The sequence below is a fragment of the Melitaea cinxia genome, chromosome 8, assembly GCF_905220565.1.
Source record: "Melitaea cinxia chromosome 8, ilMelCinx1.1, whole genome shotgun sequence".
NCBI lineage: Eukaryota > Metazoa > Arthropoda > Insecta > Lepidoptera > Nymphalidae > Melitaea > Melitaea cinxia.
In genome coordinates this window covers 11,505,173-11,576,948 of record NC_059401.1, presented here as the reverse complement: position 1 = coordinate 11,576,948, position 71,776 = coordinate 11,505,173, and the positions used below count along the sequence as shown (strand labels likewise).

The window sequence follows — 71,776 nt, the reverse complement described above, 5'->3', positions numbered from 1 at the left end:
GAATAGTTTATTTAAATTGTATTAAAGTATAGTGTAATATATTTTAATATATCTTCGTGCTCTACTGTAATAATGAAAACTAACTGACTTTGAATTAAGATTTTTCTCAATTATAAATAATAATAAAGTATCATTACAGCCTATACAGTCCACTGCTGGACATAGGCCTACACAAGTTTACGCCAAAAATAACGTGAACTCATGTGTTTTGCCCATAGTCACCACGCTGGGCAGATGGGATGGTGACCGCAGGGCTGGCTTTGTCGCACTGAAGACGCTGCTGCCCGTCTTCGGCCTGTGTATTTCAAAGCCAGCAGTTGGATGGTTATCCCGCCACCGGTCGGCTTTTTAAGTTCCAAGGTGGTAGCGGAACTGTGTTATCCCTTAGTCGCCTCTTACGACACCCACGGGAAGAGAGGGGGTGGCCATATTCTTTAGTACCGTAGCCACACAGTACATAACATATAAAAAAGTATATTTTTACACTATTTGGAAGTTATCTAATTTTGTTATCGTTTATATTATAAGTATTTTAATTTTAAACAGAATTAATTTGGTTTTAAATTTTACATTTAGAATTGTGTAAATAAAAAATACATTTTATGACTCATGGACGTGAGAAATACTTGCAGGAGATCACACAAATGTTAGTCTGATCGTTTGTACTTATATGTTGTGTATCAAACCCCGACACATCCTAACTATCCTAGTTATAAAAATTTTAAAAGGTAGAATTTTTTTTCATAGCTTTTATATCATACGCATTGCTGACCCAACCCTTAAACCCTCCCAAGAGTTACTTGCCATGTGTTATTTAGTCTGTGATCTTCGAGGTACGTCCTCAGTCAGGTTGCTCCAGATTACTGAACAGAACATTTCCTCCTATACTCTACCTCGGTTAAGGTTTTACTACTCATTTTTGAAAATAACTGGTGTAGAACTAAAATTAATTTTACCCTTTTGCAGCGTTTAAGCTGTTAACATAAAACAAACAAATCTTTTCAACGTTTCGCTCTAAAACGTGTCTAATGCAGAGTTGAATTTACGTGTAATGCATGAATTAGATAGTACCTACCACATTACTTCACTAGCGATAAGGTCGGTGGCAGTACTATACCGGTGAATACCGCATTCACGGCAATTATTCTACTTATTAATAATATTTTTTTTATCGTTTTTACATAGTACTGTATATATTTACATACTAATATCTATGTTTTGAAAACTCAACTACATATCAAATGTTGTTAGTAAAATTCGTCAACCAACTGACATTGATACAACTCGATTAGTTATCCAAATTGTATAAATATGCATATGTATTATTTCTTACACGTTGTATGTTAAGTAATGACATCGACGTTGATATGATATTTTTAAAGAGCTGCCTGAGTTAGACATTCATAATTTATTTAAGCTTGTGAATTCATTCCATGTTATAGTGAAGTTTGAGTATGTAGTTATGTTCTAGTTACTACAAATTGTGACATAAATATCAAAATTAAAAAATATAATTTATAGAACTATTTAAATACATACGTAGCAAATAATATTTTTGTAAAGTACTCAGAAGTATTAGATTTTTCTCGCTAAATAGATATATATTTTAATAAATACATACATTGAAGATATATAGTAATTGGTTGCAGGTATAAAAAAGTCGGCAGTAAATTAAACACTCGATACACTTTTCATTTAGAGATTTACATCAGTTTATGACCTTATATTAATAAGTACCCTAAGCCTCGGGTAGCGAGAAAACGCTGTTCGTTTTATAGCTGTCTAAGCCATAATAAACTGCTAAGCTGTTGGTGCAAAAAAAATAGAATTCTTGAACATTTATTACGAACGGAAAAATTAATAAATATTTAAACTCGTTCTTAAGTGTATTTCAAACTTAAATTTAAAATAGCCTAGTATCAGCAAGCGGTGCATCGGGGCCTAAAACTAACAGTATATTTACTGTTACTTTTAGGATGACCGCTCTGATAGTATGGTGCGTATGCCGTGTAGGCTCCTAAACGCCGGCAGTTGCGAGATCGATTCCCGTTCGGAGTAAAAATAGTTGTTTATACAAATATTTATTTCTAATCGGGCTGTCTGTCCTTTTGGGCCTCCCCACCGTGCCTCGGAGAGAACGTTAAGCTTATTCATGTATAACATTGAACAACCCTTCCATTCATATCTGTACCTATGGAAGGGAACTAAAAATGGAGTATCTGTTTGTAATATTAAAATAACCGCTTTTACTAAATGTATATATGGGTGTTTACGCGGTACATATACTAAAATAACATTTTGTTACAATTTTTGTCTGTCTTTCTGTCTGTCCGTCTCTTTTTTCCAGCTAATCTTTGAAACGGCTGGACCGATTTTGATGGGACTTTCACTGGTAGATGAGAAGAAGAAGCTACCTTTATTTTAGAAACTATTTATTTTATAACTGCGAACTGAACAAGAACTTTTTTGTTAAATTCCACGCAGACGAAGTCACAGGGACAGCTAGTATTGAAATAAAATTTCTAAAGATTTACTAACAATTCCAGTCATCACTTCAGCCTATCGCAGTCCACTGCTGGACATAGGTTGCTCCACAAGTTACACAGTGTTTTCGCTGTGATAAAGCCAGCCCTACGGTCACCAACCCGCCTGCCCAGCGTGGTGACTTTGGCCAGCACACATGAGTTCACGCCATTTTTGGCGCGAACTTGTGGAGGCCTATGTCCAGCAGTGGACTGCAATAGGCTGAAGTGATGATTTATTTTATAACTCTGCGAACTAAACAATAACTTTTTTATTAAATTTCACGCGGAAGAAGTCGTAGGCACAGCTAATTAACATGTAATTACAAATTACCTAATAATCGCTCTGGAGTACTGGTGCGAGTAGGTACCTAAAACACAGATGGTTTGCGGGTTCGATTACCGCTTGGGATGAATATTTTTATTTTATATTAATATTTATTTTCGTGTTTGTATTTTATGCAAATATTTATGTCCTTCTGGGTCTCACCACCTCTCACCTCGGAGAGCACGTTAACCTATCGGTTCCCGGTTATTATCATAAACACCCGATAGCGATTGTTACTTATAGTAGGTAAAACCCTCAGTAGGCCAGCCCGCAGTAGAGCAGCGTAATGGATTAAGCTTCTATCCTCCTACATGGAGAAAGAGGCTTATGCCCAGCAGTGAGATATTACAAGTGGAATCATGATCGTGATCGTGAACAACAATAATAATTGTTCATTAAACGTGTGAGTACGATAGAAAAGAAATTGATCAGAAATTTAAAGCCTTACACATTACTTAATCAATTTTCCTATTTTATTTCAAAAATATTATTATATTTAGAAATAATTAAATTATTGGGTATAAATTAAAATTGATATGATAAAAATAAAAATCAAAAACAAATAAATAAGAAAGTGTAATCAAAATAGTAAAGTGAGATAAAAAAAAAAATTATGTGGTAAAATCGTACGAAAATATAATTTATTTGATATTTGTGACATTGTTGTACCTTTTAATGCAACAAGTAAAGCTCTAAAAGGAGGTTACATGGGATAACGAAGTATTTTCGCTGGTTGGCACCTTGCGTAACGACTTGAAATATGTAAGTTGATTTTACAAATTTTTGAAGAATCTACTAAATAGGAAATAAACCTGAATATACACCATGTTTACGAAATGGTATATACGAGCTATGATGTTTTTGTGTTCAGTAGGTTAAAATCACAAGGCCCACCGCATAATTCATGTTGATGTGATTCCTAATGTAAGCTTAAAACGAACCAAGTCATGGACTTTGCACTTCAACCTTCTTCAAAATTATTTCCGTGACCTGCAAAACTGAAGCTGCTGCGATTCGGTTGATGATATCTGCTAACATGCGAAAGTTGTCAATACAGCGTAAAGTTAAGCGTGTATAATAATACATGACGAATCAAAAAAATCTGAAACAAAGTTTAAAGCTTATGGATGGTTATGTTTCCAGTATTTGCAAGTAAGTGCCTATCAGCAGATTAGGAATCGATATTCCTAGGTAGGGGGTAGAACTTTAATTGACAGTCTCACGAACCTCATATTATTTTTTTAATTTTTTTTTTATACATAGTATATATCATAGTATTTTCAAAGTCAGCTTTTCAATAATACAATAGAAAACGGAAGACTGATATCTCCCGCTTTGTTTATCGTTTATGGCCGATAAAATGGCCTTTGACTTAGAAATATTGGGCTGTTACGAAATCCCTACGGACACACTACAAGTACCTACTTTATCCAGTCATTATAGACATAAAATTTACATTCAAGTCAAAGTCAAAGGTCACAAAGAGAAGTCTTTTGGTTATAACTTCTTATCCGTTTTACAGATTAAGCTTTACAGATAAAATTCATGCCAAAAAAAAATCGAAATGACCTTTTATAATTATTATCTCCATAGTCATTCTGTAATGAATGCTCAATCTTTGTTGTGTGTCAGGTACTTAATTTTATGTATAAAATTGGCTATTGTTGATTTAACACCTCGCACATTCCCATGGACGTACCCAGAATTTTGTAAAGTTGGTCCCAAAAAATGTAAAACTCGATAAGTAATGAAATTTTTTTTTTAATTTTTCAACTGCGACTTTTCATTTACTTTCACTATCTACACTACATCTATAACTGCTTGCGGAATTTCCTTTTGGCTAAATCATCCTAAAATTTCCTTAATAACTCGAGTCAGGGTGGGCTTGCCCCACCAAGGGAACGCCCATGAACACACCTAAAGTTTGTATGTAGATTATATTATTCAGTTGAAATAAGTTTCTTTATTAAGTTTTTTTATCCAAACGAATGAAAAACGTTTCTATTGTTGTTTCAGCCTGTAATATCCCACAGCTGGGAATAAGATTCTTTCAGCTTGTAGGAGAAGGATCAGAGCTTAATCCACCACACTGCTCCACTGCGGGTTTGCGAATATATTACGTCTACTATGAGTGACGAACGTTACAAGGTTTATATAACAACCGAGACCGACAACGTAACGTGCTCTCCGAGACACGGTGGGGAGACCGACAAGGACAAATGACTAGCGGGAATCGAAAACGCGATGGTCGGTTTTTAGGCGCCGCCAACACAGCACAAGCACCGTTACACCAGACCGTTCGTCACGTTTCTATTATAATACGTGAAAGAAGACAATAGCTTAAAATTAACTGACGTTTTAATAGAATGTAATGACTTTCAAATAAGCCAACATAGTAAGTACCTACCTAGTAGTCAAATGTAGTGAAACAAGTTAATCACCTTAAAACCAAAAATGTCAAAAACAATAAATATGCGATCAACTATTTACTTTTGTGATGCAAATAGTAATAGTCAAATGAGGCTGAAGAAAAGACAATTACAAAAAAACAGATTCAAACAAAAATAAAATTAAGAAATATTCGGTTAAATCTAGAATTATAGTAAAAAGAAGGAAACACGACCCTATTTCTTAATCTATATCTATTACGATTTCTTGAGCTATTGCAACGGACTTTAAATTTTTCAATATTCCTCAGTACGTCAGCTCAACATCCCCAAAGGCTTATTAAAAACATCGACAGAAACGTAAGAGCTAATCAAGTGTATTTTCTGCAGGAAGATGCCACTATATGCGAGTTAATTTAAATACTTTTTTAGAATATTGGTATAAAATCGATCGATTCTCCTCCTAAAGTTTAGAGCACGCATTCTATGATTTTATATTCTATGTAATTGTGAATTGAAATTGAAATGAAGCTTTGTGATCGAATTTTTTAATAGCGTGAGATGACGATTCAGAACATCATAAATGATTTTATGTAAACATCATACATTATTTTATTTGAATAAATGTATGGACTTTATCATTTGATCAGTAAGTAACAAAAACATAGGCAATATTTTAAACATTATATCCGTTATAAGCACAAAAATATACATATACTAAAGTAGTACAAATAGCTAAAGATTTTATCAATCTTGCTATCATCTTTTACGATGACATAAACAATAGGATATCCGGTATAATCTCTTTGAACTTCGGTCTATTATCGCTGGTCTTTTATCTCATAAATAATAAAATACGGGCAGACAGAACTTATTACTGAGATAGCTTTTGTAACCAATAATCATTAAACTGAAATTTCCATCTTTAAAATGACTATGAAATCACTCAAAATTTCTACGTTTCTTTGAGTTAAAATAATCATTTATACTTACGTGCTATTTCACAACCTGTTTCATAAAATGAGTATATTTTTAATAAATATGTTCATTAAAATGTACACAGATAATAAGACTACATATTAACTAACATACTAACACTATGTACACACCTAGTAATTATTTATACTTAACTTGCGACCCGCCTCGGCTTCGCACGGGTGCAATGCTGATACTAAATATAAAATAAGTATAATATAAAATAAATATACACTATAATATATTCGCATAAATGTGTTTATTTACGACATCACATTAGAAACCTCTAAAACTATCAGTGTTCCTCTATATTATGCATGTATTATACATATAAACTTTTCTCTAGAATCACACTATTTCCTAAAGAAAACCGCATCAAATTCCGTCGCGTCCTTTTAAAGATCTAAGCATACAGGCTGCGGAAAGCAACTTTGTTTTATACTATGTAGTGATACGTAATACAAACAGTCAAAACTTAAATTTCTTTTTTTTTGAGTTGAGTTAAGCCTATTGGTAGCATCCGGCCGATAGTCGGGGGACTTCGGCCGGCGGGTAGACACGACCCCACACGTCTGAGGGGTGGCCTTGTCGTGAGCGAGGCCACCCCACCATTGTGCCGGGGCCTGGAGGTTTCATCCGGGCCTACCGCCGGGGCGAGGTGGCGAATGCTAGCGCGACCCCATCTCGCCCTACCCAGGTGGACGACTGCTTACACGTGGTGGTTTTTTAGTCAGTAGTAGTCTGACATAGGCCTCTGGCGCCCCCGCGCTATTTCAAAACACCCTGGTTGCGTGGATGTGAAGGAAACAATAAATGATTTTGTATTCCGTGTCTGGTGATTGGAGTTGGCACCGGCCGTGGTGGTGACGAAATGGATTTCCTGTACAAATGAAATTAATGGTAATCTTCGTTAAGTTTTTGGTGAACTCCCATCAAAAACTTTCACGATCCGCCTATGGATAGTATCTTTACAAAGCTGTAAATCTAAAAGCAGCGTAATGGATTAGTCTTACTCTTTTCTCCTTCCAGGCTCGATACATAAGAGCGTAATAAAACCACCTTTTCTTCTACTAATTTTCCCATATTGAAAAAACATGATATGCAAATATGTTCCAGTGAAATAATTTTTTTATTTGATTTAATTTTAATTTATTTTAAATTGACTAGCCCGTTGGCGCAGTTTTTAATGGCCTTGCTTTCTGTTTCGCAGGTTGCGGTTTCGATTCCCGCCTGAGTCTGGCTGTAATATTTGTATTTATAAATTATGTATTCTTTCTATGTCATCATCACTTCAGTTTATCGCAGTACACTGCTGGACATAGGCCTCCACAAGTTCGCGCCAAAAATGGCGTGAACTCATGTGTGTTGCCCACAGTCACCACGCTGAAACCACGAGTGAAATCACGAGTCTATGTCTAACGAGAAATTGAGCGCCTGGAATTTACAATGCAATAAAAGTACTTTTCATTCATATTTACATATGTAATTTACAAAATTATTAAAAAAACAATTTTATATTAAGCTGACTTCTTCTTTAAGCTTAATTTGTGATATTTCTAGTACCTGATGGCTTCAACTATACTCAAATCTCAATTGAAAATCATTGTGGTCTTATTAATAATAGTTAAACATACCAAGATGAGCCAAGACGAATTTTTTGACTAGTTAAAGTTAAATAATCAAGGAATTATTATAATGATCTGGGGTCGCTCCAAATTATCACGGTCGCTAGCACCAGATGACACTCATTATTTCTTATTGTCTTATGAAATTCTTATTCCTAATTTTTTTTTTTCATTAGTAGAATTAAAAAATTAATGAAAAAAAAATATGAAAGAAATACGAAGCTGGAAGGACAGGAGGAAAATAGAAAAATGTAATATTAGACAAACCACATTTTATAGACAACACATAACAACAATAAACAATGAAATAGGTAGGTAACAATTATTTTAAATTTTTGTGATTTAAATACATTATTTAATTAAAAGCATTACAACTTATACGTTGATTTTAGGCAACTAAAGTACGTTATATTAAATTTAAAGACAATAATAGAATGTCTTTTCCCTGGATCTTGTAAAATATAGGTATTTTGGGCACAGAACAATAGCATTTTGCTATAAATAAAGAAAGTAAACTGTGTGTTCAGTGTTAAGCCCCTACAATTTTGGTACTTACATGCTATTTAACACAGAGGTAATAAATTGTTCTTAATTGCTTCATTTATTTGGAGCAAAGAATTTTAAATAAATAATATCTATACATAATATATAAAGTAGCAAGGTAATTTCAGTTCGTCGCCTTTTTTTAACAGACTTCAAAAAAAGGAGGTTCTCAATTTGACTGATTTTTTTTTATGTATGTTACCTCAGAACTTTTGACTGAGTAAACCGATTCTACTATTGCGATTGCGATTTCGATTTTTTTTAATCATATGGTCCCACTAAAATTTAATTGAGACCTAACAAGTACCTAAGTACTTTTCGAAGTTGTTTCTAATAATGCGTATTTACTTGATTATTTTTTCGTCGACCTACATTGTGTTTATACCTCACAACTTTTTACTAAATGTGCCGATTTTAATGATTCTTGCTTTAATCGAAAGCTGATGCTTGTCTTGTGACTTAATTTAAACTGAGATGTGATAGGTAATCTTTAATAACACGTTTGTACTTGGCTATTTTTTCGTCTACCTACGTTGTATTACTTATCGATGTAATTAAAGTCGGTTTGCTTTCGTTTGTGAGCAAACATAATTATTTTAAAATAATTTGACATAATAAAACTTCAGCTTTGCTTGTGCTGCGGTTAACTCGAAATACATTTTTTTTTTAATTATATATCGGTTTGTCTTCATGCATGAACTAACAATAAATATAACTAACAAATAAATTGTCTACAGGTAAAGTTTTAAAACTTCAATGGATTCCCTCACATGTAGGAATACCTGGAAATGAGGAAGTAGACCGGCTTACAGACGAAGCATGTTTAGATGGTATAAGACATAGCTATTTAGTTTTCTTAAAAGAAGATGTACTGATAGCTGGAAGGAATACTTTGATGCTAGATCACTCAGTAAGGGCATATGGTATAAAACCATTCAACCGTCACTTCCTCATACACCATAGGTTCACAGGCATAAAAATTAATAGAAATAATCTTGTTGTGGCTCTCCGACTTCGATCTGGACACATTCCCCTACATGGTTTTGCATATTTAGTTGGCAAGTCTCCAACCCCAAAATGTTTACAATGTGATGTAATTGAAGACGTGTACCATGTTCTGATCGAATGTGTTCGCATTGAGTCGGAGAGGTGGGATTTTTATATTAAATATAATATTAACTGGTTCGATTTGGGTCTGTGTAATGTGATTTTTTATATTTGTTTCCGGTTTGAATATCAGTCTTAGTGAATCATGCCAACGTACCTCGGAGTGCACGTTAAGCTGTCACGATTGTGATCATGGACATACGATGTTACTCATAGTAAGGAATATGTCGTCATCCGCAGTGAAACAGCGTGTTGGATTAAGCTCTAACATTTCTCATACATGAAGAAAGCCGCCTGCCTATACTCGTCAGTGGGATGTCAGTGTCAAAAGTCGCAACGTAATTATTGGTCCTATTACGAGTATATCTACCACTAAAAAAAATATCATAGTACAAGTAAGAAATACTATTTTAATTATGTACATGATACTCCTTTTTCTGAAACTATTCCCATGTGACATTATTTGAAACGCTGAGACATTATACGTACCTTGAAATTTATTTTCGCGACAACTGCATCAGATTGAATAATCTATTTCTATTTTTTGTCCATTTTCAAATCGAATAATCTATTTCTATCCTAAATTCAAAACAGATAATTGATTCAGCGTGCAGTGGCTTAAGCTTAACAAACAATCAGACCAACAGAGCTAGGTACCTCTATATTTACAATGTTGAAATTGAATTTAATATTTCGCTTTCAAATCTGTATACACAGAAGCGTGTCTTACACGAACAATTCGTAGAAGTGTATGTAGATACGTAAGAATAAATACTAACTATTGTCCAAGTATCCAGCAACAATACGATTATAATATATAACCTACCTTATTGTGATAATTCGTAAAACACCATACATAATTATTATATTTACATTAAAAAAAATATCCAATCTCCATAAAGATGGTTTAATGAGATTTGCGACAGTACAAGACCGTATTACTATGAAGTCATTTTGTTATTGTAGTTTATTCTAGATCTTAGTTATGTACTTATTATAAAGATCTATACTTACACAATATTGAGTTTATAGTCGACTAGACGACTCACGCAATTTCTTTAGCATTAAATTTCGGTGCTTTTAGTTCAGATTAACTTACATTTACATTTAAATACTACTCCAATTTTATAAGCTATAAGACAATGAGAATTTAAAGTCCAATCAAAAAACATAAGTAAACTAAAGTAAGAAGTAACTTAAAGTCAGACTGGTAGAACATAATATAGGTCCGTATAAATCGACAAATATACGACAAACGCAAGAATATAGTCGTATAATAAAATCGATAAAAGCAAGTTTTTTCCTCATTTGCTTGCATTAGCTTGCTTCGCCTCAATTTTTTAATATTTTAAGAAATCGAAGATTTATAGTATAATAAACATTTGTTGTAGGTGACTTATGAATGAAGTTATGTAAGTTCAAAGCTAATGACAACCGATTCTTATATGCTAGAAGAGTACCTCGTTTGCATTTTGCTTTGCAATGCTATTTTTTGTTCTCTCTTTTGTTCGCTCTATCTCATGACCATTGCTTGACTGGAATAGATCTCTTCTAGAGATAATTCCACCTTTGCCATCAACTTTACGTGTAACTTTCTGTACATTACTTTATTAATGCAATAAAGCATCTGAAATCATTAAAGGAATGTTGTAAACAATAACATCATTAATTTCAAAACATTTTTGTCACAATTACAAGCCTAAAATAATATTTACCAAGTAAATGACATTTACTAAAAAAATTGATTGGTGACTTTATTTATTAAAAACCTCTGTGATGATTATGTATTGGAATTGATGTGATTGTGTATTGGAATGATTGAATTATTATCATTTTTTTATCTCTAGCACCATTCTAGCACAGTATTTGACATTGACAATTGACACAAAACAAAAGTTAGACAAGTAAATAGAATACAGCAAACGATTATCTCTTGGAATGTTTTCACTTTTTGCTGTTTCATTAATATTAAATAAGAAAAGATCAATAAAACTTAAGCTTAACAATTATGTTTAACTACGATGTCAAATTTTTAACGAGCGATGATTCCATTGATATAAAAAACAATGACTTTAAAAGTTTTAAGTATGTTTATCCATGGAAGCCTACTTTTTGTAAACTTTTGTTTTTTTTTTTTATCATAATCATTACAAATTTTATACAGATATGAGAGTAAAAAGAAGCTTGATGAAACAATACATGATCAAGGGAAACGAAGTTTTTGCGAGCGACGTGGGGGCTATTGGAGATCACCGAGGCTTCGACAACTACGACAATTGGAGTCAAAACTTCGTGACCGAAACATAGCTTACTGTGAATGGACCAATGATTCTCTAGTTACCGTTGTATTTTCTTCAGGTGTCATTGCTTATATTACAGTCAAATACAGTACTTTGGATGTAACACAAATACTTTTTGATAGATATTGTATCGGAAAAATAAATGGACAAACAGTTACTGGTGGTAGGTATAAAGTATTTGTATCAAAAAAGTAACAAAAAAAAATATTTTTATATATATAATCTAAATCTCTTCATTTACAGTTATTTTATGCAATAAACTTTTATTATTATTACATCCTGATAAAGTTGCGACATTAATTACTTTTGGAAAAATCGTTGATGACCGCATACCATGTCAAATATCAGAGAGAGATCCACACTTTCAAGTAAGTTTAATAAATATTAAACAATACAATGTTTTATGTATATACAGCATAAGTTACTAACAATAAAAATTACAATTCTGATATAAGTTTTTAAACTTTCATGTTCACAACTTTGATTTGAATTTGAAACGAGATATTTACTAATTGTTGGTAATTTTGAATTCCCGATTTTTCGCTACTGTTCCAAAAATTTTGATTCCATTTTCATACACTTCTTTTATTGTAAATATTTATTTTACAAATAAATGCAGAAAATTGGGTAATAGCTATGTCCACATTTTCTTATTACAGACAATAGATCTTGGGGGATGTGTACGAAAAGTTGACCGACATGTTTCTTGTTCAGAAAACTCCTCATGTGTAAAAGTTTTAGTCTGGGGTGCCACTGTATCTGAACCAGCACCTTGGAGTCCTGTCCTTGAAGACCATGCCAACCTGCACTTATACCAAATTATAGGGTAAGAATAATATATACATGACAATGAAATAAAAAAAAATCTTTAAAAACTATTTAAATTGTTTATATATAAAAGTATTAGTTAACCTATTGTTGCTTTGTAACATGGATGTTTTGTGACTAGCCCGTTGGCGCAGTTTGTAGTGACCCTGCTTTCTGCTCCGAGGGTTGTGGGTTCAATTCCCACCCCGAGTCTGGGTGTAATATAAATATTTATTTATATATTCATATGTATATGTATTCTTTATAAGTATGTTTATCAAAAAAAAATGTAACTATACAAAGTCGGCTGTTACCTACCAAGCATTAAGTTGCTTACTTTAGGAACAGACGACTGTATGTGTATTAATTTATATTTATTTATCTATTTGTTGTAAAATTCCATTTTTCAAACATTGTTTTATATTTACCTCTTTACTTTTTTCATTTTTGTTGTCTATACTTTTTTACAAGTATTTTTAAAAAACATTTGTATATGCATATTCTAGATAGAGACCTTTTTTGTTAAAAATCAATTAAATTGTATGTGTATTTTAGGCATCAAGTGAATTTATTGGCATATCACCAACTAGAAAATGAAGTTTTATTTGCTGAACTTTCTCACAAACATGACATTGTTCACATCGTTGAACAAATTGCTGGTCACAAGGTATGAGAAACTTAATTGTATTATATTATTTATATTTGTATGACACTTAGATCTAGAAGTAACAGAGCATACAAATTTCTAAAAGAGTTGATCAAACATCTTAGTCCCACTGGTAAGTTTGGGAGATGGGTTGGTGAATTTTTCGTCAAGAGAATTGGTAGGGCAATTCAATGCAAAAAGGCCACCAATTATTGGTATCATTCCATGCAGATATGATTTATGTATAACACGATTGTCTAGGGAATAATTAGTCTTTAAGCTGTGCATTGTAAATATGTATATTATTGTAGAATTTAGAAATATCTTTTTTAAATACATTGTGTAACATGACCAGTTTGATCCTCTAAAAGATTCCCGATTTTGTACTAACAAAATTCCTATTTGTATTAATAGTTTAATCTCAATTAAAAACAATAATATACATACATTAATTTAAGGTAATGTTATTTATAAGCAAAAACATTATAATCTATAGTTTATTCTTGTAAAGGATAAGGGACCATCCATAAATTACGTCACACCTTAAGGGGAGGGTGGGTAAATACAGTTCACAAAGTGTGACGTTGTGAGTGTATGTGACAAAGTAGTAAAGTAGGGAGGAGTCCAAAATTATGTGACATCACATTTCAAAATATAATTGTATGTAATTGTTAGTATTAAAATAATTTTATTTTTAATACCTATAGATACCGTTGGATTGATGATGATTTTATTTAAAAAAGCTGTGTGGCTAAGAATATAACCACCCCCTCTCTTCCCGTGGGTGTCGGAAGAGGCGACTAAAGGATAACACAGTTCCACTACCACCTTGGAACTTATTAAGCCGACCGATGGCAGGATAACCATCTAACAGGCTTTGAGATACACAGGCCTAAGATGGGCAGCACCGTGCGACAAAGCCAGCCCCACGGTCACCAACCGGCCTGCCCAGCGTAGTGACTACGGGCAACGCACATGAGTTCACGCTATTGTTTGGCTTGAGCTTGTGTAGGCCTATGTCCAACAGTGGACTGCGATAGAATGAAGTGATGATGATATTAAAAAATAATTGAAAAAGAAATAAGAATAATGTCGAAACTGGTGCTTTAACTTTATACTTAAATAATAATTTTTAGGTGCGAATTTTCAAAAGTTGTGATGTCTCACTATGAAGAAGTCAGAAGAGTGTTTAATTAATTTTTAAATAAACACTTAGAACTATAAAGTATAAAAAAATACACTATCAAATTGTTAAATATAACCTTAACAGACGTTTGTAACACATTTTTATAATTTATTTTAGACAGTGGGAAACTTAATATGGCATCAATATGAAATACCTCAAGGGAATAACCGAATAACAAAACTGTCATCATTAGTTGAGAGTACCACTAAAGTGTCATTGCCAGCACCAGCAAGAGTGGCAAGGCGGTCACCTTGCGATGTAAGAATCCTTGTGGCTTGTATAGACGCCTCTATCCATGTGATACATCAAGTTGCAGGACTCACTCATTCTACAAAAGCTGGATTTGTAAGTAATAACATTTTCATATTACTATTTATGTGACCCTAAACTACTTAAGAGCCATTTCACAAAAATCTGTAATAATCCGCAAAATTATAATATTTTGACGTCGTTGATCCCAGTATTGGATGCAATAATGTAATTTATATTTTTGAAATATAATAAGAGCAACCTTTGTTGTAGTAAGATAGTAGATCAGAATTATGATTTATATTGTGTGTACACAATTATTAACCTTTTCATCAACCACCTTCCTGTGTAAACGGTCGAAATGTATACTTTGAAGTCCTATTTTTCAATAACCTTGACTTTAAAACCTGTTTAAAAAAGTATGGTAATATGTGGCATATGTTTTTGTCGATACATAATACAGATTTTTTTTCCATTTGTATCTCCGTTAATCTATAATAAAATTTTCAATTTACAAATATTTTCCAAATAAGTACAATTATAAAAGCGATATTTTTCTTAGAAATCTAAGAAATTTTAAGGAACTATCTTCATCAAATTAAACTTACATCATTTAGGAATACAAAAAAAAATAATTATTTTTATTACATTTTGTATTAAATAATCAATCCACCAATCATCGCATCAAGCCCAGTAAATCAGTCGAGCGCCAGCGCTCTTACAGGTATGGTCCACGCCAAATTCTTCGCAGCTGTCTCTTTTACTCACATGCGCCAAGCGCCTGTTATTATAATGTGATAAACCGCATTTGATACTGTCATAAAAATAAAAACATATTACGAAAATGACTGTAAAATAATATAATGATAATTTTTGTAAATAAATGTATAATTTAATTTTTTTTTCTCACATTATCAATACAAATAGGCATTCAAATATGTTTGTCTTGTTATTTGTTAACTAATATGTTTGCCGGTGTCATTGAGATTATAAAAAAATTAAAACCGGCAAAATGTGATGGTCTACTTTCATCTAAAACTATGCAACTAACATTCACACACAGATTTTCTGGGGCATAATAAAATGCTATTTTATTCATATCGTAAATATTAGATTCATTCGTAAACTCAAAAAACTAAATCAATTTAAAAAAAATCATAAAATTGATTTTTTATTTTTATTTTAAATTTAGTGACTGTTGTTATATAACATACTTGAAATTTTTAACAAATTATGTGAAAAACTTTTTATACCATAGTTATTAATTTTTATTATGCATTAGAAAATGATCAAGGTGGTTTTTTTTGTTTGTCACGCTACACTAACTAGCCCAAAGATCGCGCGGCTCTTACGACTCGCGCGATGCAACTAAATTTACCTAAACTTCCAGAGCGAAAAATTGTGAAATGGCTCTTAATAAGTGTTTAGTGTGCCTAATGTTTAACACTGATAGTAATTTCTACTACCCAATACAAAAATACTAAATAGATCTTATCTGAATAAAAAAACTGTGGATCATTTATATAAAAGACTAGCTGTGCCCCGCGGTTTCACCCGCGCTAGTTTGAGAAAAGCCTTAGCGCGTTTAAACAAACAAACAAAACTCTTAAGCTTTATAATATAGTAATGATTATGAATAATTTGGCACACAGTTTTGTCTACATACAAATTGTTCCTTTACTGTAAACAGGTTTTATGACGAATAAAATTGATAATGTACTTCAGATCATTATATTATTGTTACGTGTTAGGGTTCGAAGGATTTGGAGAGAAAGACCTGCTGACTCTTTTCAAGACTTTATTCACTAGGACTAAGTCCAACACAAAGCACTAGGTTCAAACACTAAGCACTAACGATGTCCTAAGTCGTAGCCAATGTCGTAGGTATCGCTGGTACCACTCTTGATCACTAGTTTTCACTCTTGAAGTCGCCTCGAAGATCGCTCAAACTGAACTGAACTCGCTCGCCTCGCTGCGGCTATTTATATCGGCCGAGACGAGGCCCAGACCATTCTGGAAAGTTCGCGCATGTACCCGGTTTTCGAGACTATATAGTTCACACTACTTCTATATAGTTCCACAGTTGTTCCTCTAACGCCATCTAGTATTGAGTAGAGAGTTTCATGCGGTCTCCTGTCTTTGCGTGGTTTCAATGGTTGCCGCTAGATGGCGCTAGTTTCTTTGTGTATCCTTAACACTACTCCCCTCTTAGAGATGCTCGTCCCGAGCATCGTTCTTACTGCCATGGTAACGCGCCAGACGGTCTATGTGTACCACTTTGAATGTCCCTCTTGGTTGCTTTTGAATCCTGTAAGTCACATCATTCAGTCGGGTAACCACTTTGTATGGACCGTCTCACTTGGTCTGCAACTTTGGCGATTTTCCTTTCCGGCGGGTTGGGTTATGCAGCCACACCAGTGACCCTTCCTTGAAGCCGCTCGTGTTCGATTTCCGGTCGTATCTGGTTTTCATGTTCTCGCTTGAATGTAACCCATTTTCCCGAACCAAGGCGTGTAACACGTGGTTCAATAAGTCCCGAGACTAAGTACTAAAAAAAGGTCTTATTTATAAAATTAATTTTTATTCATCAACATAGTCTCCTCCAAGAGCGATACAGTCCCTCCAACGCTTTTCTAACTTTTCTATCCCATGTGTGTAGAACGATTTGTCTTTGGCTTCAAAATAAGCCTCCGTTGCTGCGATAACTTCACTATTTGAGTCAAATTTCTTACCCTGAAGCATTTTTTTGAGGTCTGCAAACAGCCAGTAATCGCTGGGGGCCAAGTCTGGCGAATAAGGGGGATGAGGAAGCAATTCGAAGCCCAATTCGTTAATTTTGGCCATCGTTCTCACGGACTTGTGACAAGGCGCGTTGTCCTGGTGAAACACCACTTTCTTTTTGTTCATGTGAGGCCGTTTATGCGCAATTCCGTACTTCAATCGCTCCAATAAGCACATGTAATAGTCACTATTTATATTTTGCCCCTTTTCAAGGTAGTCGATGAAAAGTATTCCATGCGCATCCCAAAATATAGACGCCATAACCTTACCGGCCGATTTCTGAGTCTTTGGACGCTTCGGGCGGCTTTCACCAGCCGCTCTCCACTCCGCTGCCTGCCGATTGGATTCCGGAGTGAAATGGTATATCCAGGTTTCATCCATTGTTACATACCGACGTAAAAAATCCTTTTTATTATGATTCATCAGCGCCAAACATCGCTCTGAATCATTGATACGTTGTTCCTTTTGATTAGTTGTAAGCAAACGCGGCACCCACTTAGAAAAAAGCTTTTTCATGGCCAAATTTTTTTGTAAAATAGTGAAAACACTACCAGCTGAAATCTTCACTATCTCGGCTATCTCTCGCACTTTTACCTTCCGATCTTCCAATACGATTTTGAGGACTTGGTTAATATTTTGTTGAGTCACTGCTTCATTTGGACGACCTGAGCGTTCCCCATCATTGGTGTCCATGCGACCGCGTTTGAAGTCGGCATACCACCGACAAATGGTTGCTTTAGAGGGAGCTGATCCTGCATAACATTTTATAAGCCATTGCTGTGCTTCAACGGTATTTTTTCCCATTAAAAAACAATGTTTTATCAACACGCGAAACTCGTTTTTTTCCATTGTATCGAAATTACAACCGTAGCGTCACTTAAATGTTTCAAAATCAATAATTTTATTGTTCCATTTTTAAAAATTTCACACATATTCTTGTATTGATAGCCAGTACTTTTTAAAAATCAAAAGAGTTTTTAATATATGCGCCATTTCCAGGTTAGTCTCGGGACTTATTGAACGATCTAGTATATAGCGCATTTTTTCCCTTAAATCGCTGACATAGTCTTGTACGGTATTTGGTCCCTCTGGTGCCCCTCCAGTCAATAGGTCTACTGGTATTCGTAATTCTCTACCGTAATTGACATACGCCGGGGTAGCTTTTATGCTCTCATGCTCGGCGGTTCGGTACGACAGAAGGAAGAGTGGTATATACTTGTCCCAATCTTTTTGTTTGTCGTCTACCAATTTCGCCAAATGCCTCTCAAGGGTCTGGTTAAATCTCTCAACCATTCCATCAGACTGTGGATGGTACGCGGTGGTCCTCGTCTTATGCATGCCCAAAATTCTGCACACTTCCTGGAATACTTGCGATTCGAAGTTCCTGCCCTGATCGGAATGGATTTCTAGAGGCACGCCAAAGCGACATATAACTTCTTCGACTAACTTAGAAGCGACTGTTGTAGCTTCTTGGTTTGGTATGGCGAACACTTCGGGCCATTTGGTGAAGTAGTTCATGACGACCATAAAATACTTGTTTCCCGATTCCGTTACAGGAAATGGTCCCTCTACGTCAACTGCAATTCGTTCCCACGGTGCACCGACGTTATACAACCGCAGATTCCCACGGCTCCTGGTCTGTGGTCCTTTTACAGCAGCGCAAGTAGTACATTTGCGGCACCAATCCTGTACATCATCTCGACAATGCAACCAGTAGAATCGTTCTCGCACTTTTGTTAACGTCCTCTTGACACCTAGATGACCTCCTGATACGCCATCATGTATTTCACGGAGAACATCTGGTACTCTCGTTCTTGGGACAATTATCTGAAGGTGGAACTGTCTGCCGTTAGTCTTCTCCCATTTCCGGTAGAGTATTCCGTTTTGAAGTATCAGACTGTCCCTTTGAGCCCAGTACGCCTTAGTGACAGCGCCAGTGGGTGCAAACTCACTCCAGATTGGTTTTACTTCACCCCGTTTCTTCCATGTGATGATGTGCCGAAGGTCGTCATCTCTTTCTTAAGCTTCCCTCATAGCATCACTCTCCCAGATACCCAAAGGACTTGTTCTTGTTAGCTTTAATGTTACTTCATTAGAATCCTGCTTAACACAATGTTTGCAGACTTCCGAACACTGCCTTCGTGAGAGTGCGTCGGCATTCCCATGCATCTTTTCGCTGCGGTGTTTCGTCTTGAAGTCATACTCCTGATCCCGGGCAGGGGGCGAAGCCCCTTGCTTCTTCAGTTCCTCTATTTGTTCTGCTATCCTTTTCATCCGTGCTATCTGGGTCTTCTTCTGCGGACAGTTGAGCTGAAGATGGCCCCTCTCGCCACACTTGTAGCACATAACTCCAGAACTTTTCTTCGTAGGAGCCTTAACTACCTTGACTTCCTCAGAAACCTCGCGGATCTTATGCCGTATGTCATGGCGAACAGCCTCGACCTCCAAGGCATGCGCCAATGCTTCCTTTAACGATGTATGGTGACGAAGCCTCACTGCAGCTCTGACCTCCAGGTCTTTGATTCCGTCGACAAATGCTTGAACAATATTCGTGTCTACCATCTTGGTGTCTGCTCCTGGGTGTGACTTCCTAACGAGTTTTTCGATTTCCAACGCCCATTGTTGTAGTCCTTCTCCTGGGCGTTGAGCTCTGTCACGCAGTTGGGCACGGAACACGTGCTCCAGGTGTCGATCCCCGTATCGGGATTCAAGTGCCTCCATCAAGCCTTGGAACCCATTTCCTGTATGTGGCAGTGCTTCCAGAACCGACAAAGCTTGCCCTCTGAGCGCAACAGTGAGAGCGGTCAGGCATTGTTCTTCCGTCCATCCGTTGGCAGTAGCAACAGTCTGGAATTGTCGACGATAAGCATTCCACGAAGTAGTGCTGTCGTATGGAGGCACTTTCACTTTTGGTCCTTGTGCCAGTCCGGTAGTTCCACTAGACATCGCGACTCCCGTAGTTTCAAGGCGCACTACTTTCTTTTGTAGTTCAGCGAGGACGGTTTTCACATTTTCAACATCTAATCCTAATCTGGTAACTCGTTCTTCCACTACGTCGACATCTTTTCGAAGCTTAGTCACCGCGTCACTAGCATCTTTTATAGCCCAAAGCGTTTTTTCTTGGAGCTCTTTTTGTTGCTTTTGTAATTCTTGCAAAGCACCACGAATTTCAGCCTTTTGTTGCTCTTGTGATTCTTGCAAAGCACCACGCATTTCAGCCTTTTGTTGCTCTTGTGATTTTTGCAAAGCACCACGAATTTCAGCCTTTTGTTGCTCTTGTGATTCTTCCAAAGCACGAATTTCAGTCTTTTGTTGCTCTTGTGATTCTTGCAAAGCACCACGAATTTCAGCCTTTTGCAGCTCCATTAATTTAATTAAACTTGCTAATTGAAGAGCCACTTGAGAGTCTGTAGAAGCTACGGTGTCGATGGTGGGCGTGGTAAGGGGTCCGGTGGTCGGAGCTTGAGACAAAGTGAGTTGATCACTAGTTTTCACTCTTGAAGTCGCCTCGAAGATCGCTCAAACTGAACTGAACTCGCTCGCCTCGCTGCGGCTATTTATATCGGCCGAGACGAGGCCCAGACATTCTGGAAAGTTCGCGCATGTACCCGGTTTTCGAGACTATACTTCTATATAGTTCCACAGTTGTTCCTCTAACGCCATCTAGTATTGAGTAGAGAGTTTCATGCGGTCTCCTGTCTTTGCGTGGTTTCAATGGTTGCCGCTAGATGGCGCTAGTTTCTTTGTGTGTCCTTAACAATATAAAGGTCATAATTTTTTAATTTTATAATAATAATAACCGCATTATAGTAATAACAAACCCGCCTGTCCAGCGTGGTTACTATGGGCAACACACATGAGTTCACGCCGTTTTGGCGTGAACTTGTGGAGGCCTATATGGCAGTGGACTGCGATAGGCTGAAGTAATGATGAGTGATGAATTTTATGAATATTGATAAAACTTACTTTGTACTAAGGGAAACCATGAAATCTGTTTATCAATTTTTTTTTTTATTATGTTCATACGTTTATCAAATAATTGTGTTGTGTGAACGAATGTACCAAATTTGATGATGCTTTTTTGTATTCGTTATTGTTATGATAGTTTGTATAAAAGAAAATTGAAAAAATATCGTTATATTCATTAAAAAAAATACGAAACGAACAATATGGTGCGAGGTTCACGAGTCAGTTAGTCCTAGTAAATAATTATGTTTACTCGCAAACTAAAAAAAATTGACTTCATTTACATCCGCAAGCCATACTTGATAAGACGCAGATAAACGATAAAACAGTCTCAAGTAGTGTTCGTCACATCTTGGTCAAATATGAAATAAATAAATGAGACAACGTGACGAACACCAGGCTTCGGTTAAAAAAAGAATTATGAAAATCGCTTCACACAGTAAAAATTATGAGGTAACATACAAAAAAAATGCAGTCGAATTGAGAACCACCTTTTTAATATATATTTCAGATAGCTACAGATGTCCGATGGACAGGAGAACTTATAGTAGCGGCAGAGGAGGTCGGTCGCCTGCAGTGCTTCGACCGCGCCTTGTCGCTATTGCACCACCACTCCAAGTGTCTCGACCTTACGTCTTATATGAGGTTAACTTACCACACTTATAATAATATTATTAATAATAAAACTGCTCAATCAGTCGATAGTATCAGAACTACTATACTTGCCATCCTCTTTTTCGTTGTAATTATTATAGATTGTTTCCTGCACTGTTATCCTTCCTCTCCCTCATATCTCTATCCCATAGGAACGTCAGAGGATTATTTATTTGATTAATATTAACACCAATAAGACATACACTAACAAAATCAGATGAATACGTATTTATTACTGGAAGATAATCAAATATCCATCTTCACGAACATTCTCGTTAATAACATTATACACATCTCAAATAAAAATCTTATACTGTTTCAGAGAGTCACGGCGTGTACAATTACTGGCAACTCATAGTCGTAGAGGGGGGTCACTGTTATTGGCAACACTCGCAGGGGGACCACTGGTTTTGCTGCGAATAACTCACGCGCGCTTAATAACGGTAGATACTTATAATATTTATTGTTTATTTTCATTAAAATATTCAAATAAGTTATTGTGGTAGCAGGTATAGTCAAAAATATCTTACTCAGAATCTGGAGTAGCCCAATGGCGGGTACTTCAACAAAAGTAAGTTCGCTTAAACCGAAAAGTAAAATCATCATATCAAAAATTTCGATCTAGCGGGTACATCGTTCCATAGCTTAATTGACTAGAGCGCCGACACGGTCAGTCGGAGACGCGGGTTCGATCCCCGCTGGAGTGGTCATTTTTTGATTGTGAGTAAGGTAGCCAGAGCTGTCAGGGATGGGAGAGGGTAATATAGGTCGGGAACGCGCAGGTGTCATTTATTAAAAATCATAATCATTACTCATTCATCTTTATGTATGTTCATTAGATTTCCATTTGTATAATTATGCTATGTATGTAGATCTACTTTATTTTTTATTTTATTTTTATTTTTACATTCTTTTTTGGTCGGAAAATATATCTTATATGTTTAGATAAAAACTGTAAAGTTGTACACCTATACCATTTACATATATACCATTGCCCACCTGTGCCCAAAGGTTGCCTGGAAGAGATCGTTCATTAGCGATAAGGCCGCTTTTTGTACTTATGTTTTGTTTTTTTTTTTTTGTAATGTTGCTCATTCACGGTGTACAACAAAGAATTATTATGAATGTAATAAATTATTAAGAACACACTATAGACGGCGCCACGGTTCGCTTAAACCGAAAATAAAAATCATCATATCAAGAATTTCGCTCTGGCGGGTACATCGTTCCATAGCTTAATTGGCTAGACCGCCGACACGGTCAGTCGGAGACGCGGGTTCGAATCCCGCTGGAGCGGTCAATTTTTGATATGATATTCAAAAAATGTTAAGAATTATTATACTTATCGTAGGCATGGATACGTTCGAATCGTTTCGCGAACGCAGCGGGCCTCCTGCGGGCGCTGGACTGGCAGGCGCAGGCGGCGGAGTGCGCGGCGGGCGTGCGCGCGCTGGCGGCGGGGCGCGGCGCGGCGCGCGGCGGCGCGCAGGCCGCGCTCGGCGCCTTCCTCGCGCCCGCCGCGCCGCTGCCGCCCGCCGCGCTGCGCCACGCGCCCGCCGCGCACGACCTCGCGCGGGCCTACTTCCACTACCTGCTCAGGTGACGCGGCCTGCTTACATTACCGTTCTGACAACGAAAAGTCACGAACTTCAGTGTCGGACCATCCTAAATCTATAATGTACTTAGATAAAATAAATATACTATTTTTACGATTATTTATCGAATAATAATTTTATATACTTCATTTAAATATTTTTAAATGAAGAAATAAAATGTTGTCATTAACAATATTTATAATCTGTACTGAAACACCAACTACAGTACGTGACGTCATTTGTAGTATCAAGCATTGGCCGCGTTCCACTAATCGTCCGGAACGCCCGCATCGTGTTTTGACCATATCGCCATGTTGCAAGCACACAGCTAACGCCTGGCACTTAACAGCGCCCAAATATGCGTTCCACTTATAAAATTCGCCCACAACGCCCGCGGCGTTTTTTACGTTAGTGGAACGGCAATTTTTGCGGGAGTGATTGATGGCGTTGTGGGCCTTAGGTGGAACGCGCCCATTGCTATTATTGCCCCAAATAACGCCACGCGCTCTCAGATGACATAACGTGGCGTTTTGGCGGGATTTTAAAACAAACAATATTAAAACATGATTTCGAGTTCCTAAAAGGCTATAAATAAATAAAATTTTATTTTTTATGGAAAATTTTTTCTTATAGATTAATTTCAACGCTTTCTGAAAATTTATCTGATCCCCTATTCTTGACAGTTTTAAAACTGTAGGTCTAAAGTTAACTATTCTAAAAAAAAAAAAACGCACGCCGTATAGTAACAAATATTTCATGTAGTAAAAGAGCCCGTGGATGTTGTTTATATAATCTATACATATAATAAAATGGTAGGAAAGTCAAACTGTACATTGAATATTTTTTTTAAAGAATACTTGGGTATGATCTACAATCGATACCGAAGCCAAAAATATAGTTTTTAGAATTTTTGTCTGTTTGTCTGTATGTGTGTCCGGGATAAACTCAAAAAGTACCGCATGGATTTACTTCAAATTTGGCACGAATATTTTTAAGAAGTCGGGTCAACATATAGGCTACATATTATCATGCTATCACCTACCGGGAACGAGCAGTGAACCTTTATTTCCTCAACGCATACTGTAACAACGTGTTATCTAACGACGCATATTTGAATGTTTTTGCTATTATGTTAATAACCATGCTATATAAGCTAGCTTCATACTATAAAAATCACGCAATATAAATAACTAAGCCGATAAACATAATTAAATGAATATAAGTAGACAAGACAATTTTAAAGCAGCGCCATCTATGAGATTTTTCTGTAGATATGAAATGTAAAGAAGAAACGGGTAAATGAATGTTATTTTAAAAGTTATAATCGTAGGTATTTTCTGGTGCTGTATAGCGTTCACGTAGAGGACGTCGCGGGCAGCAGCTAGTAAAAAAAAAACCTTTTTGTACACTTCAATTTTTTTGACATATTTTTTAGAGTTTACTCCTAAATGAAATTAAATAAGGCGCGCACTATAAAAAAATATGGTCGGTGAAATCGTGTAAAAAGTCAAGAGCGGTGCTTTACAACGTTTTTAGCTGTTTATGCGAGATAGGTATAATAGTGTACCGATACGAATAGGAAACATCAATTTATGTTTTGATTGATTATAATTTGAATCATTTAATAGATCCTTTAAATTTATAAATATCACAATAATCGTTTTTGAGCTGACTGTGTGTTGGGATCGACACACAATGTTTTTTTGTTTTTTGTACACCCTACATCTTCATCATGAAATATTTAAATAAGAACCACTTTTATATAATGAAACCGCCTTTTTTCTTGTCCTTAGTAACTAAATTATCGATTACTTTTGTAGACAGTAATTTTTCAATGTTTGTTGATTTTTTAAAGGCGAGGTCATATCGAGAAGGCTCTCAGTTTAGCGGTGGATCTAGAAGCTTGGGATTTATTCTCCGACGCCAAGTGGGCCGCCAAGAGGTTAAACTTGCCCCATCTCGCTGAAGAAGCTGCTAATTGTGCCGCTTATTATGCGAAATTGCATCGACCGGGTGCGTAGTTTTATTTGTTTTGTTAACAAAAGTGCTGTGTGGCTACGGCACGAAAAAAAAAGAATATAGCCACCCCCTTTCTTCCCGTGGGTCTCGTAAGAGGCGAGTAAGGGATAACAAAGTTCCACTACCACCTTGGAACTTAAGAAGCCGACCGATGGCGGGATAACCATCTAACCGCTGGCTTTGAAACAACAGGCCGAAGACGGGCAGCAGCGTCTTAGGTGCGAAAAAGCCAGCCCTGCGGTCACCAACCCGCCTGCCCAGCGTGGTGACTATGGGCAACACACATGAGTTCACGCATTTTTGGCGCGAACTTGTGGAGGCCTATGTCCAGCAGTGGACTGCAATAGGCTGGAATGATAACAAAAGTCATTGTGTTTGCTCGCAAACGAAAAAAACCCACTTCAGTTACATCGACCTGTAAAACAACGCAGGTAGACAAATAGTCGAGTAAATAAGCATTATCAGTGATAACTAAAAAAGTACTCATCAGGTCGCAATCACATTTAAATGGAACCATGAGACAAGTTTTCGATTAAAACATGTATCATCGAAATGGGTATATCCATGTCATCAAAAGCTATGAGGTATACAACGTAGGTCGACGAAGAAATAATCAAGTACATACCCAATATTAACCATAACTCAAAAAGTACTTACTAGTACTAGTGTCAGATAGATCACAATCACATTTAAATGACACTTACATGACACGCACCACCTTTCAATTAAAAATAATCATCGAAATCGGTCCACCCAGTAAAAATCTGAGCTGATAACCTTCTACTGTTTTGAAGTCGGTTAAAAAGTAAACATGTCTAGTTTTTAATTTCGGTTTTCGTCGTAGTTTTGGCATTTATTTTACAGTCTCACTTACAGTAGCTATAAGCGTCTTGATTGGTTCTCACTTACTTCTCCCTTTAACGAAATTGTGGCCTATAAATATTTTTGTAAAAAAAAATTCAATTACCGAAACTTGACTGAATTCTTACTAAAAAATTTAATAGCACTCAGTACATCTCTGTTAATCCTATTTTTATTTTTTTTTCCAGATTCAGAATGTTCAGAGTCCTGTTCACAGTGTAGTTCTCATTCGTGCACTGGTTCCGAAGACGAATCAAGCACATCCTCAAAAGCCATTAAAACAAATCCCCCGCCATTACCCCGAGTACCCTTACCCACCCACCCGTCTATACTGACATTATCTGTAAATCAAAATGATACATTCACACCAAACAGTATTCGACCTAACTTACACCAATATTTGGAAAGAGACAATACTATTTGGGGAAAAACTGTACATGACGATTCATACCTCAATAATAATTATAAGCGAGAACTTTTGAAACCGATTCAGCCCCAAAATATAAGATGGAATAGCGTGGATAATGTGTTAAATATTCAGAGAACGGTTAATAACTCTCAAAGTTATGGAACCTTGCGACTGAATCCAGGGAACAGTGTACTATCTATACCTCGCTCGCAAGATGAAAGAATATCAGCACATTTTAAACATCTATTTCAAACGGAATTGAGAGGTGAAGTAAATAATGATCAATTGAATTCTAACGTGCCATCAATTAACAGTAATTTCAACGAAAGATACCGACAAGACAACTTTAGTGCAGTTCTTAAAACTGAGAAGAACAAAGTGAAATTTTCGGACACAGTCACTATCGCAGTTGTTCCGGTGAGTCAAAATTAGTGTCTAGGTGAAGTAATTATTCTACTTACTTGCTTTTATTTAAAAAGTGAACAGTACAAGTAAGAATTAAAATACCTGTTATGTTATACATTTTATAGTACTAAAACTTAATATAAATCACGTTTCTGAGATAATTGTAAACATTTCTTGAATCAAGCGTATCAAACAGTCAATAAAAATTTAATTTACCTATATTTTAGAGTAGCGAATTTTCAAAATTTTAGATAATTGTAATAGTATAGTTATTTATATATGTATCTTATATTTATGCCAAAAAAGAAGCATCAAGCGCAGGATAGGCTAGGGCCGAACCCGACGCTCGAACTGGCGGACAGCCTGCCTCTGTGTCCACCGCACCGCTACCTGGCTGCCTTCGCCCCTGCCGCCCCTGCGCCCCTCGTGCCTGCCGCTCGCCTCGCCCCTGGCGCCCCTGACGCCCCTGGTACTACGCTCGACTACGTCGAAGTGTGACGCATGTTTGTGTTAACCCGCACCCACTACACACATAGCTCTAGGGAATGCAATTTTGCGACACTGAATTTATGACTGCGTAATTTTAACAATTATAAGCTGCACTTGTAATTTATTTACTTGCAAAAGATAAGATTTAGTATTAAAATTATACTAATTATCTTTTACTTATATTTTAAAATCAAAAATCTATTGGAAATTTATTAAATGTGCCTTCCAAACCAGAATAAATTAATTACAATGATAAGTTTTTTTTTTGAATGAGGATGTAACAGCAAAATCTTATTTTCGCAAGATTGATATTGCATTCCCTACTTAGCACTTTTCAAATTGAGCAATGTTGCATGATTGCATGAATTCAATTTATACTTGTATTCAGTCTCAGTTCTAATTCTAATGATTTAAGAATATGCGAGATCATAATTATGTGGAATTTTCGTTCAGAAAAACTTGGGAATTGGTAGAACTTGATAGAAAATAATAAAAAGTCGTATTTTGTCTTCCATCTCTGTAATATCCTGTCTGTCACACTGAATTAAGTTTTAAGGAAATAATTGTGTTTGCTCGCAAACGAAAAAAAAACCGACTTCAATTACATCGACAAGTAATACAACGTAGATCGACGAAAAAATAGTCAAGCAACTACGCGTTATCAAAGATTACTCAAAAAGTAGTTATCAGATCACGGTAAAATTTATATGTGACCACATGATAAATATTAGCTTTCGATTAAATTAAAAATTATCAAAATCGGTACATCCAGTAGAAAGTTATGCGGTACAATACAACGTAGGTCGACGAAAAAAGCGTCAAGTAAAAACGCATTATTAGATATAACTCGAAAAGTAGTTGTTAGATCTCAAATAAATTTAAATGGGACCAATTGCCACACACCACCTTTCGATTAAAACAAAATTTGTCGAAATCGGTCTACCCGGTCAAAAGTTCTGATGTAACATACATAAAAAAAAAAAAAAAATACAGTCGAATTGAGAACCTCCTCCTTTTTTGGAAGTCGGTTAAAAACTAAAAATAATTATCATTACAGTATCAGTAGATAGGTACCTAATCATTTTTAAATTAATTCTTGAGAGTTTACACTAATAGCCGGGAGAATTTACACTTTTGGGCCGCGGCGTGAGTTCTATATCTAAATGGAAATGAAGAATATTTCGTGAACAAAATATGAACGAAATGTGTGCAAAAACCCAATTTGATGCATTCCTCTATTTTTGCATATAAGTTTTAAGATACTGCAAACATGCAAAGTATACGATGCTCAATAAAACCTGTCTAATGACTTGGACAATTGACTCGTCTAATGCATTGGAGACATGGCTATATTAACTAGGAACTAAGCATCTTTTTGCTAATTTGCATTAAAGCGTTTGCGCTTTCTTTGCTAATTCGTGGCCATATCTATACTCGTAAACCCTATTTTTGTATGGTTCAGTATAGTACTCCTTTAATATATAAATAAATATAATGCTCTTGTAAGTCATATTAATAAACTGTCATAAATAAAATTTATTTATATTAAAACTTTATTTTAACACCAAATGACTTATAAGATTCTATTACAAATTATATAAAATGCTGTAATAACAAAATATCTTATCTAAGTTTTTTAAATTTGAGTGTGAATGTAGTTGATATAATAAGACACTAATTTATATTTTTTGTGTGTAATATCTTGAAATTAGTTAAATATTTACAATGCGTTATGATTTATATTTGTTACCTATATTGTAAATAATTAATAATAATTGTGGTTGCTCACAAACGAAAAAAAAAACCGACTTCAATTACATCGACGAGTAATACAACGTAGATCGACGACAAAATAGTCAAGTCACTACGCGTTATCAAAGATTACTCAAAAAGTTGTTATCAGATCTCGATAAAATTTATATGTGACCACATGATAAACATTAGCTTTCGATTAAATTAAAAATTATCAAAATTGGTACATCCAATAGAAAGTTATGCGGTACAATACAACGTAGATCGACGAAAAAAGCGTCAAGTAAAAACGTATTATTAGATATAACTCGAAAAGTTATTGTTAGATCTCAAATAAATTTAAATGGGACCAAATGACACACACCACCTTTCGATTAAAAGAAAATTTGTCGAAATCCCTCCACCAAGTCAAAAGTTCTGAAGTAACATACATTAAAAAAAAATTCAGTCGAATTGATAACCTCCTCCTTTTTTTGGAAGTTGGTTAAAAAATAATATACTAAATCTTAACATTATTACAATCGGCTAAACAAAACTCAAAACTTCTAGGTTTTCTTGTTTATTTTAACACATGTCATACAACTATAAAATGTTGTCTTGTATGACTTACGTTAACCCAATGTATACTAATATTATAAAGCTGAAGAGTTTGTTTGTTTGTTTGAACGCGCTAATCTCAGAAACTACTGGTCCGATTTGAAAAATTATTTTAGTGTTATATAGCCCATTTATCGAGAAAGGTTATATATCATATTATATAGGCTATATATCATATATAGGCTATATATCATCACGCTAAGACCAAAAGGGGCAGAACACCAATGAAGAATGTTTAAAAATCGGGGGTTCTTTTTTTCCTTTGAGAGCTTCCGCTGCGTGCGCTATGAAAACAGTTAAAGTTTCGCAAAAATCATGTATGACAGAGTTGATCCTCTTTAAAAGTTGTAAAAAAAAATCCGCGACAGCATATATCTCTATCTTTTAAGGTTGGCTCACTATAACCTTTTTTATGCTAACCAAGTTTGTTAAAAAATAATGCATTATTTGCGAAGATGTTTTTATAAACATGATATTAATCCTTATCTAAATAAATACGTTATTCATCGCAAGTATTTAATTTAAAACAAAATAGCCTTTTACATAATTCGATTTCAATGAGTATCTCAAGAGATATCGCAGTTTTAAAATAGCATCGCAGCAAAATAATGACCAAGTATTACGCGCGCCTCTGTTCCACACGGACAAGTCGCGCACAGAAGCTAGTGTTATAATAAAATTAATAAATCTATAACCTCAATGCGTTAACCATCTACACCTCAATGCGTTGACCAATAATATGTTAACACAATCGTCAAAACGTCATAACTCATAGTGTGAAATTTATAGCGTAAAATTTTCCCAAGAAGCAGTTTTAAAAATATGCATATATTTATAGTTGTTTTTGTAGTTTATATCGAACATTCGTGATCTTTAAGCATGCTTAATTACTTTGTGTAATTTTGTCTTATCTGTAATTGCATGTATTTAAAATCTATTATATAAACATGAATTCTTAATAAAATAGACCTTTGTTAAATCACTATAAATCTCATTATATTCTATATCTTAAACTAACGAAAGGCTATGTAGATGAATATTTTATTTCTTTATATAATGTTATTGTTATTACAGAGAACGCTCCCCCGAAGCCGTTAAAAATCAAAGTCGTCCATTTTGGAATGGTGTAGTTAAGTCAAATTTGGTTATAAATTAATAACTTCGATGTCCGTCCATTCATATATCTAAGCTTTAACGTTGTTGTAATATGCTAAACATATAGTAAGTTTATATAAAATACACATTTCCTTTAGTTTTTTACCACGGCTACCTCCTTATATTTGTTACCTCTATCTATGTTATTATTACCTATCTTATTACCATCATTTCTTATATTTCGATATAATTTTATAGAAATATGTTTGCTTTTATGTAAAACATTTAACTCAAATTATGGGACTCAAATTTTCAGAAAACGTCTGGGAATTTCATCTATAATGGTGTAATTGGAATCTAGAATAATTACTTATTGTTTTTAAAATTAAGTATCAAAAATAAATCACTATATAGAATAGAAATTGTTATAGGTATAATATGTAAGTTTTATACAAAAACCACTTTTATATGCTTGTAAAAAATACAATTAATTACTTGACGACCTTATGACTTTTATTCATACTAATAAATCGGGAAAAATTTACTTACATATCTTTAATTAATACAAGCTCTCCCTACTTTATTAGCACTGCATGTAAAACTATAATATTTTAGAGATTAGTTGTTATAGCAGCATTGATAAAGACAATATGGCGTACTCCATAACCAAGTGGCCTATAATGCCTTCTCTGCTGCAGCTTCTATCATGACACCCAGTGAGATAATTATAAACATAGGAATGCCGTCAGAGTTAATTCGGGCTTCTTAAATTCACTTTATTTTTGTCAAAGAAACTGTTGTAACTAACAATTTACATGTGTGTAGGATACTCTATAAAATAAAATATCTAAGATTGACGACATAGAAGACAGAATTGGTTTAGGCATCTAAAGTCCAAAAAATAACATTGAAATAAGATTAAATGAATGCAATAAATATTAAATATTATAACTGAATAATAAACATACTTTATTTAGTTCAGAATTAATGTTATATGGCCTAACGTTTATCAATATCCTAGTTAATTGTTTGGTTATTCATATTAAATTGAAAATTCATAAATTTTTCAAATATTAACTAATTATGAGAAACTTGATATATAAATGATCTTGTTAACTGTTTTGGAAAGCTGTACCAAAGTACAAGTGAGTCAGTGTTAATAAAATACAAAAAGTTTCTGTTTTTTTATACTTTTAATATTATACTTGTAAATTAGCCACAATTATGGAACACGTGAATTTAATCCTTAAGCTTCTTCTTGGGGCGGAGGTTGTTGGTGTGCCCACATTTGGTCTTGCGGCAGTTAGTTGCACGAGGATGCAGACGGGCATAACATTTGCGGCAGATCATTTTCTCACAGTTGTACTTCATGGCCAAGATACGAAGAGATGGTTCAATTGTACCTATAACATTAATTCAAGAATTGTCATATGCTATAAAACGCACTGTTATATTTATTCTTTATGCTATTATTTACAAAACTAACCTCCACGAAGCCTTAGTACAAGATGTAGAGTGGACTCTTTCTGAATATTGTAATCAGATAAGGTACGACCATCTTCAAGCTGCTTTCCAGCGAAGATCAAACGCTGTTGGTCTGGCGGGATTCCCTCCTTATCCTGAATCTTAGCTTTAACATTTTCTATGGTGTCAGAGGCTTCAACCTCGAGAGTAATAGTTTTACCCGTAAGGGTTTTCACGAAGATTTGCATGATGAAGCTGGAAATTGTTTGAATAAGTTATATAAAACGTTAATTTTTTTTGCCCTATGAAAAACGTATTGTAAAGAAAAACAAATTCTAATAGTTCTCGTCAGGACTACATGCCACGCGGAATTTCAAATATGGAATGGTTACAACAATGGAATGTAGTTATTATTAAATAGGTACATTCACAGATACGAAAGAAAAGCATAGGAATCAAAGGGCAGTGTCTAAAGAGGATTATATCATTTATTTAATTACAATTTTGATACTAACCTTCACGAAATGTGCTCGATCAACTGTCAAACAACTAAAAAGAAAGATCTTCTTTTTGTCAAAACCACAGATTAGGTCAATACCAGTAAATCTGCAACAGATACGTGAAATAAGTATGTATTAATTTCATTGTAATTATTAACAATATATATATATATATAAATTATATATATATATATATATATATATATATATATATATATATATATAAAAATTTAATCAAATATTTTTTGCTACAAATTTTATCATGGCTGTGTGGCTACGGCACTATAGAATTTAGCCACCCCCTCTCATCTCGTGGGTGTCGTAAGAGGCGACTAAGGAATAACACAGTTTCACTACCACCTTGGAACTTAAAAAGCCGACTGATGGCGTGGGATAACTATCCAACTGCTGGCTTTTAAATGCACAGGCCGAGGACGGACAGCAGCGTCTTCGGTGCGACAATGTCAGCCCTGCGGTCATCAACCCGCCTTCCCAGCGTGGTGACTATGGGCAAAAACCTCCATGAGTTCACGCCTAAAATTTCGGCCCTTAGTTCCCGACAGCCCCACTATTCCCGGCTTGGCAGACTTCGTCGAGTCTTCACTTCGAAGATTCCGTAATGCTTGGAAACAAAAGTCTTCGAACAATGCGTCCTGCCTGTGTCAATATACGGAGCCGAGACGTGGACACTGACGAAAGGACTAGTCCACAAGTTTAGAGTCGCTCAACTTGCAATGGAACGGGCTATGCTTGGGGTTCTCTCAAAGACAGAATTAAAAATGAGACTATCCGCGAGAGAACGAAAGTAACCGATATAGCCCACAGAATTAGCAAGTTGAAGTAGTGGGCAAAATGGGTAAAGAACTCATTATAGACGGCGCCACGGTTCGCTTAAACCGAATATAAAAATCATCATATCAAAAATTCCGATCTAGCGGGTACATTGTTCCATAGCTTAATTGGTTAGAGTGCCGACACGGTCAGTCGGAGACGCGGATTCGATACCCGCTGGAACGGTCAATTTTTGATATGATATTCAAAAATGTTTATAATTCCTAATGTGTGGGTAAAACAAAAATAAAATCGTACATATTAAAAAAAGAGTGATTTTAGAGGAAGGTTTTAATGTATAATACATTAATAATGTAGAAGACGAACACTAATAGTTTTTACAACCGTGTTAAGCCGTCGGTCCCGGTTGTTATCATGTACACCTGATAGCGATCGTTACTTGTAGTAGAGAATATATCCGCTAACCCGCATTGGAGCAGCGTGGTGGATTAAGCTTCTCCTACATGGGGAAAGAGGCCTATGCCCAGAAGTGGGATATTACAGGCTGAAGCAGATCAGTGACTAATGACGAACTGGACGACCGTAATTTCAAAGTCTTAAGTAGTGTTTCTTAACCATCTTTTTAAAAGATTCCAGTGATGTTGTACGTCTAATGTGTAATGGTAAAGTATTCTATAACCGTGCAGCCTCAATGCTAAAAGACTTGCTGTAGAAGGCAGTAGTAGAGTGATTACAGATTTTCAAAGTAAGATTTTCACTAGAATTAAGTGATCTATTAAGTGAGTCACAGAAAAATTGGAAGCGTTCTTTCAAATAAGATGGAAGAAAGGGATTATATAATACAGAATATAGGAGAGATAGTACATGAGTATTCCAGCGCAAACGTATATAGGAAGCCACTCGAACTTCGCACGGAACTCAGAGACGCGGTCATACTTGCGAAGACCAAATATGAACCGTTCTTCTTCTTTATGTTGGATAACATTGTCATAAAACTGTTTGAGTCCATTAATGTCCTCCACCACGCATTCTACTTTTTATTGAAATTTTGTGTTTCTCGGAATTGATAACTGTGGGAAGCCACTACATTCCAAGGACAATAATATTTAATCCTTAGTACCTATGAAATACAGCTTAAATTGGCTTGTTTAATAAGAGGCTCATATATAATGCCTCTGGGAAGTACCTCTTATGTACAGTTAAATTTAGGTACAAACAGTGTTACAAACCTCAAAACTCCTATAATTTATATTCGTATATTTTTTCATATGCTAAAATAGAGTAAATTGGGAGATTATATCCTAAAATCGTTTTATCGGTATTTATTCACCAAAATCGCGAGTTTCAGCGATAAATCGGTAACTTTTATATCACTGACTCACAGCATGAATGGTTACAAAAAGAATAAAAATTAAAGATATACCTAATCAATTTTTTCAATACATGTGGGATACCCCCAACAGCTTTCCCCCTCGAATAATTAATATTAAAAAGAGATAGTTACAATCTATTCGATGAAAAGGGGAATAGCCCAAATTTTTTCAAGAGGTTTGCCATATAAATAAAAAAAAGTATCTTAATAGTTGAAAAGCGTGAAATCTACCAAAATATACCAATTATTCTTTACCAATTCAATACTGTTCCGGGTACCTCAAAATCTACCAAAAAAGTAGAAATCTACTAAATCTGGTCACGCTGGCAACGTCATCGACTATGGAGCATGTCATCGACCACGACCGCTGAAATTGCCGTTCCACTAAACGTAAAAAAGTCGCGGTCGTTGTAGACGAATTTTATAGGTGGAATTGGAACGCATATTTGAGCGCTGTGTATTCGCAATATGGCGGCATGATAAAAACACGCCGCAAAAAAATAGGCCCCTGCCAGAGGGGTGAGTAAATATTTCACTCCATGCGATATATACTCAATAATATTTGGAGTAAAACTTAATTAAACATTGATTCCCGTAAATATATCGTTGCGTTTTTGACAAAACGATTGAGAGATAATGACTTGGAAAATTCATCAAGTTCTGATGACATTCACAATTTGACATTGTGCGATGTGGTTGCTAACAGTGACGTCATATATGACGTCGAGTGATCGCTCGCGACGACCACGGGCCTTCGGTAGAATAATAGAGAGGGTGTAATGGTCGTTCCGGATGTTTAGTGGAAAGTACTCACTGTATAATCATATATGTACATATAAGAACTGCGTTCAATAATCAATGTTTATTTAAATGAATCCAGTTAAATAAATCATTTATTCTTAAATTATAAGGGAAAAATTAATTTTTTTTTTCTTTAAATAATCTTATAAGATTTTCATATTAGTTTTTATTCAATATACACAACTACGATATATACTTGAGATTTCAGAACGTCATCCATATTCGATAAGTAGGTACTTGTTTCGTAACAGGTCGAATCTTTAACTGCATTATTTTTGAGAATATCGTGTCGCAGTATTCATAGTTTTTCAAAATGTACCATCAGCTAAGTAAAGTTACTGGCAGGCTGGTTGCTGCAACCAATTTGCAGAGTCCCCTTTTCCCAGTTGTAAGTCAAATACATTAATACCTTTTTTCTATATTACACAAAATTATAAAGTTTATATTGATATCGATTATGATTACAAGGCACCCATTGCTCTGCAACGAGTGGACCCCCCAGCAATTCAATACACCACCGCTCATTTGTCTACGGTGACCGAGGCCTCAGCCTGCTCCGCTCCAGGTCCCAAGCGCCTCATTCCTGGTACCAACATACCCTATGCGCCTGTTAACGAGACAATTAAGAAACGTCAGGAACTCTTCCAGGTAGTTGAATGAAATTTATCACAACTAATTATTAAACACATTAAAATTGATTTTCATATCCCTTTTTCCTTTTTTGACGTGACAACGTCTAATAAATCGGTGAATGCCGGCTGCATGCACGCAAAAGGATGACTGATTGTAGCGTTACGCTCATTGTACGCTTGCGCCACATCTATCTCTATTCCACTCGATTGGCCTATGCGTCTGAGATGTTTTGTTATGACATTGTCACGTTAAACTATCGTCCGTAAACCAACTTTACAGACAATTTTATTTTTTCATTTAAAAAAATGAACAAATAAATTTATGTAGAAATAACTAAATGTATTATTTTATTTCTTGCTGTGTGGTTACGGCAGTACAGAATATAGCCACGCCCTTTTCTTCTCGTGGGTATCGTAAGACAAGGTCACCAACCCGCCTGCCCAGCGTGGTGACTATGGGCATATGAGTTCATGCAATTTTTGGCGTGAACTTGTAAAGACCTAAGTCCAGCAGTGGACTGTGATAGGCTGATGTGATGATGTGATAATTTATTACTTTAACACTTTACTGCAAATTTAAAATTACATAAGGTAAAGAACAATATTCTAACTTTAAAAAAGTAAAAACCTTTTTTAAAAATTATTTATTTATTTATTTATAGGACAACTTACAAAAAACATACACTGATACAGATTTACAACACTATAACTATATTTAAGCTTAATTATGTGTCATATAAACAATTTTAAAAATGGTATGTAATATTTACTATGTAAAAGCTATTATTATTTCACTAGTAAACTTTATCTTTATTATTTGTTTGTACGCTGTTATTTAATTTTTTTTTTTTCTGATTTAATTATGTATGATAAAAAATATAACGTGACAAAATGTAAATAGATTATAGAACTGCATAGGAAACTGACTTATCCAATTAGACTATTAACATTAAAACATTGTTTCTTCATGTATGTCCTTTCTTTCACTGTCTTTAATTATTATTTTATTTAATTGCATTGTTGCAATTTTCATAAAAAAATTGGATATTTGTTTTTTGTTTTTTTTGGTTATTTTGTCTATGAACCCTTATTGATTTCTATAACTTTTTTAATAAAAAATTTAAGCCAATAAACTTCTTTTTACCACACCTATAGTTAGTTATTTCTGCATAATAAACTACCAAAATTTTTTAATTTTAAAAACTTATACCCAGATTATTTTTACTGTCAAAACTCAATGAACATTGTTTTCGTTTCAGAAAGATAATGACTTACCAATTTTCCTGAAGGGAGGCCCCTTCGATAGTATCCTGTATCGTTTCACAATGCTGCTGTGTGTTGTTGGTTTAATTGGTATTGGCCACACAATTTACATTCATGCTGTACCCAGAAAGCAATAAATAAAATAGTTTTATGTCATTAAATTATGTATTAGTTGCTTGATTTTAAATAGAAGTCACGAACTACAGACAATGTTTTGTTTTATTTACTAAAGTGGTCTTCAATAAAAATATTCAAATTCAAATAATTGCTGATTTATTTTTACGGCTAATGAAGTAATATTGCCAGATTTAAGTTTAATCCTCTAATCTAACTTCTAAATGGTCGAATGCATTTTATCCATAAATTGGTTAAAGTTTTTGTTAATAGTTACCTACACACCCATACATGGATTTTTATTCCACTCGTGCTATACATAACATACCACCTTTAACAGTAAAATGTATTGCTCATAAAAATAAATTGTAACTAACAATAAGAATATCTCTTTAAGACTACTAGCATACAACATAAAACAAAGTTAAATAACTGTCTGAATGAACTAAACAATAATAAATGGAAATTGGTCGACAAATATTTTTTCTCATGAATAGCAAGAGTTATGCAATAAATGTTCTATGATATCAATTATCTCGATAATTTTAGGGATATTCATGGATACTAGTACTTATCAACTAGTAAAAAGGATCCTATCGTTAGGAACTCTTGCTTTCTAAATAGCCCACTGGCGCAGTTTGTAGTGTCTCCTTGTGTCCAGTTGTCCTTTCTGCTCCGGAGGTTGTAGGTTCTATTCCAACCCTGAGTCGGAGTGTAATATATATATTTATTTATACTGGTATTATTTATAATATGTATGTATATTAACGAGGACGCGTTGGCGCAACGATCATAGCACTGGTTAAAAGGCTGTTGCGCTGGTGGTTGCGAGTTCGATCCCGAACACGAGAAACATTTGTATTGGCCATACATATGTTTGCCGTGGTCTTGGTGTTTGTGAGCCCTTGTGGGCCTCCCCACCGTGCCTCGGAGAGCACGTTAAGCCGTTAATCCCGGTTGTCATCATGTACACTTGATAGCGATCGTTACTCATATTAGGGATTTAATTTAATTAACCCGCATTGGAGCAGCGTGGTGGATTTATCTCTGATCCTTCTCCTACATGGGGACAGAGGCCTATGCCCAGCAGTGGGATATTACAGGCTGAAGCGTAAGCGCGTGTGTATCAAAACAAATCGACTGTCCCAACGTATAATATCGAAATTGAAAAAAGGCACTACATTTCTTACGCTGAATGATTTGTTAAGTATCGATAATAAGTAAAACTCATGAAAAATGTGCTTTTATGTGTATTTTATAGCATTTTCTCTTTTTTTCTTTGAAAATATACATAAAAAGTAGTTTTTTCATGCAATAAAAAAATAGAAAATTTTCAGTTTCGATACTGTACATAGAGACAGTCGAAATATGTAGCTATATCAGTCAGCTGTTTATTTATTTATTTAATAAGAACCACTGACAGAATTATACTTTATATCCCTATGGAAAAAATCCCCTACAACATGAACAAATGCAGACCAAATTCACATACCGACTTATAAGAATCTATCAGATCTCATAGACTCTCATAACCTGCATGTACAGCAATGCTTGCTTTTCTTAACAACGCGACTGTGTGGGTATGTACCTAATAGATAATTTAAATTCTGGAGCTCATTGAAATATACAAGATAAGGAATTATAAACCATTATGAAGGAAAAATAAAAAGTATATAAGAAGACGTGTTTATATACCTTTCCTTTCTTGCAATTATTGCGGTAATTTTAGGAGTAATCGTGGATACGAATACTATCATATTTAGATTTTATCATTAGATTAGAATGGGAGAACAAACAAAAAATGACGTTTCATTGACATTCACCAGATTACTCCCAACTAAAGTAAAAAGCATTAATAGGCCTGCCCAAAAGGCCTGAAGAGGCTATGAGAAAAAAAAATTGTGCTGGCACCTCTTTCTCCACCCCCTACACACTTTTCGTAACGCTCTCGTCACGCACTCACCAGCTTACTCCCCTAGTCAAACGTGCGCAAAGAAGTTTTATTTATCTAAAAAAACGAGTGTGCTTTAGACCACACGACTAAAATACTTAAAACTTCTGCACAATAGACCTGAGCTGTGTCTTAGATATACGAAACGTAACTGGCTATGAGAGAAAGAAAACGTGTGCTCACACCCCTCTCTCTTGCTCCGTTAGCCTCGCCCGATCACACTTTTCGTAACGCTCTCGTCACGCATTTACCAGCTTACCTTTACTTACGTATGTGAAATAACACGTTGCTCGAAGCCTGCACCGCACTAGTTACGTATCGTAGTTTTGCTAAAGAACCCCAACACACCCAATTGGTTTACGTAATACTTGAACGCCGCTAATTGGTTTAGAAAATATATATATCTACTATTTTTTTTATGATAATATATTATATTAGGTAAATATATTATAAATATAATATATTTTTTTATGATAATATATTAGGTAAATATATTATAAATATAATATATTTTAGTAAATATATTAGGTAAAACAGTGAACGCCATGAAATTTGATAAATCAAAGTGACTATTCAAAAAATGTCTTATAATGTGCAGTAAGCGCTAACTTCTGATATCGGGTAGGAATAATAATAAACAGTTTTGTCAGAAAACATTTTATTTTGTCATTTTAAAATACATAGGTACTTCTTTAAAACTATTATTTGCTAATACTTGATATACATACCTAGTTATAAAGCACAATTTAACTTTAGTAAATGTTTTTACGCTATATCTAGTGTAGTAGTATAATAATTTATATAATTGCATAAACTAAAATAAATGCAGATCAGGTAAGTACATACATTGATAATAAGATTAGTTTTAATCATAACATAAATAGATTATGTAACGACTGTATCTACGATCACGACAGAATATTTTAGGCTTTTGGGATAGCAATTGAATTTATAGTTATAATGAGTGTGTAATTAGTTTTTTGGCCAGTGTGACGTGTACGAGCAATCGATACCTACAAAAAAAGGTACATTACTTGACAAAAATGTGATTGTGTGTGTTTTCCTTTGTGCTTACAAAGGAAATAAAATCGACTTCAATTACATCGACCAATAATACAATGTAGGGACGTGAAAAACAGTCCAATAAATACCAATTATTAGGACTCAAAAACTACTTGGCAGATCGCAATTAAATTTAAATACGATCATATGACACGCGCCACCTTTGGATTAAAAAAATCATCGAAATCGGTCCACCCAGTCATAAGTTCAGTAGTAACATACATAAAAAATACAGTCGAATTGAGAATCTCCTTCCTTTTTGAAGTCGGTAAAAAATTTAAGTGCCTGCTACAATCTACTTCACTGTAGTAACTAATGTTGACTATATAAGTATATATTTATTTTAAAAGGGAATTACCGATTTTAATAAAAAAAAATATGTATCGATTTCTTTTCTAAAAATAATTTATAAAATAATGTGTATCATACATAATAATATTTTTGTAATACATATTTTGTTTTTCCAAAAACGATAGATTATACACTACTGAGACATTTTATAATTTTAAAGAAAAAAGTGAGTAAGTTAGCACCCAACCTATACTTCAGATTGGCCTTTTTAATTCAATCAATAGTACCTAGTAGGTTAACTAATATTAGTAGCTTTAGAGAATTATTATTGGTAAATTAAAAAAAAAGATATACAAAAATAAAATAGGAGTCGCTTATATAAAAAATAACAATGACAAAAAAAAACTTTTCACTTTGAAAAATCTAGAAAATATTAGAATTCGCAGTAGGTGCATCAAACATTGCCGTATAAGCTCGAGCCTTAATCTAACTACTATTTAAAACTAACCGCAACGTTACATAGCGTACAGGTTTGTAATATTAACAATAACATTTTGGACTAAACATTTTCAAGCTAAAATTATGCAGTAACTAATAACAGACAATATAAGTATGAATGTGAAATCAGTATCTGAAAAAAAAAACAGATAATTTATTTAACATGTCATAGAAATTTTAGTATTTTGTAGAAATCCTTGCAATAACTGCAAATATGTAATAAATGCTTTTTTCATGTGATAGATTTTCAATAATTTTATTTCATATCTTGTAAATATTTAAAGTATGTAATCAAAACTATCTTACTAATTATTATACTATACAAATCTCCTACAAAAGCTAGACATGTAATGTGAGAAGTATTTCGTTGACCTAATGTACCACTAAATAAATATTTTTATGTAATAAAATTAAAAAACTAACAATTTATATTATAACACACTGAAAAGGAACAGTTGCCACAATATTTCAAGTATGTTTTAATATGTATGTAATACAAAATTATAGACTTTCGATTAACTTATCAATTTGGGAATTATCGTAGAATTTTATCAAGTTTTATAACAAGACGACGTAACACTCACTATAAACACAATATTGAAATGGAAAATTTTATATACTAATTCAACTTTTAAATATAGATTCATATCTTCTTAAAATAATAATTTGGTCGCTTTAGTGCAGTAACAAAACATTCCAATTTGAAGTTGTTTGTAAACATATTATTCGTAACATTTTAATAAAATTTACAAAAAATAAATACACTAAACCTTTAGTATTTTTCGTTGATTACAGATTATAATAACAATAATTTCATAACTTTTCTATAAATTAAATTGCTTACACTTATAAAACGTACAAGTTTATGTACCTACTTACTACACTAGTTAAAAATAAAAAAAGTAGTTTTCATAAAATATAGGAACCAAAAAATTACAAAATATTTTCGATATAAAGTAACGTTATTAAAATTAAAAATATCAGATTTGATACTTAAATGTGTTAAAAGTTAGAGAATTTAATGAGATCAGTAATAAATTCTACGGTTTCCGGTATAAAAATTGCAAATTTTCCACAAAAAATATAGGTAGGCGAAAATATTCTGACTGTAGAAATAAAATACGAAGAATATCGCAGAAGTACATTATTTTTTAAAGTAAAGAAATACTAGAAATTTTGATCAATAATCACAGCCCATAAAAATAATGTTTTTAAGAATCATACACAAATTATTAATTTGAAGAAACTACAATAACAGCGATAATAAGTTAACTAGACAGTTAAATATTTGAATAGAATTACTCCACTGTGTTTCGAGAATGTATAACATTTTATACTTTACATCAATTTTAGTTTTTCAATACTGCTTCGAAGCCGATTTTGTATTTAATCTATACAACAGGCCGTGGGCGAGCTGGCAAAGGAGGTGGCGCTCCTTGCCGTGCAGGTACTGGAGGAGGTTGAGTAGTCGGGGGAGGGGTACTACTAGCTGGGGGCGGTGGTGGAGCACACTGCGGCGGGGGGAGGATGTCAGCGGGAGGAGTTCCAACAGTTTCGTTTTGAATTGGCGCAGGACGAGGTGGAGGTGGTCTTGCTGGACTTACCGCTGGATTCCTTGAAGGTATCAAAGGAGTAGGCGATGGAGCTGGAGGTCTACTCGGTTGCTGTCTACGGGGGGTGGGAGGAGCAGAACGCAGAGGACGTTCGCTTGGTATTTCCCCGAATAATGGAATTGTGTTGTTAGAACATAAATTTACTTCTGATTTTACTATTTCAATCCAATTAGGGGACTTTAATGATATTGCTAGCTCTATACCACACGCTGAAAATTTTCCTTTTTGTACTGCAGCTAAGGCATGTTGACCATCTCTAAAAGTTATACTTAAGGTTAGATCGTCAATAAAACGTACTAATGTTACTTCACCAATAACTGCTAATTCTTGCAAAACAGCAGCCATTACATTGTCATCAAAAATAGACTCTTCATTGTCATATTCTTCTACTGGTTGCACAACAATACTGGCATCAGGTGGTCCTAAATCTTTTACCACTTCATAAAACACTTCCATGCATTTCGTATAGCTGACTTGCAAAACTTCTATTTCAAGGATAGCAATTACTGGGCGATGGTCACTTTGCTTAAGTTCAGCACGCCCATAGTGTAATAATTTTCCAGCAGCTAATTCTGAAGTTGTTTCTGGATCGATAGTATATTTACGGCTTCTCCATAAAACACGATCCGTCCACGCTGGCGCTCGACATTTCTCACTAGTATCATAATCATCGCTAAATAAATCATATTTGTACGTAGGTAAGAAAGTTATTTCGCCTTCAAAACAATTTTTAAAGACCAAGTCTTGTGACTTTTGACGTAACAGTTGATCTTGTTCTAAAAGCCTTTGCACATTATTTTGAGAAGCCAATAAACGTGTTTCATCCTTATCTAAATCAATACGATAGTTGAAATCTCCGCACCAAAAGACGTAATCATGAGAGTATAGTGACCGCCCCATAGGAAAAGCAATTTTTCGTGTAATTTCTGTATAATCTGCATTACGTTCTGTAACTTGAGATTGTCCTGCAGCAAAATGTGCACAAACAAAGCAAAGAGATGTTCCATATATTACCAACCGAATTGCCACAGCTCCTTTATTGCCAGTAGCACCTCCAAGTCCTGTCTTCACAGAGTCAAGTGCTACATCTCTTATATGTGGAATTAAATCCTTCCTGGCAAATATGAAAAGACAAACACCAACCAATTGATGACTTGACAAAAGTGTATAAGAAGCATCTCTCGCTAACACTTTATCTAGTTCTTCACTCCAAGCCTTAGCATTGTCTGAACTAGCTGCCATAATATTGCTAGCATTTAAATCAACTATTTCTTGAAAACCAATTGCAAATATGTCAGATGGATGATCTTTTAAATTCACAGTGTTGACTAAAGCTGAATTTGGGCAATCTAATAGCCAATCTGCTAAGGAAACATCTTTATATGCTAGACTTCTAAAATGCTTGCCTCCATTCACATTGTAAGTTCCAATTGTTATACGAATACTTGATGGTTGTGTATATTCATTTGCTCTCCTACACATTTCTCTAAGAACAGGTGTTGATGTATGTAATATATTAGATGGAAGCAAAATTCTTGTTCGATCTGCGAGCTCAGAATTTAATGTTGAACCTAACAGTAGTATATCAATAGCTTCTTGCTTCGAATTATCTAGCAAATTATTTTGTATCGTACGAGCAGCTGATCTAGCTCCATCCATTAATTTGGAACCACCTTGAATGGCACCAGTTCCGGCATAAATTTTTGACACTTCATTGCCATTATTAACCCACATTTGTTTAAAAACTTCCTCAAACCTATTAACATTCTGTTTTTTGTCAACACATTGCAATAGCATCAGCTGTATAGCAAGCATTTCTAAGCCAATAAAGGTTTGGATGGCGTTAGTTCTATCCAAACAATCTAAGCAATTAGTACGTATGACACCCTTTTGTATATTATAAATATCAATACTTTTGGCACTAAAAATGCTTATATGATCATAATAATTTTCAATAACTTTTTTAAACTTTGCTAATGCAGAGTCAATTGAAGATGCTCTAACTTCCTGGTGATAATCAAAGATAACTTGTGCAACATCATTATGAGCGGATTCATTGAGGTGTCTCTGAAAAGCATTGCTTAGAGTTGCTTCTCCTTCACTTCCTCCTATTAAGCTGGAGCCTAACAGATTTACAACTACAACAGACCCGTAATTACGTTTCAATTGAGAGAAATGTCTATCACATGCACTAGTCGAGGCATGATAACCCCGAGACATTTTTACTTTATGAGAACCAACCTGAATTCCAGGCTGTTCCCAAAATAGTGGAACTGATCCTCTTGTTTGAACGTACGATGCAACTGAGTCATCTATGTAAATAGCTTGTTCAGTTTCAACAAAGTTAGCTACATTGCCATCATCATTGCAGCCTCGCACATTGAATCTAGTTCCTGCCCTTTCACAACTCAACCTGGACACTAATACAGCTCTTGCCTGTCTATGACCTACATAGATTGTTCTAATCTCCACCGATCCACACATTGCTCTAGTTAGCCAGTCGTCACAGTCTATTCCAAACCTTATAAGATGGATAAACAAGGTTCTATTCCAAAAAAATCTATTATCTGGATTAGCTGCCTTACTTTTTCTTTGAGCGCAGAGAGTAAGATCGAACAAATTTTCACTAGTTTTACCAGAATTCCATGAGAAATAAAAGGTGCCTGAATTAAGTAATTTCCTCACTTCTGAAACTTTATCTTCATTTTGCGATTGATAGAAAAGAGGTAGGAATTGTGTTTGAGTTATTTTAAAAACTTCAACATCGCCTACCTTTCCAACAGAACAGCAACCCGTAACGAGTACGAGGTACAGAAGGCAACTTTCTCCCGAATTTAACTGTAATACGCCTAGGCATCCATATGCATCAGCAATTTTGTGGTATTGCTTACGTAAAGTTTCAGTCTCTTGAGAGGACAAAGAAACCACCGCTTGAGATTCGAATAACAATGCAGTGTCTTTATTTCTATGTTGCAAAATTATGCTATACGGATTAGGTGGAGAAGATTTTTCAAGAACTTTGAAACCTTTAGACATAGCCATTGTGGCTGTCTGAATTTAGTTCCAGTCGATAAACATCCGCCCCCTAAATAAATTACTTTTGAATTAATTTGTAACTAATTATTAATTTAATTTAATGTTCACGGCAATAGACACCAGCGGGCAGCGGCTGACGACCAGCCCACACTAAATGTCAATAATGTCAATTTGATTTTTTCACAGCCTATAGATATATGATTTAAAGTCGTAGTATTTTGCTTCAAATCCCAATTTTTTTTGTTAAATGGTATGATTGTGTTTGGGCTCTAAACATTATTTTATAGTTTTGTGTATTTTAATAGCAGTAGTATTTTATATTTTTTATGTTTAATAGTGTAAGAAAATCCTGTCGTCATCTAGAACTCAAATAAGGAAGGTGCTCTTTTATTTAAACCGACATTTTAATTGATTGTCCCAGAACTAGACTTGCGCTTTTTGAATATTTCTACAGAACATTACTTATTTTATTGGTACCTGAAATCATTACACAAACTTTCTTTATTACCTAGTTTATAAGTTCATTTTATTTTATTTTCTTAGTTTTCTGTTTTGTTTTTTGTTTACTAATACCATTTTTTATTTTCTTTTTTGATTTTTTATTTTTTTAAATATATTTTTTACTTGTTGTTTTGTTTCATTAACCCAATATGGACCTAGACAAGTTTACGGGAACGCAAAAGGGCTTTTTTATTTCATTTACTTCTATTGTTCTCATACTTTGGTCCAACATAACCTTAACCGTAGTCTGAAATAAAGAGTTTATTATTTTATTATTATTATTATTAACATAAAACGAAGCTAAATGAAATTTTTTCATTTACCAAGAAGTTTTAATGATAAGGCATGTCTCCAAGTGGCTCTTTCTGCAATGCTTTTGTTAAATTGTATTCCCAATGCTGCGAAAGAATTTGATTGTTTGTTCTACCACGCCAACTTAAGATTTTACAAATTTGATATAAATAAATAAAATTTCCACCATATTGGTGCCCTGCCATATTGGATTTAGAATGACGTCACATAGCTAACCAAGCATTGACATCTAAACTAAACTTACGTACAAAATTTCAGCAAAAATAGTTGAAAATTTATACTTCGAAATTGAGTTGCAAGATTCCAACCTAGCTAACATACTCACATATATAGTAGGTTAAATAAATGTCCACGCCAGCGCCGTCGACTTATCGTTATGCGTTGTACATTTCTTCCCTCGGGCAAGGTGCAGGAGAGAAGAGGAAGATATGGGAAATATGTTATTGTGTTCCGAATAGTAGATAAAAAATGTTGTGATAGTAGATACAAATTGTGATGTTGTGGCGCCAACAATTTGATTTAAATGAATATCTAAAAAGATATCTTAGTCTTACAATAACTCTGCAACGAATTAATGATTACAAAAAATGAAAAATTATTTTATTGCTTTATTATTAGCAAGGTATATGAATCCTCACGAATGAATAATACTTCATCAACTAGGTAATTTTATGAAGATAAACTTTGTCTTTTATAGCGTTTTGTTTGGAAGCATAATTTAGGAAAAAGTGTAAAATCAAATAAAACGGCGCCGCATCGCACCGCGCGTGTAAGTCGCCTGAGTTGAACAGTAATGGTTTAAAAATATTTTAGTACGTGCTTTCAACTTAACGCGGGTGAAGCCGCGGGGCACAGCTAGTGTAATATTTTGACATAAGTAACTCCTTTTTTGTGTCATGCGGAATTCAGCTGGATAGGTACCTAATGCTTTTTGTTATAAGAATATGCTATGTGGATACGGCATCAAAAATATAGCCACCCCCTCTCTTCCCGTGGTTGTAGTAAAAGGCGACAAAGGGATAACACGATAAGGCTAAGCGCGCACTGGTGGCCAGGCCACAGCGGCCAGTATTGCGACCAGGCCGCGAGTGTCGCGACCAGCCGCAAGCGTCGCTTCCAAGCCTCTAATAAACCTCTGCGTATCAAAAGACATAACGATATAATTTGAACACTCCGTAAACAGTAAAACGTCTATCCGCGGCGACCAGTGCGCGCACACTAGCGCACGATCGTACAATTCCAAGTGCGCGCTCTATGATACGATGTACATACATTTCGCTGGCCGCCGCGGCCCGGCCGCTGCGGCCAGGCCGCCAGTGCGCGCTTAGGCTAAGGGATAACCATTACCACCTTGGAACTTAAAAAGCCGACCGATGGCGGGATAACCATCCTACCGCTGGTTTTTAAATTCACAGGCCGAAGACGGGCAGCAGCGTCTTAGGTGCGACAAAGCCACCCCTGCGGTCACCAACCCGCCTGCCCAGCGTGGTGACTATGGGCAAAACACATGAGTTCACGCTATTTTTGGCGTGAACTTTTGGAGGCCTATGTCCAGCAGTGGACTGCGATAGGCTGAAATGATGATGAATTTACAAGAAAAAGTAATGTGCATAATAAAATTATCCCATGTAAATTTAAATAAATAAAATATTATAAAATTCTCAATAAACAATTTTATTCTTATACATTTTTATAAAGATTTTAATATAATATTGTATAATCTAAATAAATCTTAATTTACACTATCAAACAAAATTACATTTGAATATATTCTTACAAGCTAAAATTAACGTATTTATTATACAGCGCTAAGGACTCGTGGGGCACTATGATTTTTCCTTGGCCACGTTCTACATATTCTTGGTATATTTCTTTGGATGCTTTAGTGACAGTGGGCGGGATGACGTCGACGGAGCTGTCGATGGTGAACGCGCTGCTCACCGTCATCACGATGTGGATGTCCGGCTTGTAGCGCGGGTTCGAGCGCCGCTCGAAGTTCACGTAGCGCTTGTATCTGTTCAAAATTATTTACTTTTTTTTTATTTAGCAAAGAAATAGTACAGTAACACAAAAAAAAAATAAAAATTAATACGGCAAATGCACAAACCAATAGTTGGCAATAATAAACAAAGCGCAAAAAAGCTAAACCACACGTTTATAATTATTAACGGAAAAAATACAAAAATTTCTGTTTGTATTCAAAATAAGAGAATTAAAGTATTATTGGTCAATTAATACTTCTGCATACGAAAATTTATATAATTTTACTTTATTAATTTCAATGTTTTGATAAATTGGAAGAAAAGCATTGTGAGTAAATCTGTATTTCTTAACAGAAGTTTTGAGTATATCCGTAGTGGAGCATCGTTACCGAGAAAACTAGTAAAATAAACCTTTAAAAATATTTTTGTAATAGGAGAATAGTAGCAGTATTTATATTCTTTTACAGTTTAATATTAAAAAATAAACACATACAATAACATATCGCGTTTGCCAGGTTCTTCCACTTTTATGCAATTGTGACGTTTGATAGCGGGGAACAGTGGTGCCTCTTCTTCGGTTTCCTTCTCTTCGAGTAACTTTGCCACCACAGTGATAGGAGAGGTTGTGTACTGACGGGAACTTGGCGTAGAGTTCGTGAGGTCGTCGTCTGAGGTAGAGTCGCTATTTGAGCTATTAAAAGATATATTATATATCAGTCTATTTAGATACATTTATATACAATTTTTACCTACACGATTTTTATACCTATTCTATTATTTTCTAAAAATAGGTAAATTAAACTGATTATGTATATTTTAAAACAAGGATATTTAGCACAGTCTGTTTAATAAATAAAATTTTCACAACACATAATAATGAAACAACTTTTTCTGATTTTATCGCGGTTTATTAAGTTTTTTACATGCCCAAAGTTTCGGATACTTTATATCAACCATGATCACGGGACGAGGAGGGGAGGAGGACCGAATTATAATGAAAAAGTTGTTTCATTATAATGAGTGAAATTCGCGTACACATTAGAAGACACACATAATAATGACAATGAATTTTATTACAGAAAACCCATAGCCAACCGATATACTCAATTTTGTTGATTTCGGAAATTCAATTAAATTGTTTGGTATATTAACATATCATAACTGCTTGTATACTAATAACTAGCTAACATGGCGAACTCCGTTCCGCCATTTTTTTTCCTTAAATATAATAAGAGAAACAAATAAAAAATCTAATTTTCTGTAGTCATTTGAGACTTATGCGCGTAAATTTCGGCAATTCATTTTTATTTATATTATATATGTAAATAATATACAGGTACATTTTCTCTTGCCTTGGTCGGTTGCTGGTTGGTTGCGTGGTCCACAAGTTTAAACTCGCTCAACGTGCAATGGAACGGGCTATGCTTGCGGTTTCTCTCAAAGATAGGATTAGAAATGAGACTATCCGCGAGAGAACGAAAGTTAACCTACATAGCCTACAGAATTAGCAAGTTGAAGTGGCAGTGGGCTGGTCATCTGTGTCGCAGGACCGATGGCCGTTGGAGCAGATGGGTCCTGGAGTCGAGACTGCGTCTTGGCAAACGCAGTGTGGGACGTCCTCCGGCCCGTTGGACCGACGATCTACGTAAGATTGCCGGTGTAGGCTGGATGAGGATTGTGGAAAACCGGGATGTCTGGCGCGAACTTGGGAAGGCCTATGTCCAGCAGTGGACTACAATAGGCTGAACTGACTGATTGACTGACTGACATTTTCTCTCTAAATTAATCCTTCCCTATATCTTAAAAAAATATAATTATGTTTTGTACACTACTCACTCGCTGGAATTATTAGAGATGGTACTGGATCTTCCACTGATGACTGGATTCTTAGAACTCGGTCCTTTGACCTGTCCCACAGAACGGCCTCGTACTACGAATGGACTAAGGTTCTCATAAGAGTTTGGAGCGAGGTCCCTAAGAGTGTGGTACATCTGAAACAAAACCATTTAAATATTTAAAGAAATGAACAAACTTTCCTAAATTTAATCAAACTTAAAACATTACTATAGTCTGTTCAACGAGAAGAGATACCAAATGTAAACAAAGCCCATCATTTTTTCGTAGCGACGACGGAACAAACAAAATGTAGTCTATCTCTTTCTATCTTGTTTGTTTGCTATCTGCTGCACGTCTCTCTGCAAGGTCGAACAATATTTTAACTGGCCTTGAAAACAATCGGACCGCGTATGGCCCTCTGAATTTCTATTATTTATTTTTATTTCATTTCGTGTCCTGAAGCGCTCGGGTGATTTTTATATTTCGATAATTATTATTTAAGAAGTATCAAATCTTAAATACATAATTATATTTAATTAATTTTATTTAATTCAGTAATTACAAAATATAAATATATTTTACATTTAAAATTTTTGTGTAAGTAAAAAAAAGTTACAAAACCCTGCATAGTTGAATGACCTCGCATTTGGTTTGTTTACATTTGGTATCTCGGCTCGTTGAACGCACTATAGAAACATATTTTTAAAGCAACCCATTCTTTTAAATATAGCTTATACCTAACTGTGGCTATCTCTTTCAATATATCATACTTCGATGATTAAATTAAAATATCGATTTGTTTGTTATTTCAATTTCATTCTTACCTATTTCTTTAATACTAATTGAGTAATACTTCTAGGTAGAATGAATTATAAATTGATATTGGAACTTATTTTTGAGTTACATATGCGCAATCAATTCAATTTATCATTTACACCTACATACATAAAAAGTAAATATATGAATTTACACACAATACTTTATGATATAAACAATGTAACACGTTATTATTTTTTCATCATCATCATCATCATTTCAGCCGATCACAGTCCATTGCTGAATATAGGTCTCCATAAGTTCACGCCAAAAATGACGTGAACTCGTGTGTTTTGCCCATAGTTACCACGCTGGGCAAGCGGGTTGGTGACCGCAGGGCTGACTTTGTCGCACCGAAAACGCTGCTGCCCGTCTTCAGCCCGTGTATTTCAAAGCCAGCAGTTGGATGGTTATCCCGCCATCGTTCGGCTTTGTAAGTTCCAAGGTGGTAGTGGAACTTTGTTATCCCTTAGTCGCCTCTTACGACACCCACGGGAAGAGAGGGGGTGGCTATATTCTTTACTACTGTAGCCACACAGTAATTATTTTTTGTAGAATTTAAATTATTAGTAAATCAAATCAATGGCTGAAAGGTTGCAAAATTGATGTAACATTTTTCGATCAATCTTCCAAAGAGAGAGTACAGTAATAATCTTAATAGTTTACTGATGTTGACGTATTGAATCAAGTAACCGGTTAATTAAATAATACGTTTAGTCTCAAACAAAAAAACGACTTTAATTTATAATGCCAAGTATAGTATATACATTATTGGGGATTACTCAAAAGCTACTAAAGTGCATTCAACGAAAAGAAATACCAGACGTAAAAAAACCAACTGCCAAGCCATTCTCATATCTTCAATGGTTTTGTCACCTCTTTTACCAACACATTTTTATTTTAAATGTAAAATGAATTTATATTTTAATAATTACTATTAAGAAGTAATAAATCTTATATAATTATATTATCTAAACGAACAATTAACTATTCTTGAATGTATATTCATTTATTCTATGTATCTTGGATCCCCCGCTCTATCCCCGCTTTGCCTCCCTATTATAACAATTTATTTACGATTGCCGATCGTAATGAAATTTTACATACACGTCGTCAAGAGTGAAGAGAAGGCATCGGACTCCTGGAATTATCATGAAATATTCAAGAGTTTCAAAGTCAACGTGGACGAAGTCGTGAGTATGTAGCATATTTATTCTAGGTTCAGAATTTTAGGAACAAAATGAAATATCAACTATTAATGACTTAACACAACAAAAAACTACAATCGAACTAAGAGCCCCCTCCTTTTTTTCAAGTCGGATAAAAATTTATCGAAGGTCACCTTGAACTCGAAGCAATCAGCGAAGACGGTGTACTCGAAGGGGCGGTTGTACTCCTGGTAGGGGTCCACCATCTCGAGCGCGTCGCCCTGCAGGCCGATGACCTCGCAGCACAGCTTGTTCATCTCCAGCGTCGGGAGCGGCAGATGCCGCGCCGTCCCTTCGTCCCACCACCGTGTCAGCGACCTGCACCACACCTTTTTTTTATTATTCTTTTCTACGATTAAGCATACGGCTCACCTGATGGTAAGCGATTACCGTAGCCTATAGACGCCTGCAACACCAGAAGCATTGCAAGCACGTTGCCGACCCTACCTCCAACCAGTCGCCTACCCCAGTCGGGCTGCCAAATTTTGAGGATATTACCTGTTGTACCCTACCTCGATAAATCTTCACAGTCAGTAAAAGTATGTACACGGCTACAATGGCTTTCCAATGGTACACACGCGCATAACTCCCGAACGACTGACTCAAATTTGATTCTTTTTTAACCGACTTCCAAAAAAGGAGGAGGTTCTCAATTCGACTGTATTTTTTTTTTTTTATGTATGTTACATCAGAACTTTTGACCGGGTGGACCGATTTCGACAAATTTTGTTTTAATCGAAAGGTGGTGTGTGCCAATTGGTCCCATTTAAATTTATTTGAGATCTAACAACTACTTTTCGAGTTATATCTAATAATGCGTTTTTACTTGACGCTTTTTTCGTCGACCTACGTTGTATTATACCGCATAACTTTCTACTAGATGTACCGATTTTGATAATTCTTTTTTTGTTGGAAAGAGGATATCCCTAGTTTGGTACCGTGATAAGAAAACCAGGATCTGATGATGGGATCCCAGAGAAATCGAGGGAAACTCTTGAAAATCCGCAATAACTTTTTACTGGGTGTACCGATTTTAATAATTTTTAATTTAATCGAAAGCTGATGTTTGTCATGTGGTCACATATAAATTTTATTGAGATCTGATAACTATTTTTTGAGTAATCTTTGATAACGCGTAGTTGCTTGACTATTGTTTCGTCGATCTACGTTGTATTACTCGTCGATGTAATTGAAGTCGGTTTTTTTTCGTTTGCGAGCAAACACAATTATTTGTCATGCTTGTTATTGTCAGGACAAGTTTTGTAAATAAACAATATAATCACGGTAAAAAAACGGCGTTACACAGTTTGCCGTGTTAGCTAATACGTCATTAATAATAAAGAAAGAAAGACGAAGAAGAAGTTCAACAACTCACGTTTTGTCCTAGCAATCATTTCCTCATGACTAACGTGCTAAATTCTTTTACCATCGCCATTTCAAATAGCATACATATTTGTTCAATTTTGAATTCGCCAAGATTGGTAGACAGAACTAAACGCCCGTGGAAAAAGACGCACGAAGTGATTGACTAGTTTAAATTCGCTATCTCTCGGAAATTCATCAAAGTGAAGAGTATAATTGTGAAAGATATCATCGTCACGACTTGACTCTTGATAAAATATATAGACAAAATATTTTTTTTTTGACTGAAACACTGCCTATCTTGTTAAAAAATTCATGTTATAAAGTAGGTAGACTTTTTAAATTGGTCAAGAGCAGCACTCTGTTATAATTAAAAATCTAATGTATAAAATATATCACACACCTTTTATTCGGTATGTAAACCATTGTCTCCGGATGATGTAGATAGTAATCGGTGGGGTACTCCCATATAGCTGGTCTGTTCGGATCAGGCTCGAAATGACCCAAAAACAAATTCATGGTATTTTGCTTCTCAGCATCCGAGAAAGTGTTGGAGTAGTATCGGCTCAAAGTTTGCATGATGTCATTGCCGTGAGATGACCAGGGTGCTGTTTTCCTGTAGGTTTTTATTCTGCAACGCAAATATGTTTATTTTAATAAGCTTGAAATCTTGGTGCATCTTGATGAAGGAGACTATCATAAAGAAATTTAAAGACAAGAACATCTGCTGATCCTCATCTTTCATAGTAGAAAAGGTCGTCCTTCAGAATTGTGAGGCGTTTACAAGTTATACTGTGTGGCTACGGTACTAAAGAATATAGCCACTCCCTCTCTTCCCGTGGGTGTCGTAAGAGGTGACTAAGGGATAACACAGTTCCGCTACTACCTTGGAACTTAAAAAGCCGACCGATGGCGGGATAACCATCCAACTGCTGGCTTTGAAATACACAGGCCGAAGACGGGCAGCAGCGTCTTCGGTGGGATAAAGCCAGCCCTGCGGTCACCAACCCGCCTGCCCAGCGTGGTGACTATGGGCAAAACACATGATTCCACGTTATTTTTGGCGTAAATTTGTGGAGGCCTGTGTCCAGCAGTGGACTGTATAGGCTGTAATGATTACAAGTTATAATACTACATAAAATCTTATGTTTTACCAGGAATATTACTATAAGAAATTTTGTTCATATTAAAAAGCATACAATATAGTTTATCAATATTTTTGAACATTTATTTATGAACAAACACGATGCTTAGTAATTATTTGTTTCATTCGATATACCTATGAACAAGTTGTGATCCTCCATACTGTAGGGCCAGCGTGTCGCCGTGGTCTTCATACAACCCTTCCAAAAGTCGAACACAGTCTGAATCAAACTCAATAACTGGTTCTTCAATTAGTCCCAATGCATACAACTGTAACAAATTAATATTAATGCATTATTCCAAATTGCGATACATTTTCAGCAAAAACAAAATTGTAGCCAAATAACGGTACTTAGATGAAATTACTGTAATGAAAATAATTGTTTAAAACTGTTTTTTTTTTAATATGTATATTTTACTAAGTTAACATTGATGAGTAAAAAAGTATACATGTAAGATAATTGTGATATACATATATGATGTATGTAAGATAATTGTGATGAAATAACTGGCAAACGAAAAAAACCGACTTCAATTACATCGACAAGTAATACAATGGAGGTGGACGAAAAAAATAGTCAAGTAAATACGCGTTATCAAAGATTACTCAAAAAGTAGTAATCAGATCTCGATAAAATTTATATGTGACCACATGATAAACATCAGCTTTCGATTAAATTAAAAATTATCAAAATCGGTACACCCAGTAAAAAGTTATTACGGATTTTCGAGAGTTTCCCTCGATTTCTCTGGGATCCCATCATCAGATCCTGGTTTCCTTATCATGGTACTAAGCTAGGGATATTCCCTTTCCAACAAAAAAAGAATCATCAAAATCGGTACACCCAGTAAAAAGTTATTACGGATTTTCGAGAGTTTCCCTCGATTTCTCTAGGATCCCATCATCAGATCCTGGTTTACTTATCATGGTACCAAACTAGGGATATCCCCTTTCCAACAAAAGAAGAATTATCAAAATCGGTACATCCAGTAGAAAGTTATGCGGTATAATACAATGTAGGTCGACGAAAAAAGCGTCAAGTAAAAACGCATTATTAGATATAACTCAAAAAGTAGTTGTTAGATCTCAAATAAATTTAAACGGGACCAATTGACACACACCAACTTTCGATTAAAAGAAAATTTGTCGAAATCGCTCCACCCAGTCAAAAGTTCTGAAGTAACATAAATTAAAAAAAAAAAAAAAAACAGTCGAATTGAGAACCTCCTCCTTTTTTGGAAGTCGGTTAAAAATCATCAAAATCGGTACACCCAGTAAAAAGTTATGCGGATTTTCAAGGGTTTCCCTAGATTTCTCTGGGATCCCATCATCAGATCCTGGTTTCCTGGAGAGGATTCGTCGCAGGCGTCTACAGGCTACGATAACTGCCCAGGCTTGCTAACCATCAGGTACGCTTATTTACCACCTTAGTTGTTTATTAAAAAAAATAAAAAAACATGAATAACCTGATGCGCCAGCACGCACTTCCCTATAGCAAACTGGGCGGTGTTGGTCCGATCGAGGCAGTCGACGCAGTTGACGCGCACGAGGCCGGCCTGCAGGCGCCCCGCCTGGTGGCCGGCCGCGCCCAGCGCCTCGCCGGCCGCCGGCCCGCTCAGGAACACGCCCGTACGCCGGACCACGGTCCGCGCTATGGCAGATAACCTGCAATTCGTTAATTTTTCCTTTAACTTTTTTATTTTTGTTCGTTTCTACTTTTAATATCCTGTATTTTAGGCCTTAAAAATCCAGCTGTTGGAAAAATTCTTCTGCACGCCGACTTCTCCATGTGCGATGCCAGATAACCTGTTATTCGTTTCTTTCGACTATCAATACTCTGTATTTTAAGATTTAAAACATCCACTGTTGGAAAAAAATTCTGCCTTTATGTCACATACGGATAATCGAGAAAGGTAAGTCGTAATAGCAGAAAGGTGGTTAAGAGCCATTTCACAAAAATCGGTAACAATCCGCGAAATTGTAATATTTTGACGTCGTTAATCTCAGTGTTGGATGCAATAATGTAATTTATATTCTTGAAATATAATAGAGCAACCTTTGTTGTAGTCCATAGTCAGATCAGAATTTTGATTTATATTATGTGTATAAAATTATTAACCTTTTCATCAGCCTCCTCCCTGGGTAAACGGTCGCAATGTATACTTTGAAGTCCTACTTTTCAATAACCTCTACGTTGAAACCATTTTAAAAAAATATCATAATATGTGGAATATAATTTTGTTGTCCACTATCATAGATTTTTATTCCATTTGTATCTCTATTAAACGATAAAAAAAATTTAAAGTTACGAATATTTTCCAAATAAGTACAATTTTAAAAGCGATATTTCTCTTAGAAAACTAAGAAATTTTAACGAACTATCTTCATCAAAGTAAACTTACATCATTAAGGAATACAAAAAAAAATAATTAAAAGATGTAATTATTTTTAATACATTTTATATTAAATAATAAAAAGATAGTATATATTGCCACGCATCAAGCCCGGTAAATCAGTCGAGCGCTAGCGCTCTTAGAGGTAAGGTCCACGCCAAATTCTGCGCAGCCGTCTCTTTCGCTCACACGCGCCAAGCGCCTGTTGTTATAGCGGATAAAACGCATTTGATACTTTCATAATAAAATATAAATAAAATAAACATATTACGAAAATGACTGTAAAATAATATAATGATAATTTCTGTAAACAAATGGATAATTTAATTTTCTTTTCTCACACTATCAATACAAATAGGCATTTCAATCTGTTTGTCTTGTTATTTGTTAATTAATATGTTTGTCGGTGTCGATGTCATTAAATGCTTTTTTATTCATATCGTAAATATTAGATTCATTCGTAAACTGAAAAAACTAAATCAATTTAAAAAAATTGTTTCATAAAATTGATTTTTTTAATTTTATTTTAAATTTATTGACTGTTGTTATATAACATACTTGAAATTTTTAACAAATTAATTATGTAAAAAACATTTTATACCATAGTTATAATTTTTATTATACATCAGAAAATGATCACGATGGTCTTTTGGTTGTCACACTATACGTACTAGCACAAAGATCGCGCGGCTCGTACGACTCGCGCGATGCGACCAAATTTACCTAAACTTGCAGAGCGTAAAATTGTGAAATGGCTCTTAAGTCTGTTAACTTATGTCGTATCGTCTAAACTGATAGTAGATGTAAAGTATTTATTGAGATTATTAACATCAAGAGAATTTGAAGCAACTTGTTGTTTTTGATAACTCTAAGTGACTTGAGGAATATCCAGACTTTCGACTTGTAAATGTGGCCTCGTTGCGCATTCCCACACGAATTGTTGCAGCGATTTCGGTATTTTTTATATTTCTCCATATTTGGGTTTGGGTCCGATTTATACCGAGTTAAAACTAGGTACAATCGCGCTATTTTTTAACTGCTGTAGTGTTCTAATTTCAGCTGTTAACCAAGAGCAGGGAGATGTTTCATAAGCACTGGTCTAATTGGAGCATGTTTGTCGAACAATTGGATCAAAAAATCGAAAGAGTAAAGCCCCGTCCATACGCTTGGTGTACGCCATAAACACAAACAAAGTTCCAAACATCGACCACAATCATCAAACACAAACAGTCGTCCTCACGCTTAACGAACGTGTTAGTATTTTGTGGATCGGCAAATATGGCGGACGACGAGCTTGTGGCAGCTATCACTTTCGGTTTGACTTATTTTTATTTTAAGTTTAAACAAAATGAACGAAAAAGAAGAAGACGAAGGCGATGGTGGATGATAAAAATTCACAAAAATCGTACAAGGTACTTAAGTACAAATAAGGTATTTTTTTTTATATCACTAGTTCGGCAAACAAGCGTACGGCTCATCTGATGGTAAGAGATTACCGTAGTTATATATAGACGCCTGCAACACCAGAAGCATCGCAAGCGCGTTGCCGACCCAATCCCCAATGCCCCCAGGAGCTCTGGTCACCTTACTCACCACAGGAACACAATACTGCTTGAGAGCAGTATTATTTAGCTGTGATCTTCTGTAAGGTCGAGGTACTACCCCAGTCGAGTCGAGGTACTACCCCAGTCGAAAATATTTTCATTGTTGGTATTATTTAATTCTAATTCACGTTTTTTTTTCGTTTTAGACAATTTATAGAAGAAAAATTTAGTGAGCTGCTTTATGAACCATCAGGACAGTTTCACAACTTTTGTCGTATGAGTTTTGTAGATTTTGAATATTTGCTAAACAAAATTTCACCTCTAATTTCGAAGCAAGATACTGACTTCAGAGACGCCATACCAGCTAAATATCGTCTAGCAATAACATTAAGATTCATCGCAAGTGGTGACAGTTATAAAAGTTTACACTATTTATTCAAAGTATCCCCCCAAATAATATCAAAAGTCATACCTGAAGTCTGCAATGCTATTAACCAAGTTCTGAGAGACGAAATAAAGGTAAGGCATTTTTTTTTTCAGTTTATTAAAAGACCATACATTTTTGTAATATATTTATTTATATTTTAACATATGCGATAACTGTGAAAAATGAAAACCGGAACTACAGAAACTTAAAAATTAATAATATTTAGGATAATGTAATTATAATAATATTTAGTATTATTCATTTTTTACAGTTATCAAACTCTTCCTAAGCTTTAAGTAATGCTTTATTAATAATATTTTGTCCTGTTTGTGGTGCAATTAATTCGTTAGATATAATTTGAATAGTGGGAGTTGCATATTTTTTTAAGTCCGGTTGGGAGATATAATGCGATTGAATGCTTTGAGAACTCGATGGTTCGTTTTCTGCTGGCAATTTTGCTGGTAAGGTTTCACAATGTGACATTTGAAAAGTGGATGGTTGGTGTAAAATCGTTGGTTCAGAGTACGACGTTGGGGAAGGCGATGGACGGTTCAGATAAGGGGATGCATTTGGAAAAGGTTCGGAATAGGATGTTTGAGAGGTTGACGGCCGGTTTGGCATTGGTGAAGTAATGCACCTTTGGTATGGGACTGAGTGATAGGAAGATATGGCTTGACACCTCTGTTTTTCTTTAATTCTATTAATAAATAAAGTATCTATGTCATACATCATCAGTTTTCTGTCATCAGAAGGCAATTCTCGCAACTTTTGGGTTAATAATTTTCCATATAGTTCGCAGTCATCTTCTTCCTTTAGTGGCGGTTGAGATTCTTTTTGCCTTTTGGCTAACATATTGGTTAACTGCCCAAAAGCTGAAGACATCTGCCGTTCCGCTATATCTTTAGCAGGACGACGACGGGAAGTTGGTGGTTTTGGTGTTTGCAAAGTTGACGAGTGCCCTGAATCACTACCATCTACGTCTTCTCCTTCTTCCGCTAAAGTTGCACTTTCATTCAGTATTTCTTGTGATGGCACTTCCTAAAAAATAAGTTTAGTTTATTATCGTTATATCTCACATTGTTTTGTTTTTTATTTCAGATGCCATCAACGAAAGATGCTTGGATTAATATTGAAAAAGGATATAGAAGAAAATTTCCGCACTGTCTGGGTTCCATAGATGGCAAACATATTGTTATAGAAAATCCACCTCACAGCGGAACGGAGTATTTTAACTATAAGAAAACCTTTAGCATCGTTCTTTTGGCGTTAGTTGATGCCAATTACAAATTTATATTTGCAGATATAGGATGCCAAGGGAGAATCAGTGATAGTGGCGTTTTTAATAATTCGTTACTATGGCAAAAGATCTCTAGAAATGAAATAGATTTTCCTACACCATGCCCACTTCCTGGATCAAACATTGATGTGCCGTACGTTTTCATAGGCGACGGCGCTTTTGCATTAAGTGAGCATGTTATGAAACCCTACCCAGGACAGCATAACGTCGGTTCACCAAAAAGAATATTTAATCAAAATTTATCGAAAGCTCGGGTTGTAGTAGAAAACACATTTGGAGTTTTAACATCGGTATTTCGAATTTATCGTCGCCCAATTGATTTAGATCCGAGTACTGTATCACATATTACAATGACCTGTGTGCTAATACATAACTTCCTAAGGAAAAACTCCCCAGAAAGATATACCCCTCCAGGAACTTTTGATGTGATTGATGGAAATGGCCAACTAATAACACCTGGATCTTGGCGAAACTACAACAGTTGTTATAATGCAATTTAGGACGTTCCAAACTTACCACGTAGGTCAGCCGTGCACGCCAAACAGATAAGAGAAGAATTCACTTCATATTTTTGTAGGTCGACATAGCATATTATATTAATTTAATAAATGAAAATTTAAATTAATAAAAAATAATTGAAAATGTATACCTATAGGTCATTGATATACTAGTAAAAAACGTATATAGGACATACGCGCTCAAAAGTGGCACATGGAAAAACTAAGCTGGGCTATTTGACTTCAGTCACTTGGCCAACGTATGAATAAGGATATTGACTTTTATGTGAGTGTGACAGAGAGGTCATATTACTTAGTTGATATTATTAGTTAGTATAGTAAGTTTGTATTTATCTATTTTGATACAATAGATTAAATAAACCACTACGAAAAATATTTATAGTTTTACTTACCTCTGTATTTATATTATTTGTGCTTGTATACACCGGCCCCAAAAATGATTCCATTAGGTCATAAGCAAACCATATGGGTTTATAGATATCGTCTGCTCCTAAAACATGAGACACAATGTATCAGATTCAAAAAAGAAAAAAAAATATTGGAATAGGTATGCAATTATACGTGAAATTCAACATTTAATGAAAATTTTTATCTATCGTTCAGGCTGTGTGGCGATAATAGCACCATAGTATGTGGCGATAGTAGCATAGAATAAGCTCCTAATTAAGCATATTATCTCTCAAAACAAAAAATGCTGCTCTAAATTCCATATAATGATAAAAAAGTAATAATAGTCAAAACCAACCTGAACCAGAACGAATCGAGTCATGTTTTTTTTTTTTTGAAGTGTCTTCTGAACGTAGCCATTAATATTTCTTTTTTATTTTTTAATTCTTTCACACTTTTATTCATTATCACACTAATGCGTGTCCACGCATCGTGGACCTTTTGCCTATTTTTGTGGTTAATGTTTTTCGAATTCCAAATGCATGACTCATTTTGATACGCTTCTAAAAAACAAAGAGTTGTATCTTCTGACCACTCGGTCATGATAACGCGCCAAAAACTGCTGCTAACAACGTGGTATCGATGCGACACGTCCACCACCCGTAAGCTCCCGCGCGGCACTGAACGTTTACCAAGCGTATGGAAACACCGCGAACTGTTTGCCAAACAGCCTTTGATCTGTGAAGAAAAACCGACACCGACCCCGAACAGTGACGAACACAAACAGGAACATGCAAACACATATATACAAACACTCATCCACATGTAGGTGTTTGTTGTTTGCTGTTTGCCATTGTTTGCCGAGCGTATGGACGGGGCTTAATGTATCATCCACCCCAGACGCATTTCATACCTCGGATCAGTTTAATTTATAGCGACATTTTCACGTAAGACATCGAAATTCATGCCATCGAAATTACGCTGCAGAAGAATTCTTCACTAAGCTTTTGGGGAACTTTATAGGAAAGAAATATCAGAGATCATGGTAAGAAAAATCTACGGCTGCATTACTATGCTTTTTAACAGTTTGAGAAGACATGTATTAAATCAAGGAGAGTGGAAACAGTTAGGAAAAGAATGAGTTGCTTTCAGGGGGAGGACGTGCATTTTAGCAAAATTATAAAGAGAGCGGAGTCGCGAAGTTTGATAATCTTATTTTGTCAGACAGGTGTTAAAATCACCCATCAATCCCGGTGAACGTTTCGCCTGCGAGTTATTATCTGTGTGCGGAGCAGTTGTGGTGGAACAGTAATATGGGCGTCATGTGGATGGAGTCAATTTTAATAACATTAGTTACGCCATGGTGTTGCTGATCAGTTCGATCAGTGCATGAAGACAATTACTATCAATATGTAAAGCATATGCTGAAACTTAGGGACTCTTGAGTCAATGCCAAGAAGAGCGAAGTCATGTTTCAGAGCGAAGTCATTACAACCATACCTAAAGTGTCTCTGTGCGGATCATCGCTACTTAGGGTAGTAATCGAGAACTTGTGGTAAAAAGGACATCGATAGAAGGCGCAGGTCGCCGTCAGTTCGCTGAAACATGCTGCCTCGCAGATTTGCACCATGTAATATGTTTATTATATAGCTCTATATAAAGCGATCTACCAATCATTTTGCACGTAGTCTGTGGACCAGCTATAGCTTGCGTTCTTACAGCGACCTCCGCGTACTATACAATAATGCGCTCAGGATACTGTTGGAGCCGTGGCGCTGTAATGCCTCAGTAATATTCGGAGAAAGGCGCACTGATGACTTCAAAGCGAATATGTAAGAGGTGCGTGTCGTTATTATAGCGTTTCCGCGGCAGCCGTAATAGTATTTTAAAAGTCGATAGATGGAAAAGTTCAATGCACATTTGAAACACCATGAAAAATAGTTAGTGGTTTGAATTTTACTTAAATGAAAGAAAATTTATACACTAACATTAGATTTTAAGAAAAATTGTTGCTTACAAAATATGGGCATGTCTTGAAATAAACGTTTATTATTATTATATTATTATTATTAATATGTAGAAAAAGAGTATACTCTTAATTTAGTTAACTTTATAAAGTTAAAAAATTGTGTACAATACAAAATATAACTCACTTGTCGAGAACTTTGGCATCAGCACCTTTATTCATTCTTGCCATGTCCAAATGGAAATACTGTATTGCATGCTCGGGTGACAAAAACTGATTGAGATACTTCACAGCATTACTTATAACTTCGGTTAATAAAGATTCATGTTTCTTCTTTTCCCTCTTTTTCACTAGATTGAGGATCATTATAGGTGAACCATATCTTGTCATGAGATTGTTAAAATGTTTCGCTGGTATTTCGGCAAATGGATCACTGCGGTCGATCATTATAGCAGGTTTAGGGACCATTTTAGAAATATCTTGCGACCAGAAGCAAGGAATTGAACCTCTCATTTGAACGAATGAACTAAATCTGAAATATTAGTCAAACATCATATACAGTCTAAATTCATAAAACTAATATTAAAAAGGACAATATCTACTTTATAATCAATATTGTAACTATTTTAATAACTTTTAACTTACTTCCAATAAAGGAGTAGGTTCACAATTCGTGTTTTTTTTATGTAGCTAACCCTCAGAACTTTTTACTGGGTATACCGATTTTGACGATTCTTGTTTAAATCGAAAGCTGGTGCTTGTCTTGTAGTCCCAATTAAATTTGATCGAGATCTTATGATCTTATGAGTAATCTTTGATAACGTGGACTTACTTGACTATTTTGCATCTACTTACGTTGTAGGTTACTTGTCGATGTAATTAAAGTCGTTTTTTTTTCGTTTGCCAGCAAGCACAATTTTAATTATAATAATAGAAATAATAATAATAACACAATAGGACGAAATTATCCAGTATCGAATGCAGCAATGCTTTTCCTTACAGGTTAGATACTAACTGAGATATTTGCAGAATTACGAAGGATTTTCAAAGTAATGGCCAACACATATGTTATACATTTCATCATTAATGCTAAATCCATAGTGTCAAAGCAAAATCACCAGAGTTATGTATTTACCTGCCAGCAGCAAATGAAGAAATTATTGCATCATGAACAATCTGCTCAGTTTCCACTTCATTTGCAACATCTCCATGCATATTAGCTCCTCTCTTCAAAAATCTTGTACCAGCATACCTGTTGCTTCTTCTTGCAATGAGAGTCAAATATATAGGTCGGCCAAATATATTTAAATTGCTCTGCTCGATAAACCCATGTATGATATAAAGTATCCAATCAGGATGCAATTGGGAATGTACGACAGACAGGAGATGGCTATTCCAAACAAACCTCCATTGTGGCACTGTTCTCACACCAAATTCTAATTTTGTACCTGGTTTCCTAAAAAAATTATGATTATTTAATTATTATTTGATTTATAGTATAACAATGTACCTATGTATATAGAATATCAAGTAAGATGCAATAGCAAATTTTATTACACCAAGAATTTTTGGTTTAAAAATCAATCTGAGAAAACAATGATCAAAATTTAAAGCTAAAAATGATAATGAAATACAGCATATAACAATAAAAAAAGAATCTGTACCATTTAGTGTATGTAATAATATATTTAAAAAATTAGAACTAAATCTTAAAAATAAATGTAAAAATTTACCCTGTTTTCATTTGTCTCTCTTGTAATTGTTTCTTCCATGTTTCAAATATATCTTCATCATCTTCTTTTTTATCACATATACATTCTTCTTGCTCCGAGTTCAAGTTTGACTGGTAAACAGCTGCGGTGACAGGTTTTGGAAATAAAGCAGGTGCCAGTTTCCTCGGTGGTGCCATATTCATTTGTAAAGTATGTGTCACATCATAGCTGTAGCTGTAATAAAAGTTTGTTGACAGATCTATTGCAAGAAACATTTTAACATATCTCTGTTCATCTGGATGAAGTGGTTTGTTGGTCTCATTGGGAATGTATATCATTGCTGTATCTTCAATTTTATAAATGGAATGTGAGCCAATCACAGCTATTTTACGCCTCTTTGTCACCAAAATTATATAATAGCCTTCCAAGAATCTTATAAACCCTGCAATAAGGCAAATATTTTAAATAAAGTGTTACTATTACTTTGAGAAAGCAGTTGTTTAACTTTAATTGAAAATAAAGAAATTCTAATTAAAATCAATTTTAAGAAAATAAATACTACAGAACTTTGTTTGCACAGAACACTTACAACTAACTAACAAAATTATGGTAAATCTAGTTAGAGAACAATTAAATAATATAAAGGAAGAAATATTACAAAATAATAATACAAAAATATTACAAAATAATAAAAATCTGATGAAATTAAGATCAATATGAAGGAAGTGTGATAATTTATTTTATTCAAACTCGAGTTTAATTTAATAGCTAAATTATTTTAAAAAATTACACAAATCGCCAGTTAAATACAAACCTACAATGCCAAAAGCTGATACCAGTTTATTTAATCCAGGGGAACGGGCACTCCTGTTACCAAAGCCAATCATGTTTAATAGTTGGTGTATTTCCTGTTTATTGTACTCAACTTTATCATCAACTAAGATTAACTCTTTTGAGTCTGTTCTATCAATTTTCAGTACCCGGAATCTAGTCTGTGTATTATTTGATCCAATAAGGAAAAATCTCTGAAATACATTAATTCCTTATGTAATAAAAACTTCTTACGTGTAAAATTGGCTGTAGGAATTTCGGACATTGTAATAGGCTAGGCTTATATTATGTTCTTAACTTAAGATGTTACATTTTATAGGTATTGTATTCCAAGAAAGTTAGCAGAAAGAATTTTTTTATATCTAATTAAATATAAGAACTTACAGCTTTCGTTTCATACAAAGCTATCCTTTGAATTGAGCTGATAATTGGATGAAATACTAAACTTTGTTTAGACATTATAAGTTTATTATTAGTATACCTAGTTGTTAATATGTATTAAGTTTTCTACAAATAAATGAGTATGTCATAAAAAGTAAAATACTATTTTAATATTTTGATAAAATGGTTTAATATTTGTTTTCTAATTTATTCAACATTATTTCATCAAAATGTTGTTTAGTAAAGTTATTATAAATGTATTTTCTTGACAATAACCAGGGTGACAATTTGCAAACAATCTGTGACAGTCAACTGACAAGTGATGAAGTGAAAATTGAATGGGGCGCGTTCCACCTAAGGCCCACAACGCCATTGATCACGACCGCTTAAAGGTTTAAATTGCAGTTCCGCTAAGTTAAAAAAAAAAAACCCACGGGCGTTGTACTTGTAGACGAATTTTATAAGTGGAACGCATATTTGGGCGCTGTCAGGTATCAGAATATGTGTGCTCGCAATATGGCGGCATGGTGAAAACACGCAGCTGTGGGAGTTATGAGTGATTATTTCACGAGGATTGGAGTAAAACTTAATTCAACAACGCAGCTCAGATCAGACAGTTCAGATCGTATCACATCGTATCTTCTACATTCTACGTGACATTAACGAATTCATCTGTGCTAATTTGGCACTAGTTAAAGCCATTAATTTTATATAATTGAATTTTAATCTATGAAGTCAAATATTATTTGTTGCTGTAAAAGACTTGAATATTGACGATATTCTGCTGCAACTAATACCAATTTGAAAAATTATGTTGACTAAAAAGTGGCCAAATCACCTCAACAATAGGAAGAGATTTCCTGTCTTTTTTAAAATCAGAGAGCAGTTCTTCGTATGTCATCAAAGGGTTTTACAAGTGCTTCTTACCTGGATTCCAGGCTATAGGTCCATTCTTGGTAACAAGAGTGCAGTTTCTTGCGCTAAAGCACTCACACTGTCACCTTAGATCATTTCAGAAAATCTTTACAAGATTCGTGATCACTTGTAAAATCCTATTTACACGAATTTTAGAAGCTATTCTGGAGTGATACTAAAATTGTTAAAGGCCAGCCTAATGCTGTACATCGTAATACGTTTTCGGTTTTTCCTCTTTAGACGTGTTAGCCGCTGGGTAACATCCAGAACATATAGTTAAGTCTTAGACATGCTTGGAGTACACAGGAGTGCTTGTGCCATGGTTAAAGTTGAGGTTTGTAGCCATTCACTGTGTGAATGAGGTCTTGACCAAGCGAACTGAAATCATATATTTTTTAACTGCCCTATACACCCTTATCCTGCGTATGATGTTCTTCCTCCTAAAATTCCACGACCCTGCAATGTTGAAGGTTTGTTGTCATCTATTTTAGTCCATTTCATATTTTCATTCTTGAAGTAAAACTTCTTTAGCACGCTTGACTTGGGGAGTAAGCTGGCGAGTGCGTGACTTGAGCGTTACGAAAAGTGTGATCAGGTGAGGCGAACGGAACAAGAGAGAGAGGTGTGAGCATACATTTTATTTCTCTCTTTCTCTCATAGCCAGTAACGTTTTGTATATATAAGATACAATGCAGGCCCATTGTGGAGGCCTATTGAAAAAAAAGTTTTACTTCAATCGTGTGGTCTAAAGCACTCTTATTTTTTATTTTCATATTTTCTTTTTTTTATCAATTGTAATAAAAAGATGTTTATATGATTAAGTTGGCAAACAAGCCTGTGGCCTGTGGCCTGTGGCTACCAGATGGTATGTGGGTGGCTGGGTGGGTAGTGGTTAGGGTCACCGTGGCTTATAGATACCTGCAACACCAGAAGTCGCAAGCGTGTTGCTGGCCCTATTCCCACCCCTCTCCTGAAGCCCGTAGCGTGCATTCCATATACGCAGAAAGGCACTGCCTACCTTGTCATGTTACTAAAAATGATATATAAAACATAAACATTACATATTTTTGAAAAAAACATAAAACATAATTCAATTTAAATCCGCTTCAATTGAAAAACCCACCATCATATATGCGACATCAGCGCTTCGCGCGAATCGACGACGGGCATTTTATGTAACTTCTGCCTACAATTGCTAACAAAATGTTAGCAATGACAGTAGGACATTATATAATCCTACAATTTTTTGTCAAGCGTCATATGGAATACGAGCAAAGTATTGTGTTTTTAACATTGGTCGGTTTAACAAAGACAGTAGGCACAGCCTAAGAATAACCTATGAAATCAAATTGTCTTGAATTCGATACCGTTTTTACCAATAATTATGATTTTTGACACGGTCGCATAATCGCAACAATCTACAGAGTAATTTCGTAATAGAAGTAATTCGCTTTGAATTTTTCGTTTGTGCGTTCTTTTTATTAGTGAACGGTCACTCTCCAATTCGGCGTTCTTTGCCTAATTACCGTGACGTTTTTTATTTTTCACTGATTTGACTTAAACAAATTAAAATATGAAACAAATCAAAAATACGAATTCAATAATTAATTTGGTATGTAACAGTTAATTGTGGTTTTCTAGATAATGAGACTTAAAAATTTTATGACTATGGTAATTAGAAAATTTTTTATATTTAATGTAACGGTAATTAGGAAATATGCTGTGTGGTTACAGCAGTAAGAATATAGCCACTCCCTCTCTTCCCGTGAGTGTCGTAAGAGGCAACTAAGGGATTACACAGTTCCACTACCACCCTGAAACTTGAAAGTGCCGACCGATGGCGGGATAATCATCCAATTCCTGGTTTTGAAATACACAGGCCGAAAACGGGCAGCAGCGTCTTAGGTGCAACAAAGCCAGCCCTGCGGTCTCCAACCCGCCTGCCCAGCGTGGTGACTATGAGCAAGACACATGAGTTCACGCCACGTTTTTCTTGAAATATATTCTCTCTTGCCAGGACAAATGCGAGTGATCTCATCTTGCTCTACAAAAATTTGGATGTCTTGTTTGGTTTTCTCTACATTAGTCCCTATATTATTATTATGTAAATACTTTGGTTCTATTCCTTTATCATGACTTTGTTTTGGTTTTGGATGTAGCGTGTTTTATATTTCAGTCTTAATGCTTGCTTCCTGTACTTTTCATTTGCTCTTCTTAGCTCCTCTATTGTTTTGTCTCAAATATGACATTTCTTTATTTGTTTTATATACATGCCTTCTAAATAACAATAAGAGTGAGATTTTATTACGTATCGGTTTCTCGACAGTTATCTTTGAAGATGGTGAAATTGGTGAAGTTGGTGTTGAACACAAGGAAGACGCTCGATCCGTAATGTTCACACTTGTATCTTTATTTTCTGTCAAATGCTCATTATTGATTAATAATAAAATAACATACTTTCAGTAGAAGATGATGACAGAGCACTAGATGGACGCGGCGTTGATGTGGTTAAAGAAGGTTTAAAATTTGGTGTCTTTTTCAAGAGAACTAAGTCTTTTTCAAAAGAAGTCGACTGCAGAAAAATTTCGTCTTGCTAAAAATTTTGTACTCTTTTAGTGTACTATTTAGCGCAGCGAGTATGATAAATCATTGAGATGTGGTGTGACATAGTTTCAAGAGGATCTGTTATCTATAATATATATAAACGCGAAAGGTCACTCATCACGAAATCTCCAAAACTATAACACCTAAAAACTTGAAATTTGGCAGGTAGGCTCCTTATAAGACGTAAGCATCCGCTAAGAACGGATTTTATGAAAAACGACCCCTAAGGGGGTAAAACGGGGGTTGGAATTTTGTATGAAAGTCCTATGTTTTTGAAGTAAGACGCTTGAAATATAAAATGTATGCTCTATAGATGGTGAGAAGGTGTCTAAATAATGTATATTTAGAAATCAACTCCCTTTTGGGGTTAAAACGAGGGATGGTAGTTTGACTCACTCATCACGAAATCTGCGAAACTATAACACATACAAGGTTGAAATTTGGCAGATAGGCTCCTTATAGGGCGTAAACAGCCGCTAAGAATGGATTTTACAAATCTCGATCCCTAAGGGGGTAAAACGGGTTTGGTAGTTTGCATAAAAGTCCTATGTTTTTGAAGAAAGAGATTTGAAATTTAAAATGTATGCTCTATAGATGGTGAGAAGGTGTGTAAATAATGTATCTTTAGAAAACAACCCCATTTTTGGGGTTAAAACGGGGGATGGTAGGTTGACTCACTTATCACGAAATCTCCAAAACTATAAAACCTAAAATCTTGAAATTTGGCAGGTAGGCTCCTTATAAAACGTAGGCATCCGCTAAGAACGGTTTTTATGAAACTCGACCCCTAAAGGGGTAAAACGGGGGTCGGAAGTTTGTATGAAAGTCCTATGTTTTTGAAGTAAGAGACTTGAAATTTAAAATGTATACTCTATAGATGGTGAGGAGGTATTCAAATAATGTATCTTTAGAAATCAACTCTCTTTCGGGGTTAAAACGGGGGATGGTAGGTT

At 35.0% G+C, this 71,776-nt stretch overlaps 6 protein-coding genes across 6 annotated transcripts; 3 read left to right on the top strand and 3 right to left on the bottom strand.

Annotated features, from left to right (window-relative positions):
• The first annotated feature begins 11,495 nt into the window (after positions 1–11,495).
• Positions 11,496–31,842, top strand: LOC123655689 (WD repeat-containing and planar cell polarity effector protein fritz). The gene is given in 13 exon segments (XM_045591445.1): positions 11,496–11,572; positions 11,652–11,950; positions 12,031–12,155; positions 12,447–12,613; positions 13,150–13,261; positions 14,544–14,771; positions 21,934–22,067; positions 22,399–22,519; positions 23,428–23,675; positions 25,527–25,684; positions 26,740–27,399; positions 27,682–27,834; positions 31,278–31,842. Coding segments are annotated over 13 exon segments (2,538 nt in total). The 3' UTR covers positions 31,334–31,842.
• A 630-nt stretch (positions 31,843–32,472) lies between these two features.
• On the bottom strand, positions 32,473–33,389 carry LOC123655691 (ubiquitin-60S ribosomal protein L40). The gene is made up of 3 exons (XM_045591447.1): positions 33,278–33,389; positions 32,785–33,017; positions 32,473–32,701 (listed from the first exon to the last, which is right to left on the bottom strand). Exons 2-3 carry the CDS (start codon positions 33,008–33,010, stop codon positions 32,538–32,540), a joined length of 390 nt encoding a protein of 129 aa, XP_045447403.1. The 5' UTR covers positions 33,011–33,017; positions 33,278–33,389; the 3' UTR covers positions 32,473–32,537.
• A 3,034-nt stretch (positions 33,390–36,423) lies between these two features.
• LOC123655690 lies at positions 36,424–38,332 on the top strand. The gene is made up of 3 exons (XM_045591446.1): positions 36,424–36,615; positions 36,696–36,875; positions 38,119–38,332. The coding sequence occupies exons 1-3, from the start codon at positions 36,541–36,543 to the stop codon at positions 38,257–38,259; spliced, it is 396 nt and encodes a 131-aa protein (XP_045447402.1). The 5' UTR covers positions 36,424–36,540; the 3' UTR covers positions 38,260–38,332.
• Positions 38,333–43,429: 5,097 nt separating this feature from the next.
• On the bottom strand, positions 43,430–46,752 carry LOC123655687 (synaptojanin-1). Its single transcript, XM_045591442.1, has one exon. It carries the CDS (start codon positions 46,691–46,693, stop codon positions 43,430–43,432), a length of 3,264 nt encoding a protein of 1,087 aa, XP_045447398.1. The 5' UTR covers positions 46,694–46,752.
• A 2,428-nt stretch (positions 46,753–49,180) lies between these two features.
• Positions 49,181–67,382, bottom strand: LOC123656015 (polyphosphoinositide phosphatase). Its single transcript, XM_045591738.1, is given in 12 exon segments — positions 49,181–49,514; positions 49,976–50,173; positions 51,319–51,473; positions 53,477–53,660; positions 55,108–55,335; positions 55,984–56,117; positions 57,315–57,513; positions 64,568–64,912; positions 65,516–65,836; positions 66,114–66,676; positions 66,911–67,117; positions 67,308–67,382. Coding segments are annotated over 12 exon segments (2,850 nt in total). The 3' UTR covers positions 49,181–49,273.
• Positions 59,989–62,402, top strand: LOC123655688 (protein ALP1-like). The gene is made up of 2 exons (XM_045591444.1): positions 59,989–60,304; positions 61,311–62,402. Exons 1-2 carry the CDS (start codon positions 60,062–60,064, stop codon positions 62,007–62,009), a joined length of 942 nt encoding a protein of 313 aa, XP_045447400.1. The 5' UTR covers positions 59,989–60,061; the 3' UTR covers positions 62,010–62,402.
• Positions 67,383–71,776: the final 4,394 nt, after the last annotated feature.

Bases quoted from the DNA above. Each gene is read 5' to 3' on its own strand.
- LOC123655691 (XM_045591447.1), bottom strand. From the start codon at position 33,010: ATGCAAATCTTCGTGAAAACCCTTACGGGTAAAACTATTACTCTCGAG. The intron at 32,702-32,784 runs GTTAGTTTTGTA...TTAATGTTATAG, and splicing joins TGTACTAAGGCTTCGTGGAG to GTACAATTGAACCATCTCTT.
- LOC123655690 (XM_045591446.1), top strand. From the start codon at position 36,541: ATGTACCATCAGCTAAGTAAAGTTACTGGCAGGCTGGTTGCTGCAACC. The intron at 36,616-36,695 runs GTAAGTCAAATA...TATGATTACAAG, and splicing joins AGAGTCCCCTTTTCCCAGTT to GCACCCATTGCTCTGCAACG. The intron at 36,876-38,118 runs GTAGTTGAATGA...TTTTCGTTTCAG, and splicing joins AACGTCAGGAACTCTTCCAG to AAAGATAATGACTTACCAAT.
- LOC123655687 (XM_045591442.1), bottom strand. From the start codon at position 46,693: ATGGCTATGTCTAAAGGTTTCAAAGTTCTTGAAAAATCTTCTCCACCT.
- LOC123655688 (XM_045591444.1), top strand. From the start codon at position 60,062: ATGAGTTTTGTAGATTTTGAATATTTGCTAAACAAAATTTCACCTCTA. The intron at 60,305-61,310 runs GTAAGGCATTTT...TTTTTATTTCAG, and splicing joins TTCTGAGAGACGAAATAAAG to ATGCCATCAACGAAAGATGC.